General features: G+C 42.9%; 1 pseudogene; it reads right to left on the minus strand.

Annotated features, from left to right (window-relative positions):
* Positions 1-20,884: 20,884 nt before the first annotated feature.
* Positions 20,885-39,514, minus strand: LOC147971159 (uncharacterized; annotated as a pseudogene).
* Positions 39,515-72,089: the final 32,575 nt, after the last annotated feature.

Genomic DNA, 72,089 nt, shown 5'->3' on the forward strand with positions numbered 1-72,089 from the left:
GTTATGAAAACCAAGGGTGCAACATAAACTCAAAATAAAGTTTGATGTTCAAGGTGAAATGATATGACGACGAAGTTCGACGTAAGATTAGCTCATCATTGAAAGTTGTGCTCTGGATTAAGGACCGGGTAGCATAGTTAAAATCGGCAAGATAATGATATAGCCGAGCAGGCTAGGAATGACGCGATCGAGTTCAAACTAAAGGTTACCAAGAGTTGTTTAATTGCGGTGCAAACTCGATTCAGTTATCGGTGTCTTTGAGTGTTTAATAACTCAGAGCCTGTGAAAAAAATTGGAATCAGTGAGAATGTTGTACTTGAAGAAGAACTGATAAGAAGTTATGCAGTTCCGTGATAATCTTGAGGTACCAGGGGGTAATACTCGACGACAGATCAAAGTAGAGTTTGGTCTGGGGATATTGCTCTGCAAAAGACAAGTGCTTAAACTTGTCCGAGAAATGGGATCAAAGAAGAACGATCATGGTCGGAACCATGGTTGCAAAGGACTAAACATAGATACAAGATGAACTTATAACAAGGGGATCATTATTATTACAAGAAGCTTCGATGATAAGTTCCACATCGGGTCCATGGGCATGAACGCAAAGGCTCAAGATCGACTCCCACTTTTTCAATGCATAACCTTTCATTTTACTTCTCGCTTTTGATGAAGATGTAGTGTAGAAATTTTATCTGGCGAAACAACTGAAGAGTATGACTCGCGAAAACTTTCGGGTTTATACGGTTTGGGGAAGGCATAGGTTCAACCCATCGGGGCATCTTAGGAGTATATACCTCAAATTTCAAGAATAAATAACACAAGCTCGATAGTAGAGCATGCTTGAGAAAGCAGAGGATACAATTTACCAAAGGCATTATGTATCCGACGAAAGGCTCACAGGCTTATTGAATATGAAGGATGCTGTCGGATAAAATCCAACAAAGGATCTGGTGGTCCATAAGGGATCTGATGTGAGTATCGGTACTCAACCAGAGGAAGAAAGAATGCAAGGAGATCGTATTATAGAAACAACTGACTAACTCAAAGCTCAGATGCAAAGGAAATATGAATTCCAAGACAAGGGATCAGAAGCAATGCTTTGATTAGGGATGGACAATTTGAATAGCCTTAGGGGTACAATCGAGGGCAATTTGGTTGGTCGAGATCCAGCTCATGTTTAAAAATGGCGTTTGAGCTGGAAGGATGAATTCTAGGATTTGATTGAGGATTGCGAGCATTCGCAACATACTGACTCAATGGGCTCAAAATGATAGTGGCAAAGGATGCCAATAAGATTACTATACTTATGGGATTAACCATAATGCAAGCAAGCATGAATTTCAAGAGCAATAAGCTGTTGAGAATTTTCAGAAGATCAAATAGTATTTCGAAGACTTTGGTGAAACACATGAACAACTGGGGAGAAACAAATCCTCGGTGTGTGTGAGGATTAGTTTATAGGTGTATTCAGGTGACAAGGAACTGCAAGGCGGTAGGCACAAGGATTCTCGGAAAAACAACGAGTATTTCGGGGTATCTTGTAGTAACAAGAGCAACTGGGGACTAAGGTAAGAATGGCAATTGCATGTAGTTATCTATAGGGTTTGGCGATGGAAGGGAATTGCAAACGAATGAGCACAAGCTATCGGGATAACATCGGAGACATGGGTCTCCAGGGTTCGGAAGTGTCTGGGACGAGCTCGCATGACACGGGTCTCCAGGGTTCGGAACTAGTGTCTGAAGAAGAGTCTGGCTTTGTAATGATTGCCGGAGACGCTACTCTATCTAGTTTTTCGGTGTTGAGCTCTAAGGCCGCAGAGAGTCCGGCAGGCTCTAGACTCCCGTCTTCGAACCTGATGACGCGCTCCGGATCTAAGGCCGGAGCGGTGGTTGAGGCCGCGAACCCTTGGAAGATCAAGTCTCCTCGGATATCCACGACATAGTTTAGATTTCCAAAACTAATCTGGTTACTAGGGCATAGCTGTCGATCTGCTCCAGATGGCCAACCGAGTTAGCCCACAGTGCGAAGCCGCTGAATACAAAGAGCTGGCCGGGGAGAAAAATCTCCTTCGCGACAGCATTGTTGTAGATGATTGATGGAGTCATCGAGCCTTTCGACGACGACACAGTGTAACTCTCAATGAAAGCACTAATGTCGGTGTCAAAACCGGTAGATCTCGGGTAGGGGGTCCCGAATTATGCGTCTAAGGATCGATAGTAACAGGAGACAAGGGACACGATGTTTACCCATGTTCGGGCCCTCTTGATGGAGGTAATACCCTACGTCCTGCTTGATTGACTTTGATGAATATAGGGGTTACAAGAGTTGATCTACCACGAGATCGTAATGGCTAAACCCTAATTGTCTAGGCTCTAGCATGTATGATTATGATTGTGTCTACGGACTAAACCCTCCGGTTTATATAGACACTGGAGGGGGCTGGGGTTGTATAGAGTCGATTCACGGAGAAAGGAATATTCATATCCGCACGCTAAGTGTGACGCCCCCGATTCAATTGCACACTAATCATACACGCAAACATGTACGATCAAGATCAGGGTCTCATAGGAAGATATCACAACACAACTCTACAAATAAAATAAGTCATACAAGCATCATATTACAAGCTACGGGCCTCGAAGGCTCGAATACAAGAGCTCGATCATAGACGAGTTAGCGGAAGCAACAATATCTGAGTACAGACATAAGTTAAACAAGTTTGCCTTAAGAAGGCTAGCACAAACTGGGATACAGATCGAAAGAGGCGCATGCCTCCTGCCTGGGATCCTCCTAAACTACTCCTGGTCATCAGCGGGCTGCACGTAGTAGGAGGCACCTCCGGAGTAGTAGTAGTCATCATCGAAAATGGCGTCTGGCTCCTGGGCTCCATCGTCTGGTCGCAGCAATCGAGTATAGGAAGGGGAAAAGGGGGAGCAAAGCAACCGTGAGTACTCATCCAAAGTACTCGCAAGCAAAGAGTTACACTACATATGTATGCATTGGTATCAAATGGATTAAGGGTATCATATGTGGACTGAACTGCAGAATGCCGGAATAAGAGGGGGATAGCTAGTCCTTTCGAAGACTACACTTCTGGTAACCTCCATCTTGCAGCAGACGAAAAGAGTAGATAGTAAGTTCACCAAGTAGCATCGTGTAGCAATAATCCTACCCGGTGATCCTCTCCTCGTCGCCCTGTTAGAGAGCGATCACCGGGTTGTATCTGGCACTTGGAAGGGTGTGTTTTATTAAGTATCCGGTTCTAGTTGTCATAAGGTCAAGGTACAACTCCAAGTCGTCCTGTTACCGAAGATCACGGCTATTCGAATAGATTAACTTCCCTGCAGGGGTGCACCACATTTCCCAACACGCTCGATCCCCTTTGTCCGGACACACTTTTCTGGGTCATGCCCGGCCTTGGAAGATCAACACGTCGCAGCCCTACCTAGACACAACAGAGAGGTCAGCACGCCGGTCTAAATCCTATGCGCGTAGGGGTCTGGGCCCATCGCCCATTGCATACCTGCACGTTGCGAACGCGGCCGGCGAGCAGACCTGGCAACCTCCATTACAAAGGAAGTTGCGTTATGCGGTCCAACCCGGCGCGCACCGCTCAGTCGCTGACGTCACGAAGGCTTCGACTGATACCACGACGTCGAGTGCCCATAACTATTCCCACGTAGTTGGTTAGTGCATATAGGCTAGTAGCCAGACTCAGATCAAATACCAAGATCTCGTTAAGCGTGTTATCTTAAAGTCATCGCGAACGCCGACTAGGGCCAGGCCCACCTCTCATCTGGGTGGTCTCAACCTGCCCTGTCGCTCCGCCACAAAGATCCACACAGAGGGCCGTCGGGAAAGTATGTCCTTCCAGCCCCCAATTCATGAATCAACCGCGGGTACTCAACGAGCCGACCCGACTTTAGTCACAACATATATCATGTGTAATAGGTATAGCATAAACCCGTGATCAATACCCGACGTGATCACGGCCCGATAGTATAGCATGGCAGACAAACAAGAATGTAGGGCCACTGATGATAAACTAGCATCCTATACTAAGCATTTAGGATTGCAGGTAAGGTATCAATAGCTGTAGCAACAATGACTGGCTATGCATCAGAATAGGATTAACGGAAAGCAGTAACATGCTGCAGTACTCTAATGCAAGCAGTATAGAGGAGAGTAGGCGATATCTGGTGATCAAGGGGGGGGGTGGGCTTGCCTGGTTGCTCTGGCAAGAGAGAGGGGTCTTCAACACCGTAGTCGTACTGGTTAGCCGCGGCGTCGGTCTCGGTGTCTAGCGAGAGAAGAGGGGAAAGAATCAATAAATATTAAGCAAACAGATGCATGACGATGCATGACATGACAAAGCGTGATGCTAGGTGTGCCCTAACACGGTATGAGATGGTACCGGTGAAGGGGGAACATCCGAGAAAATATCCCCGGTGTTTCGCGTTTTTGGACAGACGAACCAGAGGAGGAAAGTTGTGTGTTCGCTATGCTAGGGATGCGTGGCGGACGAACAGGCTGCGTATCCGGATTCGTCTCGTCGTTCTGAGCAACTTTCATGTACAAAGTTTTTTCATCGGAGTTACAATTAATTTCCTTTGATTTTCCGAACTTTTAAGTATTTTCTGAAATTTCTAGATTTATTATATTTAGTTTAATCCGAATTGACCAAGTTAATTTGACTAGTCAAAAGGGCATGTGTGGCCCACATGTCATAGACTATTTATCTAAACAAATAAATAAATCTAATTTATTTAATGAGGGCCTACATGTCATCTACTACTAAACTAACTTAGCACTAATTAAGACCTACTGATAGTACTAATCTAAGTAAGGGCCGGCCATTACAGGACATAGCCCAGCCGGCCACACGCACGGCGCACACACACCACGCTGCACAAGGCACGCACACAACACACGGACACACACGTCCATGGCCAGCTGCAAGCACACATGGCACACGCCACCCTTGGCCATGGCCACGGCCATAGCCGAAGTTAGCGCCGAAGCAACAAGCAGGGACAGCAGTAGTGCAGCAGCACGCAACGCATCCAACACAGAAGAGCAACAACAGCACAAAGCAAAGCAGCAGCAGCTAGCAAAGAGCAGCGGGAGCAGCAGCAGGCGATTGCAGGCAGCGGCAGGGGCCGAGCAGCGTCGGCAAGAAGCAGCAGCATACCGCGGAAACCACGAGCAGCAAGCGGTTGCGGGGGCGCGCGTGCACGCGGACTGGCGGGTAGGGGCACATGGTGAGGAGCTTGGGCTCCCCTCCATGGCGCCAAACACAGTAGGGGTGACGTATGGCGCGAAACTAAGCGGGAAGGGAGGGGATCCAGAGGAGGGACTCACGGAGAGGCCGCAGACGAGCTCAGGGAGGCTGGGGACGGTCGGGATGGAGCGAACCAAAGAAGAGATGGCGGCGGCCGTGGCAAGGAGACGAGGGCGATGTAGAACGTATGGGCCACCCCGACTTGATTTGGTGCCCGGGACGGACGAAGACGGCCACGCTGGACCTCCTGAACGTGATCCCGAGCGCCAACGTCGATGGTGGCCGCGGTAGCAACGGCGAGAAGCTCGGTCACCACGGAGCTCTCAAGCCCGAAATCGAGTAGAAGAGGGAGGAGGTTGATGGGGAAACAAAGGGGAAAGAGGGAGGGCGATCTAGGGTTTCGCGGGGGCGCAGTTGTAGGGGGGTTTGGGGGCCTGGATGGCCTCCACGCATCCATGGCAGCCATGGATGGCTGCCACGGCCTACCCGTCTCCTGTAGCGATGATGAAGGAGAGAGGAGGTGGGCTGTGCTAGCCATTTGGCTAGATGGGCCAAAGGTTCAGTAGTTTAGGTCCCCTTCTTGCCTTCCTTTTTGTGTTCTTTTCTTTTCTATTTTACAATTAGTTGGACCGCAAAACAAATTTTGTTATAAATAAAACTTGGCACATAATTCATGCACAACATTTGTGGTGTTGCACACAAGTTTGGATTTGAGTGGAGCAATTAAAATTCCTATTTGAATTTAAACGTGCCTATTGAAAACCCGCTAATGGACTAAAATATTCCTAGGGGCAAACCAAAACTCCATTTAATGTTGGTTCCTACATGTTAATTACTTGGTGAATATTTTCAACCCATCGAACATTTTAGTGTTACAATTTGGAGAAATATTAATTTTGACTTTATTTTAAATTGAATTTGAATTTGGTTTGGAACAAAGCGAGGTTTAGAAAAATAATTGCGATGACATGGCATCATTATTGAGTGGTTACTGTAGCATGATTCTCGGGGTGTTACACTAAGCTTGCCTTCCACGCCAAGGAGAGTCCCATCCAGACACGAGGGAAGGCCTTTTATCTTTTATCTGCACGGCCCATCTGTCCGGCCCACATCACGTAGCCCGGACACCTGAGGACCCCATATTCCAGGACTCCCTCACCGGTGCCATTGGCGATTGTGGGAGAAGCAGACGAGATAAGCTATAGTGAGGGAGGGGAAAATGCGAGGCAGGACTCGCCGACCGTGAGGGTTTTTATAGCAGGCCGGTAAGCATTGGGATTTTGGGGGATTTCACCGAGTCGGGAGGGAAGCTTGCACGGAATCGTGCGAGGTTGCGCGGGAACGGGCTCACCGATGATTCGTTGGCGCCACCGTTTGGCCAAAAGAACGCCCCCGCGCGCTGCGCAAGCCTGCGCTGTAAGCCGTTTGCGGCAGCGGGGTGACAGGACATGCGAGAGGAGGAAGAAAGGCCACATACACATACGGTTAATAAAAGAATATTCACGATTTAATTACCTACTATACCCTGTCCTGGTTTATAAGTATGATTTAACTAATAAAATACGAATGCATGTCGCCAAAGATTATATAGTTGGATTCGTATTTGAACATAGTTTCCAATTATATAATTTTTATAACATGCATTAACATTTTATTGGTTAAATTTGAGGGCAAAGTATGGCACAGAATATACATGGGACTATAGACTAGACGGAGGTGGTAGCACACGGCCGCTCTCTACGCAGCGACGCAACTGTCGGTCGGCTTGTAGGCGACTATTTCCTGCGTGTTCAACTGCTCTATGCGTGTGGTTGCTTGCGGTTCAGGCGGCCGCAGCGCGCTCTGCTCTCGCGTCCCTCTGGGTGCTCTGCGCTCGTCCCTCCACGCGCGCTGCCAGTGTTTGGGGCTGACGCACGATCACGCATGCGGTTGCGCCGGGTGCGGCGCGACGATGCAGTTACCCGCTGCAAAAGAAGCCATGTGGACGCGCCGAGAATCCATGCCGCCCGGCCCCTTTTATTCCTGCGGCCATTTACATTCATCTCTCATCTCACATGAGACAATAAGCACACCCACGAGGACACATACAGAGACGACATCCAGTGGTTTCAATGGCGCTCCCCTTGGCTCCAATGGCGCTCCTAGCGGCTGACGACGACAACGACGGGCAGTTCACCATGCAACACGTCGTGGACACCCACGTGAGGGGGAAGGCTCTCTTGGTGGTGTACACGAATGATCCGGTCTTGGTGGAGAGCTCCATCCAAACTATGGAGCAGTTCCTTGCCGAGGACAAGTACCAAGTGGTCGACTTCGACCTCGAGTACACCATGGGTCATGCCGGGCACGATCAGAAGGTTGCCGTCACCTAGTTGTGCATGCTACATGACGTCCTCATCTACCACTACCACCTGGCCACAACGCCTTGCGAGCATTTCTCCAGGTTTATCAACAGCTCCGACTGCAGTTTCGCTGCGGTGGACACCACCAACGATCTAAAAGCGCTCAAGGTTTCGGGCTTGAAATGCCCGAATATTGTCAACATCCAGCGCCACTACAAGGTCTGGGGCAGTGACAAAAACAGAGTGAACTCCCTGGTTGACCTCGCCTTGGCCATCATCAACCCCTACTACATGAAGATGAAGAATGAGAGCAATAAGGATAAGAATGCCTGGCATAGTGTGTGGCAGGAGATACTGGATGAACAACATGTCAAGTACGCGACCATGGACACGTACACAAGCTACGAGATGTACATGCAGATCGTTGACATGAGGAACTGTCTTCTTCCTGACCAAGACGAGGGATCGAGCCACATAGCAGTGGCGGGAGCATCACAAGAAGTAGATGACTAGACGATTGTCTCTCCTACTTTAGAATGCATGCAATTGTTTATTGAGGTGTGTGCGAATGATCTGTATAGTCACTTATGTAATTGGATGTTTATTTCAGTTATATATATATACATGTTATTCTACTGTAGACATAGCAAATCACAGGGCTTATTAGCAGCAATCGTCTGTGTTATTATTGGTCTTCACACACATTTTTGATTACGGACCTATTTCCCGCGTATCACACACATCTTGTTCAGTTGAACCGTTTCCATTGTGTTGCCTAATCACACACAGTTCATCCTAGTGAACCGTATTCTATATATCGCACACGCCTTCATCTGGCTGCCCGTTTCTTTTGTTCCTCCTCATCACAAACAGTTAATTGAATTGAACCATATGCCGTGCATCGCACACGCAACCAAAATCTGAACCGTGTTTGAACGAGTTTTTTACACCATCGTTTGCGATTATGGCATCACACACAGTTTCGTCAAAGGGTCTCTGATCGTAGTGTCGCGTTTGGACCATCCTGTAGTAGTGTGTCTAGATAATCCGCAAGCACCGGAAGGAGGGCAACCCACAAACTAGCCGACTCTATGGTGTCGGCCAGCCCAAATGACCGTCAGAATAAGATGTTCCAATGGCCGTTGTGGAAAGCCGTGGAGACCAACACCGTCGGATCCAAACATGTGGCAAACAAGTTTGAAAACCACATACATAACGGGGCTCCCTCTACCCACAAGTCAAGCCGAAAAAGGGTTCACTCTCCATTGCCAATGGAGGACAGCCCCAGGCGGATCTCGTAGTTGATCGACAGGATTGATCTCCAAAACTACGATCCCTCCATACAAGAATATGCAAGTAGTGACTAACCCCTCGAATGATCAACCATAACCCCTTCCCCTCGGATGATCTACCATACCAAGCGCAGCATAAGGGCCATGTTCATGCGTCGTGACGCCAAGATGCCTATCCCTCCAAGATCCTTTGGCATGCATATGTCATCCCACTTTCCATATGGTAGTTTTGTCGGCCATCCATCGCCTACTACAAGAAATGGGTGAGATCTTTATCAAACGAGCTATACACCCCTGGGAAGGATATACAACCTCCTCATATACATGGGGAGACTAGAGAGGTTGGAGTCAATTAAGATGGTCTTGCTTCCTTTGGATGTAAAATGACCTCACCAAGGTTCCGCCCTAGACGCGCCGCAAAAGCAGGTTGAACTCGCTCAAGGGAACCAATGAGTCAGACAGCGGCATCCCCAAATACACAATGGGGAAAGTGGAGAAGCTGCAATTTAGTTTTTCTGCTATCCACTATTTGTCGGCCTTAGAGTACCCTAAGACCACAACCTCGCACTTTTTGAAGTTGATTTTAAGACCAAACATGGCCTCAATACAGAGGAGGGGGAACTTGAGATTGATGATATCTAGATCCAAGATTGATATGCTCTCGGAAAGTCATCAATCCACGCAAACTGTCATTCATGCTTTGCTTAATATTACATGCATCTATTTCTAATATTTTTAACTTCTCGCGGTGCATTTGGAAAGTAAAAGATGATTTTATTTTTGCTAAGAAAAATCTTTCTCTCCTCAGGTTCATGATGTTGTTGCGGCTATTGCAGTTGTAGTACTATTCAATGGGCTTCACCAATTAATGGTGATTCCACTATCCATTCTCAACACACAGAGGATTTAATGGAGATGGAAAGGAATACACTCCCTACTCAAGGGTAATAGCTCAACTCATATCTTACAATTGTGTGAGCAAAAAAATTACGAATGAAGGTTTTTTAAACACAAAAATCCTTGGATTTGCTGGCTCAATAGGCGCTAGGAATTGGTGTTTCAATTCATTACTCTGACGATGCAAGTTTCAGCAAAATTAAGATTCAGGCAGCAGCTCATCCACTCTCGCCCCCTTGCAAGCTCAAGCTCCAACCCTATGTTTTGGTTCCAAGGTTGTCTCCATCTCCAACTTAACCAGGTAAGTTATCTCACGGACAACGCTTCTTTGCCTAGAGCAATTATAAGCAGGAATGTCAATTCAGATGCTTTTCGTTGGGAGATGAGACCAAAATTTTCTATTTTCTCAGTATCTCAAACCATAATGATCACTCCATATTTATATCCCTTGTTCTCTTAGTGATGATGCGCACAATTGTGCTCATGAGGCTCTCAACTACTCTACATCTGCATTTTTACTTGTTCCGACTCATACTACTCTCACAGACCTTATGGTTATATTCATGCTTATTTGTAGAATGCCAATTTCAGTGGATATTTTGTCCATGTTGTTATGTGTTTCTAATGCAAATGTTAATCTCCCTTCCTTAAGATCCCAATTCCCATTTGCTCCAAAGCCACTACTACTTCTTTTCACTTTATACAGGCTTCCAATGCATCAATGTGCCTTTACAATTTGAAGGGATGTCAGAAGGGAGATTTTTCTAGGGTCATAAGTACAACATCCAGAGACATTTGCAGGTCATAGGAATCATGCCTTGTAGTGACTGGGATGTTCACCGGACTTTGTTTTCTATGATCTAATGTAGTTCTCCCTAGCTAAAGCTATTGCTACTTGTGATAGGCGTTGGGATTTCCCTGAAGAGGAAGGGTGATGTAGTCTAGTAGTAGATTGCATTTCCCTCAGTAGAGAACTAAGGTTTATCGAACCAGTAGGAGATTCACGCAAATAAAGATAAACAATACTTGCACACACACAAAACAAGTAGTTACACCCAATGCGAGCAAGAGGGTTGTCAATTCCATTGAACTCATTAATTGCAAGGATTAATTCTGTTAATGGTAGATATATAAATTGCAAAAAAGATAATAAATTATAACAAGGTATTTAGATATTTAGTAATATGATAGGAATGGACCCACGGGGCATAGCTTTCACTAGAGACATCTCTCTCATGAGCGTATTAACGGTGGGCACACAAATTATTGTTAGTCAATTGATAGAAGAGTGCATAGTTAAGATATTATTCATAGCATGAACAGTACATAGGCATTACGTCCATGACAGGTAGACCAAAACGATTTTGCATCTACTAGTATTACTCCACCCTCGATCGCTATCCAACATGCATATTAATGTATTAAGTTCATAACAAACAGAGTAATGCTTGGAGCATGATGACATAATGTAGAAAAAATAAGACCACCTAATATGACCGAACCCCGTCATTCTACCCTTAGTAGCAACATTACAAATACGTGCTTCACTACCCCTTCTGTCACGAGGTGAGGACACCACAAGATTGAACCTACTACTCTGCATCACTTTCACTGAAGATCTACTCATCAACTTGGCCAAAGAAAACTCATAGATCGGAAAGCATTACATAGACATAACAATCACACATAATAAAGTTCAGAATAAATGTAATTGCTTCCAATTAATAATCGGATCATAAACCCACAATTCACTGAATCCCAACAAATGTACCGCAAAAAGATTACATCGAGTCAATCTCCGAAAAGAGCATTGTATTGAAGATCAGAGAGAGTGATAGAGAGAGAGAGAGAACCAACGGAAGCTCTATATCAGATCGCGAAAGAACAGAGGCTTGCGGCAGCGGAATAATTGTTTCGGGTCTCCCTCCGGTGTTTTCTGGATTTTAGGGAATTTATAAGCTTGGAATTAGGTCAAACGGAGTTACAAAGGGGCCACAAGCTCGGGTGGCGCGCCCCCCTGGGGGCCTACCGTATGAACTTGTGGTTCTCTCGTGCATCGTGTGGTCTCCCCCAAAGCTTCTAGGGTCTCTCCTGGTCCAGAAAAAATTACTGTAAAATTTCATCGTGTTTGGACTTTGTTTGGTAGTGTTTTCGTGCGAAACAATAAAATAGGCAAAATCAAGAACTGGTACTGGGCATTGAGTTAGTAGGTTAGTACTCAAAAATGATATAAAATTACATATAAAGCATACAAGACTGGTAATATAATAGCATGAAACAATAAAAAAATATAGATACGCTAGAGATGTATAAGCTATATCTGCTATCTTTCTTTATCTCGCTTTGTTTCCTTACTGCTCATCACAATCTTCTTTAGGTTCCTCCTTCTAGTGGCTTGCTTCAGCTCAGGATGTTAGGCTCTGCTCTTTCTCTCAACTCTTGTATCTTTTAGCAGGGCCTTGTGCTTCACCTTGTACTACTATTTGAGATGAATGCATTTGGACGCCTTTTCTCGTTAAAAAAGGTTGTCGTCCATTTCAGAATCATGCATACAACTCTAATTGTGGGGACATGATGACATAATTGGGTCACACATCCAAACCAAAGTAGTTTTCTTACAGCAAACATAGGAATGAGTTATTGGGAGGCTCTCTGCTGAAGAGAGTGTGCTTCCTCTTGATTACGTGCCTGGTGTTTTTAAAGGCAGTTACAATCTGCGTACCTTTGAGGGTGAGATGCCATGCCACTATTGTTGTAGTAAGCCCAAGCTAGGAACTCGCTAAAGGTCGAGATGATGCGGCGGGGCCGCTAGAGGGTAGGGAGCGGGTTAAATGGTTGGGAGGGGAGGTTTAATTTGATCCCTGCTCGGATGGATTAGACGGAGCCCGAGGTTGAGGCAGGGTCCTGACGTCGCTGGTGAGGGTGAGCTAGGACCTCAGCAACGCAATGTCTCTATTGTAGTGGAGGAAAGGGGTTAACTAGTTCAAGTGCTTACAATTTAGGCAAGACGATGAAGGTGCTGCACCATGGGATCCTGGTCGAATGGTGGGGGAAAAATCCCTATATTGGGTTGATCGGCATAATAACCAATGATATGTCAAAAAGACCACTCTAGTAGAGTCGCTATCCATCTTCTAATCGCTATAATTTATGGAAAGGGCTCCAAATCGTCCCTGCGAGCCTCCATATATATATTTGAAGATTATGGGGCATTGGTTTGAAGGGTGCTCCATCCGTTAACTGCTCATGCGGGAGGCAAGTTTTGAAGGAAATATGCCGTAGAGGCAATAATAAAGTTGTTATTTTATATTTCCTTATATCATGATAGATGTTTATTATTCATGCTAGAATTGTATTAACCGGAAACTTGATACATGTGTGGATACATAGACAAAACACTGTGTCCCTAGTAAGCCTCTACCAGACTATCTCATTAATCAAAGATGGTTAAGTTTCCTAGCCATAGACATGTGTTGTCATTTGATGAACGGGATCAGATCATTAGGAGAATGATGTGATGGACAAGACCCATCCGTTAGCTTAGCATGTTGATCGTTCAGTTTTATTGCTATTGCTTTCTTCATGTCAAATACATATTCCTTCGACTATGAGATTATGCAACTCCCGGATACCGGAGGAATACCTTGTGTGCCATCAAACGTCACAACGTAACTGGGTGATTATAAAGATGCTCTACAGGTATCTCCGAAGGTGTTTGTTGGGTTATGATATGTCTCCAACATATCTACTTTTCCTAACGCTTTTCCTCTTGTTTTGTACTCTAATTTGCATGATTTGAATGAAACTAACCCTGGACCGACACTATTTTCGGCAGAACTATCATGGTGTTGTTTTTGTGCAGAAATAAAAGTTCTCGGAATGGAACAAAACTTTGCGAGGAATTTTTATATAATATATACGAATTTCTGGAGTCAAGACCTACCAGAGAGGGGCCCCTGGGTGGGCACAACCCACCAGGGCACCCCCCTCTCCTAGCGCGCCCAGGTGGGTTGTCCCCACCTGGTGGCCCCGCAGACCCTGATTCTGACGCTATAAAATCCTATTTTCAGAGAAAAAATCAAGGAGAAAGAATTATCATGATCCACGAGACGGGGCCGCCGCCAAGCCCTGTTCTACCTCGGGAGGGCATATCTGGAGTCCGTTTGGGGCTCCAGAGAGGGGGATCTTCGTTCTTCGTCATCGCCAACCCTTCTCCATCGCCAATTCCATGATGAGTGAGTAATTCCTTCGTAGGCTCGCTGGTCAGTGAGGAGTTGGATGAGATTCATCATGTAATCGAGTTAGTTTTGTTAGGGCTTGATCCCTAGTATCCACTATGTTCTTAGATTGATGTTTCTATGAGTTTGCCATGCTTAATGCTTGTCACTTTGGGCCCGGGTGCCATGATTTCAGATCTGAACCGTTTATGTTATCACCATTATATTCATGTTCTAGATCCGACCTTGCAAGTTATAGTCACCTACTACGTGTTATGATCCGGTAACCCCGGAGTGACAATAACCGGGACTTCTTCGGGTGGTTACCATAGTTTGAGGAGTTCATGTATTCACTATGTGTTAATGCTTTGTTCCGGTTCTCTATTAAAAAGAGGCCTTAATATCCCTTAGTTTCCAATATGGACCCCGCTGCCACGGGAGGGTAGGACAAAAGATGTCATGCAAGTTCTTCTAATAAAGCACGCATGACTATTTACAGAATACATGCCTACATTATATCGATGAACTGGAGCTAGTGCCGTATCGCCCTAGGTTATAACTATATCATGATGAATATCATCCAACAAGTCACCGATCCAATGCCTACGATTTTTTCCATACTGTTTCTGCTAAGTTACTACTGCTATCATCACTGTTACACTTGCTACAAAATTACTGCCATCACTGTTACTGTTACTATTGCTGCTACTACTATCAAAACTATCAAACTACTTTGCTACTAATCACTTTGCTGCAGATAATTAATCTCGAGGTGTGGTTGAATTGAGAACTCAGATGCTAATACCTTCAAATATTCTTTGGCTACCCTTGTGTTGAATCTATAAATTTGGGTTGAATACTGTACTCTCGAAAACTTTTGCGATCCCCTATACTTGTTGGTTATCAAGACCTTTTTCTGGCGCTGTTGCCGGGGAGCATAGCTATATTTGTTGAGTCACTTGGGATTATTATCATATTATCACTATGAAGAATTTGAAGGATGCTAAGACTAAGATATTTCCCTCAAAGATGAGGGGAGGTAAGGAACTGCCATCCAGTTCTGCTTTAGATTCACCTTATGTTATAAGTAAACTTGCAACACCACCACATGCTATTAATTCTGATATGTTGCAAGTTATTGATGATGCTACTTCTGCTTTGGATAATGCTTATGATGATGCTAGTACCTTGCTTAATGATGATGTGCCACTTGGTGAATTTCTTGATAAACAAATTGCTAGAGTTATACAACATGATGTTGTTGAATCTGATGATGAGCTTGAAACTGAATCTCCAGAAACACCTACTAGAACTAGCCTTTCTAGATATGAATTGCCTAAGATACCTGAAGGTTATGTTATGAGTGAAGAAACAACTATATATATCCTTGCTTGCAATGATAGAGATGATTTAGAGAAATTATTATGCAAGTATAAAGAAAAATCTCTGAATGCTAGAATGAAATGTGATCATAAGTTTGCTACTTCACCTATCTTTATTGATGATAAGGATTATGAACTCTCTGTCGCCCCAGAGTTAATTACTATAGTTGAATCTTCTCCTTTCCATGGTTATGAAACTGAAACTGTTGTGACACATCTTACTAAGTTGAATGACATAGCCACCATTTTTACTCATGATGAGAAAACTCGCTATTACTTTATTCTCAAATTATTTCCTTTCTCATTAAAGGGTGATGCTAATTCTTGGTACAATACTCTTGCTCCTGGTTGTGTGAGTAGTCCCCAGGATATGATTTATTACTTCTTTGAAAATATTTTCTTGCTCATAAGAAACAAGCTGCCTTACAGGAAATATTTAACTTTGTGCAAATTAGAGTAGAGAGTCTCCAACAAGCTTGGGGGAGGCTTTTCCAATTACTTAATGTTTTGCCTGATCATCCACTTAAGAAAAATGAAATACTTGATATCTTGTATAATGGACTAATCGATGCTTCTAGGGACTTCCTAGATAGTTGTGCTAGTTGTGTTTTTAGGGAACGAACTGTTGGACAAGCTGAAGAATTATTGAATAACGTATTGAAAAATTATGATGATTGGACTATTCCTGAACCACCACCTAAACCCACTCCTAAGAAGAGGGGTATATTATATCTCAGTCCTGAAGATATGCAAGAGGCAAAGAAATCTATGAAGGAAAAATGTATTAAAGCCGAGGATGTTAAAAATTTACCTCCTATTGAAGAAATACATGGGCTTAATACACCACCACTGCCTAAGGTGGTAGAGGTAAATTGTCTTATGAAGTTCAATGATAATGATAATCCTCACAATATGCATCCTAGCCAATGCCTTTATGAGTTTGAAAATTATATTAGAAAACAAGATCACTTCAATGCAAATATTATGAAACAATTGAAATATAATTCTGATATGATTGCTCGCTTGAGTGACTTGTTATTTAGAATTTCAAATGATGTTAGAGGTGTTGGAAAACATGCTTCTATGGTTCAAACTCAGTTAGAACAAGTTGCTAAATCTCAAAGGGAATTGCTTGATGAAATGAATAATAATATACATGACTTTGCTGTTAGAGTTGCAACTAGAGGAGGTAAAATAACTCAGGAACCGCTTTATCCTGAGGGACACCCAAAGATAATTGAAAAAGATTCACAAAGAGCTAACACTAGTGCACCTAGTTCTTCTAAAAAGAAAAAGAAAAAGAAGAATGATAGGACTTCACATGCTCCTAGTGAACCCGAAATAGAGAAACCTCCTGACATAGATAATGAAGTTTCTATCTCTGATGCTGAAACTTAGTCTGGTATTGAACACTCACCTAGTGATAATGAAAAAGATAATGTTGATGTTCATGAAGACACTCAACCAAATAATAAAGAACCAGACAATGATGCTGAGATAGAACCACATGTTGATCTTGATAACCCACAACCTAAGAATAAAGGATATGATAAAAGAGACTTCATTGCTAGAAAACATGGTGAAGAAAGAGAACCGTGGGTTCAAAAACCTATGCCTTTTCCACCCAAGTCAACTAAAAAGAATGATGATGAAGAATTTGAACGCTTTGTTGAAATATTGAGGCCAGTCTTTTTGCGTACTCGCTTGACTGATATCCTGAAAATGCCTCCTTATGCAAAGTATATGAAAGACATCATCACAAATAAGAGAAAAATACCGGAAGCTGAAATCTCCACTATGCTTGCTAATTATACTTTTAAAGATGGAGTACCTAAAAAACTTGGAGATCCGGGAATACCAACTATACCTTGCTCTATCAAAAAGAATTATGTGAAAAGTGCTTTGTGTGATTTAGGAGCTGGTGTTAGTGTTATGCCTTTCTGTTTATATAAAAGACTTGACTTGAATAAACTCACACCTACTGAAATATCTTTGCAAATGGCTGACAAATCAATTGCCATACCTATCGATATCTGTGAGGATGTGCCCGTTGTTGTTGCTAATGTTAGTATTTTCACTGACTTTGTTATACTTGAGATGCCCGAGGACGACAATATGTCGATTATCCTTGGTAGACCCTTTTTGAATACTGCAGGGGCTGTTATTGATTGCAATAAAAGCAAGGTCACTTTTCATATCAATGGTAATGAGCATACGGTGCACTTTCCAAAGAAACAATTCCAAGTGAATGGTATTAATGTTATTGAAAAATCTCCGACAATCACTATTGGAAGTTTTCAAATACCTCTACCTACTGTCAAAAAGAAATATGAAATGCTTATTGTTGGGGAAATGCATATCCCCATTGAGGTAACCTAGTGATTTACGAAAGTTCTTCGGTTTCATGCTAATCGAAAGTGGTTGTTAATAAGACTTGATCAACCTTATTAATGGATAATTTTTGAACGGTATGAAGTTGATGAATTTAGTAAGCACTACTTTCTGTCCCTACTTTTTATTCTCTATTCTTATTAGTTAAATAAAATAAAATGCCATGTTTTGTCTGTTTTCTGATTTCCCTGTGCAACAAAAAAGACCCAAAAATAAAAGTACTCGGAATGCCCTGAAAATTTAATACGATTTTTTTTGAATATTTGAGTATTTTTGGTGCAATAAACATCAGAGGGAGGTGCACCAGGTGGGCACAACCCACCTGGGCGCGCCAGCACCCCTATGTGTGCCCTGGTGGGTTGTGGTCCCCACGTGGGCCCTCTCACTTATCTCTTCATACCACATCATCACCTACCTCTAGAAAAAATCTCCATTGCTCACTCTCCAGTGTTCTTGCTCTCAAACCCGCGGATTTTGATCTCTTTGCTCGAAGCTCTGTTTCCAAAACTGTTTCGGGGGATTGTTGCTTTGTATGTGACTCCACCGTTTGTCCAATTAGTTTTTGTTTTAGTGGTCTATATTTTGAATAATTAGCTACTCTTGGTGCTGTTGTAGATGTGCTTGCATGTTAAATTCTTAGTGTTCTAAGTAGTTTGAATGCTTGCTATGGCCTCTATGTATCCCTATGAGTAGTTGGTATCATTTTTGTGAAGTTTTATTGAGAAAATTTTGTGGGCTAATAAATTTCAGATTTTTGTTCATAGGAAAACCATGAATATCTTTAGGAAGTTTGGCTCCAAGAAGAACTCCAAAGGTGTTAGTGGGGAGTCATCTGATAGTGATCTCCATCCTCGAAGGTTGGCGGAGGTACGACCGTGCAAATGGCCGCACACCCTGTTCCTGGAAGAGGCTGGAATCCTTCATGAGTTCATGCAATATGCTACGAATGCCGACCTCACCGACTTCATTGCAGATGAGTGTGAACAACACCAAATCCTCACAAACATTTTGGTTCAGAGCTTTACTTTCCTTCCTAGGAATAATCCTCCTGAAGTTAGCTTTGATTTATATGCTGAAAACCATCAGATACCACTTACTGAATTTTGTGACATATGCTTGATCCCTTCTGATGGGAGCTTGGCTGAGCCTAGGCCGGCTGGGTTTGAGGCATTTTATCGTACTTTGACTGTGGGAGATGAGAGAGGGGTGTCAGCTACCACTACCGCTGGCCTGCAGTTTCCTGCTATTCATTACTTTGCACGTTTCATTGCAAAATGCTTGCTTACTAGGGAGAAGGTAGGTGCGCTCAGCTCACCAGACCTTGCTGTTTTACATCGTGCATTGGAGGGCAACAACACTTATAGCTTGGGAGCTATTGTGGCTCATCGCCTCCATCTTATAAAATCCATGGTAGGATTTATGCTACTCGCTTGGCGGCCAACTTTAATGTTGGGATACGCCCTCATGATTACCCCCTCATCAAGGTTTACTTCAACCGTGCAGCCATGGAACACCTTCTTGCACAGGATTATCCTAACATTTCTATTCCTTATAACTTGGTATTTAGTGTTGAAACTTGTGATATTATTCCGTTGCCTGCTCCTTCTTTGTTTGATCCTGTTGCCAGGGGCAGATATAAGATCATGCTTGCAGACATCATCGCCCATCGGAACGCTCAAGCTGCTGAGAAGGCAGCATAGGAGGAGCCTCCACAGTGGGATCAGTGGATCCGCGGTCCTCAGTACCCCAACTACTATCCGGACTACTGATCAATTACCTAGTTAGGCCAAAAGCCTAAGCTTGGGGGAGTACGTTTTTCTCACCGATGTTACATTCATGTCCACTTATTCATCTTGTCGGTGTTCACACCTTTTCATTGTATCATCCATGCTTAGATTTATTTTTCTTGCTTTATTCTTGTGTGTTTGAAAAACTTTAGAAAAACCAAAAAAATTAGTTGTAGCTAGTTTATTTTCCATGCATGCTTAGTTGTTATATTAAAAAGAAAATCCAAAAAGAATTCCTTGTTCTTCTTTTGCTTGTTGGGATCTTTCCCGTGTAAATAGTTTTTCTCGTTTTTTCTTTTCCCATTTATTTGCTTGTTCAAGAAAACCAAAAACTCCAAAAATATTTCAGTGTGTTTATCTGAATTTCTTTTCTTTCATTCGAGTTGTACCAAGGAGAATACCACGATGATAATGTTGAGTGGCTCTCATATGAATAATTGTTGAACTAATAAAGATCCCATTTTACTTTGTCTTCTCCTGTTGAATAAAATGTTTTGCAGGTTCCAGCTTAGACCATGGCACTCTTGCACTATTATTATTTTCACATCGTCGGTCATGCAAGTGAAAGGCAATGATGACGATATTCGATGAACTGGCCGTGGCAGAGATAAACTGGTATGAACTCAACTTGTTCTATTTGTGTAAATATGTTTAACCTAGTATCCATGATTCAACCCATTATTATTAAACATGTTTGAAATAAAAATTAGAGATTATAGTTTCTCATGCCATGCATAAGTAGCTGGGAGTTGATAATGATTTATCTTGGATATCAACATTGCGTTAAAATGATTGTGATGTAGTACGATGCTATGGTATCCTACTCATGCATGTTCGAGTGGCTTGACTTGGCACATGTTCATGCATGTGGTTGAATCAAAACCAACATAGCCTCTATGATATTTATGTTCATGGTGTTCATATCCTACTCATGCTAGTGTCCAATGTTACTTATGCATAATGCATGATCATGATCGTTGTTGCTCTCTAGCTGGCCGCTTCTCAATCTAATTGCTAGCCTTTGCCTGTACTAAGCGGGGATTCTGCTTGTGCATCAAAACCCTTGAACCCAAAGTTATTCCAAATGAGTCCACCATATCGACCTATATGCGGTATTACCCTGCCGTCCTAAGTAAATTTGCATGTGTCACCTCTAAAAACCTTCTAAAAATTTATCCATTTTGTGTGCCTGGATTGTTCATGGAACGACAGGAGGTGGTCGGTATCTTCCATGCTAAGCGGGTTGTTCTCAGGTCGAGTGTTTATTCACTCGCCATCGTACGAGAAAAGGGCGTCAATAGGGATGCCCAGTCCCAAACTGCAAAATACAAAAAGAGTTAATCACTCAAATAATCAAACAAAAACTCCCAATGGAGTCAAAACCTTTACTTTTATCTTTTGGGAATCACCACTAGCCTATTTAGCATGGGAGATATTGATAACTGATGGTCGTGATGTGAATGAGAAGGGTGCATGTCTCAAAATATCATTTATCTCCGTTTTAAAACTTGAGCTCTGGCACCTCTGCAAATCACTTCTTCCCTCTGCGAAGGGACTTTCTATTTACTTTTATGTTGTGTCATCACCCTCTAAAACAAGCGCTAGAAAATGAGAGAGCACATCTGTCATGACTTATGCATTGTGTGTAGCTAATGTTGGGTGCATCCTGACTAGATCTTTTCTACCATGAATTGCAATGTTTAGTGATACGTCTCCAACGTATCTACTTTTCCAAACACTTTTGCCCTTGTTATGGACTCTAACTTGCATGATTTGAATGGAACTAACCCGGACTGACGCTGTTTTCATCAGAATTTCCATGGTGTTATTTTTGTGTAGAAATAAAAGTTCTTGGAATGACCTGAAAATCAACGGAGAATATTTTTGGAATATATAAAAAATACTCGCGAAAGAATCAAGGCCAAGGGGCCCACACCCTATCCACGAGGGTGGGGGCGCGCCTACCCCCATGGGCGCGCCCCATGCCTCGTGGGCCCCCTGGTGCTCCACCGAACTCAACTCCAACTCCATATATTCATGTTCGAGGAGAAAAAAAATCAGGGAGAAGGATTCATCGCGTTTTACGATACGGAGCCGCCACCAAGCCCTAATCTCTCTCGGGAGGGCTGATCTGGAGTCCGTTCGGGGCTCCGGAGAGAGGAATCCGTCTCCATCGTCATCATCAACCTTCCTCCATCACCAATTTCATGATGCTCACCGCCATGCGTGAGTAATTTCATGTAGGCTTGCTGGACGGTGATGGGTTGGATGAGATTTATCATGTAATCGAGTTAGTTTTGTTAGGGTTTGATCCCTAGTATCCACTATGTTCTGAGATTGATGTTGGTATGACTTTGCTATGCTTAATGCTTGTCACTAGGGCACGAGTGCCATGATTTCAGATCTCAACCTATTATGTTTTCATGAATATATGTGAGTTCTTGATCCTATCTTGCAAGTCTATAGTCACCTATTATGTGTTATGATCCGTTAACCCCGAAGTGACAATAATTGGGATACTTACTAGTGATGACCGTAGTTTGAGGAGTACATGTATTCACTAAGTGTTAATGCTTTGGTCTGGTACTCTATTAAAAGGAGGCCCTAATATCCCTTAGTTTTCAATAGGACCTTGCTGCCACGGGAGGGTAGGACAAAAGATGTCATGCAAGTTGTTTTCCATAAGCACGTATGACTATATTCGGAATACATGCCTACATTACATTGATGAACTGTAGCTAGTACTTTGTCACCCTATGTTATAACTATTGCATGAGGAATCGCATCCGACATAATTACCGTCACTGATCCATTGCCTACGATCTTTTCATATATTGATCTTCACTTATTTAGTTTTCCGTTGCTACTGTTACAATCACTATAAAACCAAAACTGCTACTGTTACTTTTGCCACCGTTATCACTACTATCATATTACTTTGCTACTAAATACTTTGATGCAGATATTAAGTTTCCAGGTGTGGTTGAATTGACAACTCAGCTGCTAATACTTGAGAATATTCTTTGGTTCCTCTTGTGTCGAATCAATAAATTTGGGTTGAATACTCTACCCTCGAAAACTGTTGCGATCCCCTATACTTGTGGGTTATCAAGACTATTTTCTGGCGCCGTTGCCGGGGAGCATAGCTCTATTCTTTTAGTCACTTGGTATTTATATCCACTGCTCACTATGAAGAACTTGAAAGATAAAAGAACCAAGATTTTTCCCTCAACTACGAGGGGAGGTAAGGAACTGCCATCTAGCTCTGCACTTGATTCACCTTCTGTTTTGAGTAAACTTGCGACACCTACTCCTGCTATTCATTTTGATATGTCGCATGTTATTGATGATGCCACTTCTGCTTTGCATGATACTTATGATGAAACTACTTCTATGCTTGATAATACTGTGCCATTAGGTGAATTTCTTGATGAACAACTTGCTAGGGTTAGAGAGAATGAAATTATTGAAACTGATAATATTGATGAAAGTGATGATGAAGATTCTCCCCCTAGATATGAATTGCCTGTTGTGTCTGAGGGTTATGTTATGGATGAATAAACTGCTAGAGACTTCTTAGCTTGCAATGATAGATCTGATCTTAAGAAATTATGAGCTAAGCTTAAAGAAAAGTCTTTGAATGCTAGAATGAAATATGACCCTGCTTTTGCTACTTCACCTATTTTTATTTCAGATAAGGATTATGATTTCTCTGTCAATCCTGAGTTAATTACTTTGGTTGAATATGATCCTTTCTATGGCTATGAATCCAAAACTGTTGTGGCACATCTTACTAAATTAAATGATATAGCCACCCTGTTTACTCACGATGAGAAAACTCACAATTACTTTATCCTTAAGTTGTTTCCATTCTCATTAAAGGGTGATGCTAAAATATGGTTTAATTCTCTTGATCCTGGTTGTGTGCGTAGTCCCGAGGATATGATTTATTACTTCTTTGCTAAATATCTCCCTGCTCATAAGAAACAAGCTACCTTAAGGGAAACATATAATTTTGTGCAAATTGAAGAAGAGAGTCTCCCACAAGCTTGGGGAAGGCTTCTCTGATTACTTAATGCTTTGCCTAATCATCCTCTCAAGAAAAATGAAATACTTGATATCTTTTATAATGGACTAACAGATGCTTCGAGAGACCACCTGGATAGTTGTGCTGGTTGTGTTTTCAGGGAAAGAACAATTGATCAAGCTAAATTGCTATTGAATAATATGTTGAGTAATGAAAATGATTGGACACTTCCTGAACCAACTCCGAAGAAAAGGGTATTCTATTTCTTAGTCCTGAAAATATGCAAGTGGCAAAGAAATCTATGAAAGAAAAAGGTATTAAAGCTGAAGATGTTAAGAATTTACCACCTATTGAAGAAATACATGGTCTTGATAACCCGACACAGGTAGTAAAGGTAAATTCTCTCTATAGATTTGATGAAGGTGATATTCCTCGTTATAAGTCTGCTAGCCAATGCTTAGATGAGTTTGATAATTTTATTGTTAAACAAGAAAACTTCAATGCTTATGTTGGTAGACAATTGAAACGCAATGCTAATATGCTTGAACACTTGAGTGATTATATGTCTAGAGTTAAAGGTGAAGTTAAACTTATTAGTAAACATGTTTCTATGGTTACTACTCAAGTAGAACAAGTACTTAAGGCTCAGAATGATTTGCTCAATGAATTAAATAACAAGAAAAATGATAATGCTGTTAGAGTTATGACTAGAGGGGGTAAAATGACTTAGGAACCTTTGTATCATGAGGGCCACCCTAAGAGAATTGAGCAAGATTCTCAGAGAACTAATGTTGATGCACCTAGTTCTTCTAAGAAGAAGAAGAATAAAAATGATAGGACTTTACATGCTTCTAGTGAACCTGTTGGCGACACACCTGAGAATCCCAATGATATTTCTATTTCTCATGTTGAAACACAATCTGGTAATGAACATGAACCTAGTGGTAATGTCAATGATGGTGTTCATGTTGATGCTCAACCTAGTAATGATAATGATGTAGAGATTGAACCTACTGTTGATCTTGATAACCCACAATCAAAGAATCAACGTTATGATAAGAGAGACTTTGTTGCTAGGAAGCATGGTAAAGAAAGAGAACCGTGGGTTCAGAAACCCATGCCTTTTCCTCCTGAACCATCCAAGAAAAAGGATGATGAGGATTTTGAGCGCTTTGCTGAAATGATTAGACCTATCTTTTGCGTATGTGTATGACTGATATGCTTAAAATGAACCCTTATGCGAAGTACATGAAGGATATTGTTACTAATAAAATAAAGATACCGAAAGCTGAAATTTCCACCATGCTTTCTAATTACACTTTAAGGGTGGAATACGAAAGAAACTTGGAGATCCAGGAGTACCAACTATACCATGCTCCATTAAAAGAAACTATGTTAAAACTGCCTATGTGATCTTGGAGCCGGTGTTAGTGTTATGCCTCTCTCTTTATATCGTAGACTTGATTTGAATAAGTTGACACCTACTGAAATATCTTTGCAAATGGCTGATAAATCAACTGCTATACTTGTCGGTATTTGTGAGGATGTGCCTGTTGTGGTTGCAAACGTTACTATTTTAACGGACTTTGTTATTCTTGATATTCCCGAGGATGATAGTATGTCGATTATCCTTGGTAGACCCTTTTTGAATACTGCAGGGGCTGTTATTGATTGCAACAAAGGCAATGTCACTTTTCATGTTAATGGTAATGAGCGTACGGTACACTTTCTGAGGAAACAACCTCAAGTCCATAGTATCAATTCTATTGGAAAAATATCAACCATTACTATTGGAGGTTTTGAATTTCCTCTTCCTACTGTCAAGAAGAAATATGATATTCTTATTGTTGGGGATGTGCATATCCCCGTTGAGGTAACTTAGTGTTATTCGAAATTTCTCTGGTTTCATGCAATTCGGAATGAGGTTGTTAACAAGACTTGATCAACCTTGTTAGTGTATTCCTTTTGATGAGCATGAGATGGATGAAGTTAGAAAGCACAACCTTCTATACCCTCCTTTTACTTTCTGTTATTTATATTAAATAAAGCAAAAATAGCATTTTCTGTCTGTTTTCTGAATTATCCTTACAATAAAAAATACCCTGAAAACAAAAGTTCTCCAAATGCCTTGAAAATTTAATATGTTTTTTTCCAGAATATTTAAGAATTATTGGCACTAAGAACACACCAGGGGGACCCACCATGTGCCCACGAGGGTGGAGGGCGAGCCCTACCCCCTGGGCATGCCCCCTACCTCGTGGACCCCACGTGGGTCCCCTCCACTTATTCTTGCACCCACACACTTCGTCTTCCTCCAGAAAAAATCATCCACCAGCTCAAACCCGAGTTCTAGCTCATCTTACTGCCATTTTCGATCTCCTTGCTCAAAGCTCCATTCACAAAACTGCTTTGGGGGATTGTTCTTCGGTATGTGACTCCTCCAATTTGTTTTTGTTCTAGTGCTTTATTCATTGCAAAATTTTGCTGCTTAGGTGACCCTGTTCTTGAGCTTGCATGTCAAATTTATGTGGTCAAAAGTAGTTTTTATTGCATGATATGGCCTCTAGGCACTTGTGGGAGTAGTTGCTATCTTTCTTGTTGAGTTTGGTTCACTTTTATTTTGAGTTACTAAAAATTTCAGAAATTTTTCAGAGAAAGAAAATGATGAAAAGATTGTTGAGGGGCGCTTCGAGCCGAAGCACGAAGGATAAGAACAGTGAAGAGAATAAGAAGCCCAAATATAATCTCCCTCGCACTGCGGAGGTTCGGCCGTGCGAATGGCCTTGTGATTAGTTCTTGAGAGCAGCTGGGATTTATGAAGACTTTTATTATTTGGCTGAGAATGCAGTCCTCGTCGACTTCCTCCACGACTAGCGCGAACAGTATCTCCTCCTCACTAATATTTTCGTGCAAATTTTTTACTTTCATGCTAAGAAATCACCACCTTTAGTGGAATTTTGTTTATATGATGAGATTACGGAGATGTCACTACACGAGTTTTGTCGGGTCTGTAAGGTACCATTTGCGGGCAGCATAGAGGAACCACATCGTAATGATGTGGAGGGGTTTATTGATATGATTGTTGTAGGGGAAACAAGGAAGGTTTCCGATGCAAGAATTACTAGCATACATTTTCCTGTTCTATGTTACTTTGCAATATTTGCTAGTAGATGCTTAATTGGTCGCAGGAACAGTGGAAATCTCAGTGTCCCTGATATTGTTATTTTGCGCCATGCTTTGTTTCGTGATACCACTTTTAGTTTAGGCGCCATTGTTGCTAAATGGTTAAATCTGAACCGTACAAGGGTCCCGTCTTTGGAGGCATCTTTGCCTCACGCCTTGCTGCGCACTTTAACATACCTATTAGGCATTATGAGAAAGAGGAAAAGTTCCTGCCTCCTATTTTTCTAGATTACAAGAGTATGGTAGCACATGATTTTATTGTTAAGGATAAGAAGAAGATGCTTAAATATAGACTAATATTTGATAAAAAATACTTTGAGACTATTACCTTGCCTGCTCCCTCTTTGTTCAACATATTTTCAGGCACGTACCTTGTTTTGCATGAGGCCCTTCATGCATACTGGAGCCTGACATCAGCTCCAGAGCCTGTGCCGGAGCCACTACTTGATCCTCACCGTCAGTCTATTTATCAGTGGGATCCGGTGGAGATCGCCAACCAGTGGCACCCTGAGGACACTCCTCTGTACACTGGAGAGGGAGGCTTTCAGCCATGGCCATAGACCAACTTAGGCCAAAAGCCTAAGCTTGGGGGAGTACATATTCCTCACCGACATTACATTCATGTTCACACACTCATTCTAGTTGTCGGTGCTCATAATTTTTCATTGTACTATCCATGCTACTTTAATTTCTTTTTAAGCCTTCTTCTCGTGTGTTTGAAAAACCTTAAGAAAAACCAAAAAAATTAGTTGTAGCTTTTAGCTAGTTTACTTTTCATGCCTGTAGTAGTAATAATTAAAAAGAAAACCCAAAAAGATTTCTTGTTCTTCTTTTGCTTGTTGGGAGCTTTCCCGTGTAAATAGTTTTGTTTCTTTTCTTTAATTTGGGGGTCGAGAGGAGAAGACCATGATGAAAATGTTAAGTGGCTCTCATATGCATTATTGTTTATCTAACCAAGATCCCATATTAACTTGTCTTCTCCCTTATATTGAATGCTTGCAGATTCCAGCTTTGTCCAATGAACGTGCACTATTATTATTATCCACACCGTTCGGTCGTGCAAGTGAAAGGCAATTATGACGATATATGATGGACTGATTGAGATGAGAGAAGCTGGTATGAACTCGGCCTATCTTGTTTTTGTAAATATGATTAGTTCATCGTTCCTGATTCAGCCTATTATGAATGAAACATGTTTGCAATGACAATTAGAGATTATATTTGCTCATGACATGCTTAATTAGCTAGGAGTTGATAATGGCTTACCTTGCGTGCCAACATGCTATTAAAATGGTTGTGATGTGGTATGACAGGGTGGTGTCCTCCTTTGAATGATTAGAGTGGCTTGACTTGGCACATGTTCACGCATGTAGTTGAAAAAAAATCAACATAGCCTCCATGATATTTATGTTCATGGTGAATTATATCCTACTCATGCTTGCACTCAGTGTTGACTAATTTTAATGCATGTTCATGACTGTTGTCGCTCTCTAGCTGGTCGCTTCCCAGTCTCTTCCTAGCCTTCACTTGTACTAAGCGGGAATACTGCTTGTGCATCCACTTCCATAAACCCCAAAAGTTATTCCATATGAGTCCACCATACCTTCCTATATGCGGTATCTACCTGCCGTTCCAAGTAAATTTGTATGTGCCAAACTCTAAACCTTCAAATGAAATTCTGTTTTGTATGCTCGGATAGCTCATGTATCAAGTAGGGTTGTCTATATCTTCCATGCTAGGCGGGTTATTCTCAAGAGGAGTGGACTCCGCTCCTCACTCACGAGAAAATGGCTGGTCACCAGGATGCCCAGTCCCATGCTCAGATCAAATCAAAATAATTGCAAACAAAACTCCCCCAGGATTGTTGTTAGTTGGAGGCACCCGTTGTTTCGGGCAAGCCATGGATTGATGCTTGTTGGTGGTGGGGGAGTATAAACTTTACCATTCTGCTTGGAAACCGCCTATAATGTGTGTAGCATGGAAGATATCGAGATCGCTCGGTTGTTATGTTGACAATGAAAGTATACCGCTGAAAATATTATTCATCTCTATTTCAAAACCGAGCTCTGGCACCTCTACAAATCCCTGCTTCCCTCTGTGAAGGGCCTATCCATTTACTTTTATGTTGAGTCATCATCCACTTATTAAAAAGCACCAGTTGGAGAGCACCACTGTCATTTGCATGTATTATTATTAGTTTACATTGAGTATGACCGTGACTGGATCTCTTTTACCATGAATTACAATTTCCAATCAGCCCTTGATCTTCAGAGGTGCTCTGCATTTATGTTTTGCGGTCTCAGAAAGGGCTAGCGAGATACCATCTTGTTATATCATATTATGATTGTTTTGAGAAAGTGTTGTCATCCGAGATTTATTATTATTGCTCGCTAGTTGAATATGCCATTGATATGAGTAAAACATGAGACCTAAATGTTATTGTGGATATGGTTAGTTCATAATCTTTGCTGAAAACTTGAATGCTGGCTTTACATATTTACAACAACAAGAGCAAACAGAGTTTGTAAAAGTTTTTCTTTATCACTTTCAGTTTGTCAACTGAATTGCTTGAGGACAAGCAAAGGTTTAAGCTTGGGGGAGTTGATATGTCTCCAACGTATCTACTTTTCCAAACACTTTTGCCCTTGTTTTGGACTCGAACTTGCATGATTTGAATGGAACTAACCCGGACTGACGCTGTTTTCAGCAGAATTGCCATGGTGTTATTTTTGTGCAGAAATAAAAGTTCTTGGAATGACCTGACAATCAACAAAGAATATTTTTGGAATATATAAAAGGCGAAAGAATCAAGGCCAGGGGGCCCACACCTTGTCCACGAGTGTGGTCGGCGCGCCTACCCCCCTGGGTGGGCCCCCTGCCTTGTGGGCCCCCTGGTGCTCCACCGACCTCAACTCCAACTCCATATATTCACGTTCGGGGAGAAAAAAATCAGGGAGAAGGATTCATCGCGTTTTACGATATGGAGCCGCCACCAAGCCCTAATCTCTCTCGGGAGGGCTGATCTGGAGTCCGTTCGGGGCTCCGGAGAGAGGAATCCATCACCATCGTTATCATCAACCATCCTCCATCACCAATTTCATGATGCTCACCGCCGTACGTGAGTAATTTCATCGTAGGCTTGCTGGACGGTGATGGGTTGGATGAGATTTATCATGTAATCGAGTTAGTTTTGTTAGGGTTTGATCCCTAGTATCCACTATGTTCTGATATTGATGTTGCTATGACTTTGCTATGCTTAATGCTTGTCACTAGGGCCCGAGTGCCATGATTTTAGATCTGAACCTATTATGTTTTTCATGAATATATGTGAGTTCTTGATCCTATCTTGCAAGTCTATAGTCACCTATTATGTTTTATGATCCGTTAACCCCGAAGTGACAATAATCGGGATACTTACCGGTGATGACCGTAGTTTGGGGAGTTCATGTATTCACTAAGTGTTAATGCTTTGGTACGGTACTCTATTCAAAGGAGGCCTTAATATCCCTTAGTTTCCAATAGGACCCTGCTGCCACGGGAGGGTAGGACAAAAGATGTCATGCAAGTTGTTTTCCATAAGCACGTATGACTATATTCAGAATACATGCCTACATTACATTGATGAACTGTAGCTAGTACTGTGTCACCCTATGTTATAACTATTGCATGAGGAATCACATCCGACATGATTATCCATCACTGATCCATTGCCTACGAGCTTTTCATATATTGATCTTCGCTTATTTACTTTTCTGTTGCTACTGTTACAATCACTATAAAACCAAAACCAAAACTGCTACCGTTACTTTTGCCACCGTTACCACTATTATCATATTACTTTGCTACTAAATACTTTGCTGCAGATATTAAGTTTCCAGGTGTGATTGAATTGACAACTTAGCTGATAATACTTGAGAATATTCTTTGGCTCCCCTTGTGTCAAATCAATAAATTTGGGTTGAATACTCTACCCTCCAAAACTGTTGCGATCCCCTATACTTGTGGGTTATCATTTAGTTGCTGCTTGGACTTTGGAGGTGCTCTGCATTTATGTTTTGCGGTCTGATGACCCACAAGTATAGGGGATCTATCATAGTCCTTTCGATAGGTAACAGTGTCGAACCCAACGAGGAGCAGAAGGAAATGATAACTGGTTTTTAGCAAGGTATTCTCTGCAAGCACTGAAATAATAGGTAACAGATAGTTTTGTGATAGGATAATTTGTAACGAGCAACAAGTAACAAAATAAATAAAGTGCAGCAAGGTGGCCCAATCCTTTTTGTAGCAAAGGACAATCCTGGACAAACTCTTATATGATGTAAAGCGCTCCCGAGGACACATGGGAATATCGTCAAGCTAGTTTTCATCACGTTCATATGATTCGCGATCGGTACTTTGATAATTTGGTATGTGGGTGGACCGGTGCTTGGGTAATGTCCTTACTTGTACAAGAATCCCACTTATGATTAACCTCTATTGCAAGCATCCGCAACTACAACAAAAGTATTAAGGTAAACCTAACCATAGCATGAAACATATGGATCCAAATCAGCCCCTTACAAAGCAACACATAAACTAGGGTTTAAGATTCTGTTACTCTAGCAACCCATCATCTACTTATTACTTCCCAATGACTTCCTCTAGGCCCAAGTAATGGTGAAGTGTCATGTAGTCGACGTTCACATAACACCACTAGAGGAGAGACAACATACATCTCATCAAAATATCAAACGAATACCAAATTCACATGACTACTAATAGCAAGACTTCTCCCATGTCCTCAGGAACAAACGTAACTACTCACAAAGCATATTCATGTTCATAATCAGAGGGGTATTAATATGCATATAGGATCTAAACATATGATCTTCCACCAAATAAACCAACTAGCATCAACTACAATGAGTAATTAACACTACTAGCAACCCACAGGTACCAATCCCGGACTTGGAGACAAGAATTGGATACAAGAGATGAACTAGGGTTTTGAGAGGAGATGGTGCTGGTGAAGATGTTGATGGAGATTGCCCTCTCCCGATGAGAGGAGAGTTGGTGATGATGATGGCGATGATTTCCCCCTCCCAGAGGGAAGTTTCCCCAGCAGAACAGCTCCGCTAGAGCCCTAGATTGGTTCCGCCTCGTGGCGGCGGAGTCTCGTCAGGGAAGATGGCTTATGATCTTTTTCTCATCGAAAGACTCCATATAGCAGAAGATGGCCACTGGAGGGCCACCAGGGGGCCAACGAGGTAGGGGGCGCGCCCAGGGGGTAGGGCGCGCCCCCACCCTCGTGGGCAGGGTGTGGCCACCCTGGTGAACTTCTTGCACTTAATATTTATTATATATTCTGAAATTGACTTCTGTGAAGTTTCAGGACTTTTGGAGCTATGCAGAATAGGTCTCTAATATTTGCTCCTTTTCCATCCCAGAATCCCAGCTGCCGGCATTCTCCCTCTTTATGTGAACCTTGTAAAATAAGAGAGAATATGCATAAGTATTGTGACATAATGTGTAATAACAGCCCATAATGCAATAAATATTGATATAAAAGCATGATGCAAAATGGACGTATCAACTCCCCCAAGCTTAGACCTGGCTTGTCCTCAAGCGAAAGCCGAAATCGAAAAATATGTCCACATGTTTAGAGATAGAGGTGTCGATAAAAATAAAATACATACATGAGGGCATCATGATCATTCTTAGAACAACAACTTATATAATTCTTTTCATATGATTTCTTATGCTAGAGTAATAATTCAATCACAATTTCAAGTATGAATCATAAACTTCATTGAAAACTATAAAACTATAATCTCAGTCATTGGAGCAATTGCAATTTATCATAACATAGGAAAGATTAAAAAATAAGAGCTTTTCAGCAAGTCCACATACTCAACTATCATATAGTCTTTCACAATTGCTAACACTCACACAATACTTATGGGTATGGAGTTTTAATCGGACACAGAGAAAGATAGGGGCTTATAGTTTTGCCTCCCAACATTTTACCTCAAGGGTAATGTCAACAATAATAGTTCATGAAAACTCACATCCAATTAGCCATATATACCAGGATCCTTCCAACATGTGCTTGCCAAAAGATAAAATATAAAAAGGAAAGGTGAAGATCACCATGACTCTTATATAAGGTAGGAGATGAAGGTAAAAGATAGGCCCTTCGCAGAGGGAAGCAGAGGTTGTCATGCGCTTTTATGGTTGGATGCACAAAATCTTAATGTGAAAGAACTTCACTTTATATTGCCACTTGTGATATGGACCTTTATTATGCAGTCTGTCGCTTTTATTTCTTCCATATCACATGATCGTATAAAGCTTATTTCCTCCACACCAATCAATCATACATATTTAGAGAGCAATTTTTTTATTGCTTGCACCGATGACAACTTAGTTGAAGGATCTTACTCAATCCATAGGTAGATATGGTGGACTCTCATGGCAAAACTGGTTTAAGGGTGTTTGGAAGCACAAGTAGTATCTCTACTTGGTGCAAATAATTTGGCTAGCATGAGGGAGAAAGGCAAGCTCAATCATGTTGGATGATCCAAGACAATATAACTTATCTCAGATGTAAGAAAACATAACCCATTACATTGTCTTCCTTGTCCAACGTCAACTCTTTAGCATGTCATACTTTAATGAGTGCTCAGAATCATAAAAGATGTCCAAGATAGTATATTTATATGTGAAGACCTCTCTTTCTTTATTACTTCCTATTAATTGCAACGATGACCAAAACTATGTTTGTCAACTCTCAACAACTTTTATTCATCATACTTTTTATATGTGAGCTCATTACTCTCCATAAGAACCATATGATCTCTTTTATTTCTTTCTATTCTTTCTCTCTTCTTTTATTCACTCGAGATCATGGCAAAATAATCAAGCCCTTGACTCAACACTAGTCTTTATTATATATATAGCTCACGGACTCGATTACATAGAAGGATCATAAAGCAAAACTCACAACTAGATCATACTAAAAAGCTTTATGCTACTAGATCAAAATATTATCAAAGGATCGAAAGAAAAACGGTAAAGATAAAAGTGATGGTGATACGATACCGGGGCACTCCCTCAAGCTTGGCAGTGGCCAAGGGGAGTGCCCATACCCATGTGATTATGTCTCCTTTGTTGGTGAAGAAGTTGATGTTTTTTTTGATGGCGTAGGCTTGTCGTCCTTCTTCCAGGGCATAGGCTCACCATCATAGAAGGATGACCGAGTCTCCTGAAACCTCAAATCTGCAGCCAAACTCATCCTCTTGAATCTATATTCATACTCACAGTTTTGATTTTGTAGGTCATAGATCTAGGCTTGGAGGTACTCGATTTTCTCATGAAGCTTGAAGATGGCCTCCCCAATGTCCTTGACGTCCAGCTTGTGGTTGTTGGTGAACTCCGTGATCATAATGTGATTGGAATCAAGTCCACGCTCCACCATCTCCTGACACTTGAAAACTTCTTGCTCCAATGCCTCGAGCCTTGCCTCCGTGCTTCCAGTCTTCCTTAGTCCCTCAGCATCGCGGATGTGCAACAACCCCTCACGCATCTCAATGGTTTGAGGGTGTTGCAGCACTTCTGCGAGTTAGGGGTTGATGACCTTCTTGAAGAACTGGTCCTTGGGGGCACTTGAAGACGACATGACGACCTGGATCTGTCAAAAAAACAGCTCGAAACAAAGACAGGAGATTTTTGCGTGATATGGTGGCCAAAACCTTCAGGAGGTTATATAATGAATTTTTACCAACCAAAATACATGTCGTGTACGAAAATGGAGTCCGGAGAGCACACCAGGTGCCCACGAGGTAGGGGGCGCGCCCAGGGGGGTAGGACGCGCCTTCCACCCTCGTGGAGCCCTCGTGTCCTTCCCAAACTGCTTCTTATTTTTCTATTTTCTAAATATTCCAAAACGGAAGAAAATTGCCATTAGAACTGTTTTGGAGTCGGTCTACTTACCGTACCACATACCTATTCCTTTTCAAAGTCTGAAACATTCCGGAAAGTGTCCCTTATGTATTCCTCCGGGGTTACGATTTCAATAACATTGGTTTCAACATTTATAGGATTACCTGAGATATAATGTTTATTTCTTTGACCGTTCACCACCTTCGGGTTTGTGCCTTCGAAGTTGTTGATTTTTATGGCACCGGAACGATATACCTCCTCGATAACGTAAGGACCTTCCCATTTAGAGAGAAGTTTTCCTGCAAAAAATCTTAAACGGGAGTTGTATAATAATACATAATCACCTACATTAAACTCACGCTTTTGTATTCTTTTGTCATGCCATCTTTTAACTTTTTCTTTAAATAATTTGGCACTCTCATAGGCTTGGGTTCTCCATTCATCAAGTGAGCTAATGTCAAATAACCCCTTCTCACCTGCAAGTTTGAAATCATAATTGAGCTCTTTAATAGCCCAGTAAGCCTTATGTTCTAGTTCGAGAGGTAAGTGACATGCTTTTCCATAAACCATTTATACGGACACATACCCATAGGATTTTTATATACAGTTCTATAAGCCCATAATGCATCATCAAGTTTCTTGGACCAATTCTTTCTAGATCTATTAATAGTCTTTTGCAAAATTAATTTGAGTTCTCTATTACTCAATTCTACTTGACCACTAGACCGTGGGTGATAAAGAGATGCAATTCTATGATTAACATCATATTTAGCAAGCATTTTACGGAAATCACCATGAATAAAATGTGAACCACCATTAGTCATTAAATATCTAGGAACTCCAAACCTTGGAAAAATAACTTCTTTAAGCATTTTAATAGAAGTGTTATGATCAACACTACTAGTTGGAATAGCTTCTACCCACTTAGTAACGTAATCAACAACAACTAAAATATGTGTATATCCATTAGAGGCAGGAAAAGGTCCCATATAATCAAAACCCCAAACATCAAATGGTTCAATAACAAGTGAATAATTCATAGGCATTTCTTGACGTCTACTAATATTACCAATTCTTTGACATTCATCACAAGACAAGACAAACTTATGGGCATCCTTGAAGAGAGTAGGCCAATAAAAACTGGATTGCAATACCTTGTGTGCAGTTCTATCTCCAGCATGGTGTCCTCCATAAGCCTCGGAGTGACACTTGCGTAGGATCTGTTCCTGCTCATGCTCAGGTACACAACGTCTAATAACACCATCTACTCCTTCTTTATAGAGATGTGGGTCATCCCAAAAGTAATGTCTCAAATCATAGAAGAACTTTTTCTTTTGCTAGTATGTAAAGCTAGGTGGTATAAATTTAGCAACGATGTAATTAGCATAATCAGCATACCATGGAGCAGTATGAGAAGCATTTATGACATTTAATTGGTCATCAGGAAAGCTATCATCAATAGGTAGTGGGTCATCAAGAACATTTTCTAACCTAGACAAGTTGTCTGCAACGGGGTTCCCAGGTCCCTTTCTATCAATAATATGCAAATCAAATTCTTGTAGCAAGAGAACCCATCTAATAAGTCTAGGTTTAGCATCTTTCTTTTCCATAAGATATTTAATAGCAGCATGATCAGTGTGACTTAGAATCAACAATATAAGGTCTGAACTTATCACAAGCAAATACAACTGCTAAGAATTCTTTTTCAGTAGTAGCATAATTTCTCTGAGCATTGTCTGGAGTTTTACTAGCATATTGAATAACATTTAGTTTCTTATCAACTCTTTGCCCTAGAACAGCACCTACAACATAATCACTAGCATCACACATAATTTCAAAAGGTAAATTCCAATCAGGTGGCTGAACAATAGGTGCAGAGATCAATGCTTTCTTAAGTATTTCAAATGCTTCTACGCAATCATCATCAAAAACAAATGGTATACCTTTTTGTAATAAATTAGTCAGAGGCCGAGAAATTTTTGAGAAGTCCTTAATTAACCTCCTATAAAAACCGGCATGACCAAGGAAACTTCTTATACCTTTGATGTCCTTGGGACATGGCATCTTTTCAATAGCATCAACCTTGGCTTTATCAACTTCAATACCTCTTTCAGAGACTTTATGCCCCAAGACAATACCTTCATTAACCATAAAGTGGCACTTTTCCCAATTCAAGACAAGATTAGTTTCTTCACATCTCTGCAAAACTCGATCAAGGTTGCTTAAGCAATCATCAAAAGAGGATCCATAGACGGAAAAGTCGTCCATGAAAACCTCACAAATCTTTTCACAGAAGTCAGAGAATATAGCCATCATACATCTTTGAACGGTAGCAGGTGCATTACATAAACCAAAAGGCATACATGTATAAGCAAAAGTACCAAAAGGGCAAGTAAAAGTAGTCTTTGATTAATCATTGGCTGACACGGGTATTTGAGAGAAACCAGAATAACCATCTAGAAAGCAAAAATGTGTATGTTTGGATAATCTTTCTAGCATTTGATCGATAAAAGGTAAGGGCTAATGATCTTTTTTAGTAGCTTTATTTAATTTGCGGAAATCAATTACCATCCTATAACCTATAATAATTCTTTGCAGGATCAACTCATCTTTATCATTAGGAACAACAGTAATACCTCCCTTCTTAGGGACACAATGGACAGGACTTACCCACTGACTATCAGCAACAGGATAAATTATACCTGCCTCAAGAAGCTTTAGTATTTCCTTTCTTACCACTTCCTTCATCTTAGGATTCAGCCATCGTTGATGCTCACGAACTGGTTTGGCATCTTCCTCCAAATTTATTTTGTGTTGACACAGAGTGGGACTAATGCCCTTAAGATCATCAAGTGTATATCCAATAGCAGCTCGGTGCTTCTTCAGAGTTTTCAATAATCTCTCTTCTTCATGCTCTGAAAGGTTAGCACTAATAGTAACGGGATATATCTTTTTATCATCAAGATAAACATATTGAAGAGTATCAGGTAACGGTTTAAGCTCAAACACGGGATCACCCTTGGGTGGAGGAGGATCCCCTAGGATTTCAATAGGCAAATTGTGTTTTAGGATGGGTTCCTGTTTAAAGAATACTTCATCTATTTCCCTTCTTTCATTCATAAACATATCATTTTCATGGTCTAGCAAATATTGTTCTAAAGGATCACTAGGAGGTATGGAAATAGAAGGAAGACCAATAATTTCATCTTTATTAGGAAATTCCTCTTCACGGTGTTGTCTACGAAATTTAGAGAAATCAAATTCATGAGACATATCATCTAAACCAATAGTAAGAACATCCTTTTTGCAATCTATCTTAGCATTAACTGTGTTCAAGAAGGGTCTACCAAATATAATGGGACAAAAGCTATCTTGCGGGGAACCAAGAACAAGAAAATCAGCAGGATATTTAGTTTTCCCACACAAGACTTCAACATCTCTAACAATCCCCATTAGTGAAATAGTATCTCTATTGGCAAGTTTAATTGTGACATCAATATCTTCTATCTCAGCAGGTGCAATATCATGCATAATTTCTTTGTATAAGTCGTAAGGTATTGCACTAGCACTAGCACCCATATCACATAAACCATGATAACAGTGATCTCCTATTTTAACAGAAATAACAGGCATGCCTACCACAAGTCTGTTTTTATCTTTAGCACAAGGTTTAGCAATTCTAGCAGTCTCATCAAGGAAATGAATAACATGCCCATCAATATTATAAGACAAGAGATCTTTAACAATAACAATATCAGGTTCAACTTTAATTTGCACAGGAGGTGTATATGGTTTAATATTGCATTTACGAACCACAGTTGAAGCTTTAGCATGATAGTTTATCCTAACAGGAAAAGGTGGTTTCTCAACATAAGAAGTAGGAACAATAGGATCATTATAAGTGATGGTCTTTTCTTCAACTTTAATAGGTGCAGCTACTTTTACTTCTATGGGAGGATGATATTTAAACCACTTCTCCCTAGGGAGATCAACATGAGTAGCAAAAGATTCACAGAAAGAAGCTACTATCTCAGAGTCAAGTCCATATTTAGTGCTAAATTTACGGAAAACATCGGTATCCATAAAAGATTTAACACAATTAAACTTAGGTGTCATACCTGACTCCTTACCTTCGTCGAGGTCCCAATCTTCAGAGTTGCGCTTAATTCTTTCCAATAGATCCCATTTGAATTCAATAGTCTTCGTCATAAAAGAGCCAACACAAGAAGTATCGAGCATGGTGCGATTGTTATCAGAAAGCCGAGAATATAAGTTTTGAATAATCATTTATCTTGAGAGCTCATGATTGGGGCATGAATATAACATTGATTTAAGCCTCCCCCAAGCTTGAGTGATGCTTTCTCCTTCGCGAGGCCAGAAATTATATATATAATTGCAATCACGATGAACAAGATGCATAGGATAAAACTTCTGATGAAATTCCAATTTCAATCGTTTGTAGTTCCATGACCCTGTATCATCACATAGCCTATACCATGTCAATGCATCTTCCTTCAAAGATAAAGGGAATACCTTCTTCTTAATAGCATCTCCGGGTACACCCGTAAGCTTAAATAATCCACAAACTTCATCCACATATATTAGGTGCTCATTAGGATGCGTTGTTCCGTCTCCTGCAAAAGGATTAGCTAGCAGTTTTTCTATCATACCCGAAGGAATTTCAAAGCAGACATTTTCATTTTCAGTAGGTTCAGTAGGTTGAGGAGCAACTATTTGCTCTACTGGTCGGGGTGAAGATACCCCGAACAAGCCCCTCAGAGGATTACTTTCCATAGTAACAAGTGACAGTAAATTTCAGCACACTATATAAATTTTTAGTTACCAAATTCCACCTACCAAAGGCGCTTCACTCCCCGGAAACGGCACCAGAAAAGAGTATTGATGACCCACAAGTATAGGGGATCTATCGTAGTCCTTTCGATAAGTAAGAGTGTCGAACCCAACGAGGAGCAGAAGGACATGATAAGCGGTTTTCAGTAAGGTATTCTCTGCAAGCACTGAAATAATTGGTAACAGATAGTTTTGTGATAGGATAATTTGTAACGAGCAACAAGTAACAAATGTAAATAAAGTGCAGCAAGGTGGCCCAATCCTTTTTGTAGCAAAGGACAATCCTGGACAAACTCTTATATGATGTAAAGCGCTCCTGAGGACACATGGGAATATTGTCAAGCTAGTTTTCATCACGTTCATATGATTCGCGTTCGGTACTTTGATAATTTGGTATGTGGGTGGACCGGTGCTTGGGTACTGTCCTTACTTGGACAAGCATCCCACTTATCATTAACTTCTATTGCAAGCATCCGCAACTACAACAAAAGTATTAAGGTAAACCTAACCATAGCATGAAACATATGGATCCAAATCAGCCCCGTACGAAGCAACGCATAAACTAGGGTTTAAGCTTATGTCACTCTAGCAACCCATCATCTACTTATTACTTCCCAAAGTCTTCCTCTAGGCCCAAGTAATGGTGAAGTGTCATGTAGTCGACGTTCACATAACACCACTAGAGGAGAGACAACATACATCTCATCAAAATATCGAACGAATACCAAATTCAGATGACTACTAATAGCAAGACTTCTCCCATGTCCTCAGGAACAAACGTAACTACTCACAAAGCATATTCATGTTCATAATCAGAGGGGTATTAATATGCATATAGGATCTGAACATATGATCTTCGACCAAATAAACCAACTAGCATCAACTACAATGAGTAATTAACACTACTAGCAACCCACAGGTACCAATCCCGGACTTGGAGACAAGAATTGGATACAAGAGATGAACTAGGGTTTTGAGAGGAGATGGTGTTGGTGAATATGTTGATGGAGATTTCCCTCTCCCGATGAGAGGAGCGTTGGTGATGAGGATGGCGATGATTTCCCCCTCCCGGAGGGAAGTTTCCCCGGCAGAACAGCTCTGCCAGAGCCCTAGATTGGTTCCGCCTCGTGGCGGCGGAGTCTCGTAAGGGAAGATGGCTTATGATTTTTTCTCATCGAAAGACTCCATATAGCAGAAGATGGCCACCGGAGGGCCACCGGGGGGCCCACGAGGTAGGGGGCATGCCCAGGGGGTAGGGTGTGCCCCCACCCTCATGGGCAGGCTGTGGCCCCCCGGTTAACTTCTTGTGCTCGGTATTTATTATATATTCTGAAATTGACTTGAAGTTTCAGGACTTTTGGAGCTGTGCAGAATAGGTCTCTAATATTTGCTCCTTTTCCAGCCCAGAATCCCAGCTGTTGGCATTCTCCCTCTTTATGTGAACCTTGTAAAATAAGAGAGAATAGGCATAAGTATTGTGACATAATGTGTAATAACAGCCCATAATGCAATAAATATCGATATAAAAGTATGATGGAAAATGGACGTATCACGGTCTCAGAAAGGGCTAGCGAGATACCACTATTGTCATATTATATCATAGTTCTTTTGACAACGTGTTGCCGTTTGAGATATCTTATTATTGCTCGCTAGCTGATTATGTCATTGATATGAGATATTATAATCTTTAAGAGTTATTTACTACATGGTTAGTTATAATGTTGGCAGAAAACCTGGGTGCTGTTTAATCTTATTTATGCAAACACGAGCAAAAGAGTTCGTAAAAGTTTTTCTTTTTCACTTTGAGTTTATCAACTGAATTGCTTGAAGACAAGCAAAGGTTTAAGCTTGGGGGAGTTGATACGTCTCCAATGTATCTTCTTTTCCTAACGCTTTTCCTCTTGTTTTGGACTCTAATTTGCATGATTTGAATGAAACTAACCCCGGACTGACGTTGCTTTTAGCAGAACTACCATGGTGTTGTTTTTGTGCAGAAACAAAAGTTCTCAGAATGGAACGAAACTTTGCGAGGAATTTTTATATAATATATAAGAATTTCTGGAGCCAAGTCCTACCGGAGAGGGGCCCCTGGGTGGGCACAATCCACCAGGGCGCGCCCCCTCTCCTGGTGCGCCCAGGTGGGTTGTCCCCACCCGGTGGCCGCTTAGACCCTGATTCCGATGCTATAAAATCCTATTATCAGAGAAAAAAATCATGGAGAAAGAATTATCTCGATCCACGAGACGAAGCCGCCGCCAAGCCCTGTTCTTCCTCGGGAGGGCAGATCTGGAGTCCGTTTGGGGCTCCAGAGAGGGGGATCTTCGTTCTTCATCATCACCAACCCTTCTCCATCGCCAATTCCATGATGCTCCTCACCGGGAGTGAGTAATTCCTTCGTAGGCTCGCTAGTCTGTGAGGATTTGGATGAGATTCATCATGTAATCGAGTTAGTTTTGTTAGGGCTTGATCCCTAGTATCCACTATGTTCTTAGATTGATGTTGCTATGAGTTTGCCATGCTTAATGCTTGTCACTTTGGGCCCGGGTGCCATGATTTCAGATCTGAACCGTTTATGTTATCACCATTATATTCATGTTCTAGATCCGATCTTGCAAGTTATAGTCACCTATTACGTGTTATGATCCGGTAACCCCGGAGTGACAATAACTGGGACTTCTTCCGGTGATTACCGTAGTTTGAGGAGTTCATGTATTCACTATGTGTTAATGCTTTGTTTCGGTTCTCTATTAGGAGGCCTTAATATCCCTTAGTTTCCAATATGGACCCCGCTGCCATGGGAGGGTAGGACAAAAGATGCCATGCAAGTTCTTTTAATAAAGCACGTATGACTATTTACAGAATACATGCCTACATTATATTGATGAACTGGAGCTAGTGCCGTATCGCCCTAGGTTATAACTGTCTCATGATGAATATCATCCAACAAGTCACCGATCCAATGCCTACGAATTTTTCTATATTGTTTTTGCTAACTTACTACTGCTATCAGCGTTGTTACACTTGCTACAAAATTACTGCTATCACTGTTACTATTACTATTGATGCTGCTACTACTATCAAAACTATCAAACTACTTTGCTACTGATCACTTTGCTGCAGATAATTAATCTCCAAGTGTGGTTGAATTGACAACTCAGCTGCTAATACCTTCAAATATTCTTTGGCTCCCCTTGTGTCGAATCTATAAATTTGGGTTGAATACTCTACCCTCGAAAACTGTTGTGATCCCCTATACTTGTGGGTTATCAGGTTGGCATAGATCAAGATAAGGATTTGTCACTCCGAGTATCGAAGAGGTATCTCTGGGCCCTCTCGGTAATACAAATCATAATAAGCCTTGCTAGAAATGTGAGTAATGAGTTAGTTGTGGGATGATGTATTACGGAACGAGTAAAGAGACTTGCCTGTAACGAGATTGAACTAGGTATGAAGATACCGACGACCGAATCTCGGGCAAGTAACATATCAGTGACAAAGGGAATAATGTATGTGAAAGTGCGTTATATCGACTAGAGGGGGGGGGGTGAATAGGCGATTTTTATGAAAGTCTTCAAAACATGAGAGTTATGAAGACAATCAACGAAGAGTATGCTTATTACTATGCAGCGAAAGTTAGATTACACTAGGCCAGCCATGGTCATGTATTCAATAGAGTGAAAGCACAATGACAAACAACTTCAGTGTAATAAGGATCAGGTAGGAAGAAGTTATGAAGCCAAACAGATCATACTTTCACGTTGTGAAGACAAAAGATAAAGCAAGCATGCAATGGCTTCACAATGAGTAACAGTAAGAGAAGTAAGTGAAGATAAAACCAGTGATTCGTTGAAGACAATGATATGTTGGACCAGTTCCAGTTGCTGTGACAACTGTACGTCTGGTTGGAGCGGCTAGGTATTTAAACCTTAGGACACACAGTCCCGGACACCCAGTCCTGAACACACAGTTCAGGACACCAAGTCCTCCCCGTATTCTCCTTGAGCTAAGGTCACTTAGTCCTCGCCCAATCACACTGGTAAGTCTTCAAGGTAGACTCCCAAACCTTCAAAGACTTCGTTCACTGGCAATCCACAATGTCTCTTGGATGCTCTGAACGCGACGCCTAACCGTCTGGAGGATTCACAGTCCTCAAGTGTAATGAGTCTTCAGATCACACAGACACGAAGACTTAAGTGATGCCCAATTTACTCTGGCTTTGGGTGGTTAGGGCTTTTCTCCTCACTAGGAATTTTTTCTCAAAGGCTTCGAGGTGGGTTGCTCTCAAACGACAAAAGCCGTGCACTGAAATCTGAGCAGCCAACCGTTTATGGTTGTGGGGGTGGGCTATTTATAGCCACTTGGCAACCCGACCTGATTTGTCCGAAATGACCCTGGGTCACTAAGGAACCGACACGTGTCTCAACGGTCAGATTTCAAACTCTCATGGCAACTTTACTTGGGCTACAAGCAAAGCTGACTTGTCCGGCTCTGGACAAGATTCGCTCTCATTGTCTTCACTCGAAGACATAGGTTTTTGATTTAGGCATCACTTCAGTCATTCTGACTGGTTCTCCTGGACCCCACTTAACAGTACGGTGGTTCCTATGACTCAACACAAAATAAAATGAACTACGAAAGATCTAAGTCTTCGAGCTCCATAGGCTTCATAACGTGTCTTCTTTTGTCATAGTCTTCAATGTGAATATCTTCATATACCACCTTTGTCTTCAATGTCTTCATACATTTTTAGGGGTCATCTTTGTAGTAAAACCGAATCAATGAGGAACTTCTACCTGTGTTTTCCTGCAATTCTCACAAACACATTAGTCCCTCAACTAGGTTTGTCGTCAATACTCCAAAACCAACTAGGGGTGGCACTAGATGCACTTACAATCTCCCCCTTTTTGGTGATTGATGACAAACTAGTTGAAGTTTTCAACGGGGAATATAAAGTGTGAAGTTTGTAAAGGATAGGGAATTGTCTTCATAAGTTGCAAGGACTCCCCCTGAAGATGTGCATATAAGTTAATTTGCTTTTGGAATGCAAATGCACATGGCAGGTTGTACTTGTGGAGATCCACTTCAGCTTATGATGACAATCCACTATGCATGTGAAACTATATGAAGATAATGACATGCATAATGGAAAATGGACGTCTGCAGAATGAGATAAGTGCGGAATTTATCTTCGCACATGCGGAATTTATCTTCGCAAACAGAGTGGCAAACAAGTAGCAGACGACCATCGAGTTTTAGTGTTTACAACTCAAAGAACCAAATGAAGCAAAAGCAAGAGTTGTAAACACGAAGCAAAATATAATAAATCATAAGGCACCCGCCCATATTGACCCGCTTGAAGACTATAAACAGCATATGCTTCTCCCCCTTTTGTCAGTAATGACCAAAAAGGTTTGAAGACATAGAGTTTTCTACGCGTTCCCAGGCGCAGCAGGGTCGGCGGAGTTGTTTGGCGGTGCAGAACTTGGAGGTGCTGAAGCAGGTGGTGGTGAAGTAGCATCGTCGTCTTCATCAATGATCCTTGCAGTAACTGTGGCAGCAGATGAAGAAAACTCAGAGTCTTCAAGTGATGGTGTGTTGCGCATCACAGCCCTTCTAGGAGGTGTGGTGTCAAATTTGAAACGCTCTGTGAAGCCATCCTCTTCAAGTTCAGCTTCAGTACATATCATTGAGAGCCCTTTCCATGTACGACGGCAGGTTTCGTGGGTAACGAAGGCATTCTTGGTGGCAAGGTTTCGAAGAAGATTGACATCCACCAAGAGGCTCTTCATTTGACGTTTTAGCCAGTCGTGATGCCTATCCTGCTTTTGGTGAAGGGCCACAAGAAGCTCTCGGTCAGTGAGGACACGAGCACGCTTCTTGGGTCTTGGAGCATTTGTGCTGTCTGTGGCTTCAGTAGATGCTGGTGCACGTGTAGTGCCAGCCAACGGATATACCCTGGATATGGCTTCAACCCCTTCAACATTCTGCGTGAAGCTCTGGTGTTCTGCATTCTAAAGACTTATCGGTTGCTTGTCAGGCTCAGGATATATTGCTTCAGCAGAGGTATCCACATCTGGCAGGAAGATCCGATGGTTTCGGGCTGAGGGCTGATACGAGATCGTAGAGTGCAGTTTGATTAGCCTCATCACCCAAGGGGCATAGAACTTCAAACCAAATAATTCCGAGCCTGATGCTGCAAGTTGGCGTATGAAGAGATCCTGTGCGTTGAAGCATTTGCCATGCATGATATAGAATATGAGAGTCTTCATTGCACCCTCAATCTTGGCATGTGGTGAGTGCCCCTTAATGGGCCAGAGAGTCCGCCGGATGATGTGATATATGGTCCTGGGCAGATACTCAAAGTCTTCAACGAAGAACTCAGTTGGATAGGGTGCATCCTGAGGCAATGGCTTCATCATTGAGAGCATCTGACTCATATTTGGTTCAGGCCTTTGGAATATGCTCTCAATAGCTTCAGAATGTAGTTGACAGCCTTCCTCGAAGAATTCTCCTGGAGTGGGCAGGCCGGTGAGCTCAATGATATCAAATGCATTGGCTTCATGATGGACATTGCCAGTCATCCACTCCAGGATCCAAGTCTTCGGATCTCTGTTGTATCCTTTTATATGAAGGGTGGCATAGAACTGAAGCAGAAGCTCTTCATTCCAGTGCTCTTCATCAGTCACAAACGGCAGCAGACCCACTTGCCTGAAGCAATCCAAAGCTTCCTCAAGACATGGCAGACCAGCAATGGCTTCAACCTCAAGGCGCTTGTGCGGGAAGATGCGACCTTGGTTGTATAAGATGCATGAATAATAGCTGCGCTGAGAATAGCTCCAGAACCTATCTGATACAATCCTTTCCCTTGAATATGGGTTCTTGGAGCTATTGAAAAATGTATTGTCTGCCTTGAAGCTGTTAATATCAAAGGAGCCAGGTGCTGATGCAGGACCTGGGAACCTTGGAAGCCTTGGGACTGGCTTCTGTACATGAGGCCTGTGCTCAATATGATGATCAAACTGTGGACCTGCAGCAGACTCAGGAACAGAAGTGTCTGGCTTAGTAGCTTCGCTGTCCGCTGAAGCATTTGGTGGGGCGGGCTCCACATTGGCTTCAGTGTTTGTGGTGGCAGCCGCAACATTTTCTTCCTCCGCTTGTGTAGTTGGAGGGACAACCTCAGGCACGTATCCCTGGAAAACTGCATCTTGATGGAGCGAGGGAGTGGGTTCTGGTGGTGCTTCTACATTGTCTTCGGCTAATGCAGCCGGAATTTCTGCAGTATGGACTTGAGGCCTTGGACCTTTGCGAAGTCTACGGAACGTAGACGACGCTTGTGGGGTTGGAGTGGGCCGGGCCTCAATGTCTTCTTCCTCCTGAGGGTGATCCGCCCATGACTCATCTTGTGCCATTGGCGTCAGAGGACGACCAATACTGATGAGTTCGCTTGTTTCGAGCGGAGGAAGGGCTGCATCATCTTGTACATTGTCTTGGTGACCAATGTCTTCAGCAGCTGTGGGGTCGGCTGCTGGAATATCTTCAGCTTCAAGAGCCTCTGTGGGAGCAGGCTCATGAACTGTCAGTCGTCTTTCTGCATTGGGGTGAATGACAGAAAGGGGTTCAACCATCAAGGGCTTTGTGGGAGCAGCCCTAGATTTCTTGGTCTTGCGCTTCTTTTTGCTGGGGGCAGTAGGAGAGGCTTCAGAGCTCTTCCTTTTTCTGGCTTCAGCCTCTGCAGTTCTTGTCTTCTTTAGCTCTGAAGCTGTTGACCGGCTCTTTGGCTTCGAGCCAGTCGTTGCAGTGGGGAAGACAATTTGAACCGCTTCTTGTCGAGGTGCCTCTGGTTCATTCACAGCAGGCTCCTTCTTCTTCTTTGTGGCCAACTTGGGGTCGATGCCAGGACGCCCAAGTGCCTTGCGCTTTTCAGCCTCGTTGTAGGCTTGAACACATTTTTCTGCCAAAGACTTCATTCTTTCATGCGAGCCCTGAGCTTCAGCATGCTTCTTCAGAAAGTTTTCTTTGAGCTCATGCAGCATGATTTTGAAGCTCCTCACTTCCTGCACACTGAGGCTGGCCATGTGCTTCTTGAACTGAGCCTTTTCGTGATCAATTTTCTGCTTCAGCTCAACAATGCGCAGTGCAATGGCCAGTTCTGAAGCAATTGCGCCTTGGAAGGCGACACTGAGGCCAACTGGCAGCTGCAGATCATTGAAGCTTATGTCTGGTGAGTCAAACCATTCATCGATGAAGCTGTGGATGATGGCGACATCAAAGAGAGGCAGATTGTTGAAGATTTCAGCTTCTTCCTTGCTTTTGATGAGCTGCTCTAGAGCGTCATCTCCCAGATCTTCATCGCTTGATAGATCAATGGCTTCGCTGCGCAGAATGGCAGCAGCAGTGAGCTCTTTGCCTGTTTGTTGCTGGGGCTCCTTTTCCTTCTGGGGCTTGGAGACGCGGGATACGTCTTCAGACTGCACACTGACTTCAGGAGGTGCAGTTTTCAATGGCTTTGCCCTTGAGATTTTTGAGGCAGGGGCCGGCGTTGAAGCTTTTGGTTTCTTTGTCTGCTTTGGCTTCGGCACAGCAGGAGCTTCATCAGACTCAGAGTCAGCTGGAGGGTCATTTACGGCAGTCCCTTGGACTAAGATGTGGGTGATCTGGCCCTCAAGATTGGCAAACGGACCGATGACATTGGGTTCCGCGTCGCGTGTGCCATCTGCCCTAGGTGCGGATGGACCAGGGTTGAAGTCTAACCCAAATTTCTTCTTGTTTAGCTTCGCTGACTGTTGGGCAAAATGAAAGTTGCGCTTGAAGAGATTGTCGTCACGGCACCAGAGGAGTGACGACGGATGTGCATCATCAGGCTGTGGTCCTCGGACCATGCATGGGTAGAAGCCTTGAGCAATGGCTTCATCTTTGGTCTTGGGTATGAGATTCTTGTAAAGGATGTCCCCCCATGGCTTCTTGATGGCACATTTCTTAGCATACTCCTGGGTGACGAAGCGGTATTTGAACCATTGTTCTGCCCAATAGCGTCGAATCCATTGGATTCGGGTCTTGCGCTGCCCATAGCTCTCTTCAGGATCTGTTTTATACATTTCTGCCAGGTCTTCAGGCAGATCTTTGGAAGTGCCTTCACGTCTCTGTCTGCCCCCCTTCCTTGCTGCTGCTTCTGAAGCCATAAACTTTAACTTGAAAGGCTTCAAAACTTTCAAAGGCTTCAAAGGCCTTCTTTTTCTGGACCAACAGGAACTGGCTTCAGGAGAGTTTATGTGTTGCTGTAGTAATTCTGCAAATGAATGCAGACTATGAGAACCGAAGGATTCTCCCACGGACATGTACCTGTGACAGCATTAAGGTGCGAGGGAAGGGGAAGAGGTCATATGCATTCTCAGAAGGTTTTGAAGATTAATCAGTTTAGAAGACATTGACCTCATCGTGCGAAGACATTCACTCATAGATAAGAAGTTGGTTCCAGATTTGTACGAACCCACAGATCAGTACAAGTGAGGAATCTAACTACTTTATGAAGCACAAGTGAATATACTAGGCATGTCATGAGATGGAGCGAGAGATCTAACTAGTGTGAAGAGAAACTTCTTATGGTAGAAAGTGACAGAACCATGAGATCAAAGGGGCTATAAAAAGAAGTTTTATTTACCACACCGGAACTGCTAGATGGAAGGGAGTTGATGCCGAGCAGTTCAGTCCTCCGTGCCCTAACTTGGCGATGGAAAACACCTACGGCGACGGCAGAGAGGACGATGTCCGCGGTCGGCGTGAGGACGGCGTTGGAGAGGTTGCGGCAGCGAAGCGCTTCGTCTCCGGCGTCGTCGAGTGCTAGCGGTGGCGCTAGGGTTCGTGCGAGGGTGGAAGAAGGAGATAATGACCGCGGTAAGTGTGAATTTATAGGCTCAGGGGCGGCACTGTGCTATTACACAGGTGCCCCTGGCGGTTCGCATTTGAGGAACGCGTGGCCAGCTAGCGAAAGTTTGGGGTTTGTTCCATGTCCCACGCGTGCCTAAATTGTCGGGCGGTCGTTCCTACTTCTCGGATTTTATGTGGAGGAATGAGCATTAAAACCGGACTTTATGGTTGTCTCTATATGTTCAGCTGACAAGGACACAGTGAAGACATCCGACAGTTTCAATAGAACGCATATGACTTGGAGAGATAGAATTTGAGATAGAAAGCATAGAGAGATTAGGGTCCGATCACATTCACTTAGTTCAAAAGATTCAACCAAGAAGACATAGCTATAAGTGAATGCTGCAGAGGACAGAACACTAGAGTATATATCTATATAATCAACGTAGTGAAGATAATCATGAAGACATGATGAGTTCGAAGCCAAACCAAATGTGAAGATATTTCAAGGTAACGCCATGAGTGAAACACTTCAAAATGGAACGTTTGGTGGTGGCGTTACCCACCGTATAGGAAGTATTAGACCCAGACACGGCGCACAATTATCGTGGCGCTCCGAAGTCAAATTCCACATTAATGTATTCACACTTAGAATGTATGTCTTTATTGATTGAAGATATACTTTACTCTGTGTGTTGCACATCTAAGTCATCAATATGCATAAGCGTTAGGATGTGTGCCTGATCACAGGACATTTGAGGATTCCAAGATATTTAGCTCACACCGTAACTTGCAAAACCTCTTCTCATCCAAGGGCTTGGTGAAGATATCTGCCAATTGCTCTTCAGTGTTGACGTGTATGATATCAATGTCTTCCTTCACAACATGATCTCTGAGAAAGTGATGACGAATTTGAATGTGCTTTGTCTTCGAGTGCTGAACTGGGTTGTTGGCAATCTTGATGGCGCTTTCGTTGTCGCAGTATAGTGGCACTTGCTTCAGATGAATGCCATAGTCCTTGAGTGTTTGCTTCATCCACAGAAGCTGAGCGTAGCAAGATCCAGCAGCAATGTATTCAGATTCAGCAGTGGAGAGAGATACACAGTTCTGCTTCTTTGAAGACCAACATACAAGTGATCGTCCCAGAAAGTGACATGTGCCTGATGTAGACTTGCGATCAACCTTGTCACCAGCATAATCAGCATCCGAAAATCCAACCAAATCAAACTCTGAGCCCTTTGGATACCATAATCCTAGAGTTGGGGTGTGAGCCAAATATCGAAGAATTCGCTTCACAGCTAAGTGATGCGACTCCTTTGGTGCCGCTTGAAATCGAGCACACATGCAAACACTAAGCATGATATCTGGCCTAGATGCACATAAATAAAGCAAAGACCCAATCATGGAGCGGTATACCTTTTGATCGAACTCTTTACCATTGTCGTCAGGACCTAGATGATGTTTGGCTGGCATTGGTGTTGTGAAGCCTTTGCAGTCTTGCATACCAAACTTCTTCAGGCAATCTTTGAGATACTTCTCTTGAGATATGAAGATGCCATTGCGCTGTTGTCGTATTTGAAGACCAAGGAAGAACTTCAGCTCCCCCATCATGGACATCTGATATTGCTCTTGCATCATATATCCAAACTCTTCACTGTACTTTTGATTGGTGCAGCCGAAGATAATGTCATCCACATATATTTGGCACACAAACAGTTCACCATCATATGTCTTCGTGAAAAGAGTGGGATCCAGGGAACCAGGTATGAAGCCTTTGCTTTTCAGGAAGTACTTGAGTGTGTCATACCAGGCCCTAGGGGCTTGTTTGAGGCCATACAGTGCCTTGTTGAGCTTGTATACCATGTCAGGATGTTTTGGATTTTCAAAGCCAGGCGGTTGTGCAACATACACTTCTTCTTCAATCTTGCCATTGAGAAAGGCACTTTTCACATCCATTTGATATAGAAGTATGTTATGATGATTTGCATAGGCCAGCAGTATGCGTATGGCTTCAAGCCTAGCCACAGGAGCAAATGTTTCATCGAAGTCAATGCCCTCCACTTGAGTATATCCTTGAGCAACGAGACGAGCTTTGTTTCTGACAACTTGACCATGCTCATCTTGTTTGTTGCGATATATCCATTTAGTGCCTATAATGTTGTGCTTTCATGGATCAGGACGCTTAACCAGTTTCCATACATTATTCAGCTCAAACTGTTGAAGCTCTTCTTGCATAGCTTGAATCCATTCAGGTTCCATGAAGGCTTCTTCAACTTTCTTGGGTTCTGATATTGATACGAATGCGAAGTGCCCACTGAAATTTGCTAGCTGAGTTGCCCTTGAACGAGTGAGTGGACCAGGTGCATTGATGCTGTCAATTATTCTGTCAATCTGCACTTCATTGGCAACACGAGGATGTATAGGGCGAAGACTTTGCTCTTGCTGTTCTGTGTTGTTGTTGGGAGGAATGTCTTTAGGCTGAGCAATGTCTTCATTTTGATCAGGTGCTGAGATGATAAGTTCTTCTTCAGGATGAGCTTCAGAAGGTATAATCTCTCCAGTTCCCATAAGCTTGATTGATTCACTAGCTGGAACTTCATCTAGAACATTTGGCAGTTGCTCTCTTTGTGAACAATTTGTCTCATCAAACCGCACATCCACTATTTCAACCACTTTCTAATGGAAGAGATTGAAGACTCTGTATGAGTGTGAATCCTTTCCATATCCTAGCATAAAGCCCTCATGTGCTTTTGGTGCAAACTTTGAGGTGTGGTGTGGGTCCTTGATCCAGCACCTTGCTCCAAATACTCTGAAGTAACTGACATTTGGCTTCTTGCCAGTTAGGAGTTCATACGATGTCTTGTTCAGAAGCTTGTGAAGATAAACACGATTGATTGTATGACATGCAGTATCAATGGCTTCAGTCCAGAATTTTCTTGGAGTCTTGTATTCATCTAGCATTGTTCTGGCCATCTCAATGAGTGTTCTGTTCTTGCGTTCGACGACGCCATTCTACTGTGGCGTGTATGGAGCTGAGAATTCATGTGTGATGCCCAAGGTATCTAGATATGTATCAAGGCCAGTGTTCTTGAATTCAGTGCCATTGTCACTTCTGATGTGCTTTATCTTGGCGCCAAAATTGTTCATAGCTCGATTGGCGAAGCGTCTGAAGACATCCTGCACTTCAGTCTTGTAAAGGATTATGTGCACCCAAGTATATCTGGAGTAATCATCAACAATGACGAAGCCATAGAGGCAAGCAGTAGTAGTAAAAGTTGAGTAGTGAGTGGGACCGAAAAGATCCATGTGGAGCAGTTCGAAGGGTTGTGTAGTAGTCATGATTGTCTTCGAAGGATGTTTTGCCCTTGTCATCTTCCCTGCTTCACAGGCACCGCATAAGTGATCTTTCTTGAACTTGACGCCCTCGATGCCTATGACATGCTTCTTCTTCGCAAGAGTGTGGAGGTTCCTCATGCCAGCATGCCAAGCCTCCGATGCCAAAGCCAGCATTCTGAAGCTTTTGCAAGAAGACATACTGCAAGTTGTGGTCCTGCTGAGAAATCTACCACATACAAATCACCCTTTCGGTACCCTTCAAACACTAGAGACTTGTCAGATTCCATTAGTACTAGGCAACGATATTTTCCAAACATTACAATCATGTTCAAATTGCAAAGCATTGAGACAGACATTAAGTTGAAGCCAAGGGATTCAACAAGCATGACTTTATCCATGTGTTGATCCTTTGAGATTGCAACTCTACCTAGACCCAATACCTTACTTTTACCAGTGTCAGCAAATGTGATGTGGCTCTTGTCGGATGGACGTAAGGTTGAGTCCATAAGAAGGCTTCTTTTGCCAGTCATGTGATTTGTACATCCACTGTCAATAATCCATTCTGAAGACTTTGAAGTCGCTGGTGTCGTACCCTACAGTGCAGTTAGGGGGATAGGCTTCACGAAGAGAATTGTGAAGCAAAAACATTCGATGAACCAGTGGGTTATGAAAACTTAGATCCAGATTAGGACTAATAGGGAGAGTAGCATGCGATTCAGGAACGAAGTACATAATGATGCCATTCGGGCATTTTATCTTGCGTCCTACAAGATTTTTAAGGTCCCCAGCAATAGCATCAAAAGATTTTGTTTTTCTGCTGGAGACCTTTCCCTGCAAAAGAGAGTTAAGCTTTCTTAACCACCCACATCTTCAAGGGTGGCTTAGAAGGAATAAGTCTAAGTGCAGCATCTGAGAATTTTGGCTTTGAAGCCTTAGCAAACAGTCTAGCAGGTGGACAATAATACTCATAGGAATAAGCAGAATAATTTTTGGTCATATGAACATGACAGTTTGAAGAACCGCTCTCATATTCATATGCCTGAGTATGGTTTCCCTGCAAAACATTTGCGTTAGTGTGACTCTGGTGAGTCCTCTGTTTGTATGAAGCCTTTGGACCATATGAAGCCTTTGGTCTGATGTTTGTCTTCTTCAAGTGAGGTGTCATGAAGACATTCACAGGAAGATTTTCCAGATCCTTTTTCGGAACCCAGATCTTCTTCATAGGTGGTCCATTCCTGCAGTTAGTACCAATGTACCTGGCAAACACTTCACCATTCTGATTCTTAAACAGTTTATAGTTTGCATCAAAGGATTCATCAATGATAATGGGGTTAGCACAAGTGAAGCCAGATAAATTGGATGGATCTGCTAAAAGTTCCTTTGCAGCAACCCATGTGGTTTTGGGGTACTGCTCAGGTTTCCAGTAAGAGCCATCTGCATTTATTTTCCTCTCGAACCCAACACCCTCTTTCCTAGGGTTTCGGTTCAGAATCTGCTTCTTGAGGACATCACATAATGTCTGATGTCCTTTAAGACTTTTGTACATCCCTGTTTCAAGCAATCTCTTCAACCTAGCATTCTCATCAGCAATAGCAGTGGTATCCTCAGCATAGGGGTTAGTTACCACATCAACAGTTGAAGATATTGGAACAGCAGTAGCAGTGGAACATTCAGCAACAGAAGTAGCATTATCACGCTCAATGCATTTAAGACATGGTGGTTCAAATCCTTTCTGAGCGGGACTGGTCTGTTCGGCACGAAGTGACTCGTTTTCCTTTTGAAGATCTTCATGAGCCGCTCTCAATTTCTCAAGTTCTTGCTTCCTTTGAAGATCATCATAGGAAAGCTTTTCATGAGTTGTTGAGAGAGTATCAAGACGATCTTCAAGTTCCTGATACTTAACGTGAAGGTTTTTATGTCTTCAATTAAGGATTCAGATCGAGTCATTTCAGCACCCAACAGATCATCGCTTCTGTCTAACAGTTTTTGAATATGTTCCATAGCTTTCTGTTGTTCAGTTGCAATTTTAGCAAGTGTTTTGTAGCTGGGTTTTGAATCACAGTCAGAGTCATCGTCACTAGATGTTTGATAGCGAGTAGTGCGTGTGTTTACCTTGGCACCGTGTGCCATGAAGCAGTAGGTAGGAGTGGAGTCGTTCTTGTCATTTGCGTCGGTGTCGGTGATGCAGCCATTGTCTTCAGTGTTGAAGATGGACTTGGCGACGTATGCTGTAGCCAGACTCGCAATGCCAGAATCAGACTCCTCCTCAGACTCCACCTCTGCCTCCTCAGATGCGGACTCCTCCTCTGAATCCATCTCCTTGCCAACAAACGCACGTGCCTTGCCAGATGAGCTCTTCTTGTGTGTTGAAGACTTTGAAGAAGACTTGGAAGAAGACTTTGAGTATTTCTTCTTCTTCTTGTCGTCAGAATCATATTCCTTGCTCTTCTTCTTCCTTATGTTCTCATTGTCCCATTGTGGACACTCAGAGATGAAGTGTCCAGTTTTCTTGCACTTGTGACATGTTTTCTTCTTGTAGTCATGAGCAGAAGCTTCATCATTCCTTGAGCTTGATCGTGAAGATTTTCTGAAGCCTTTCTTCTTGGTGAATTTCTGGACTTCTTCACTAGCATTGCAATTTCTCTTCCAATGTCTTCAGGATCATCAGAACTGCAGTCAGAATCTTCTTCAGATGAGGAAACAGCTTTTGCCTTCAAGGCACGAGTTCGCCCATAGTTTGGACCGTAGATATCTCTTTTCTCAGAAAGCTGAAACTCATGTGTGTTGAGCCTCTCAAGTATGTCAGACGGATCGAGTGTCTTGAAATCAGGACGTTCTTGAATCATTAGGGCCAGGATGTCAAACGAACTATCAAGTGATCTCAGCAGCGTCTTGACAATTTCATGTTTGGTGATCTCAGTGGCACCGAGGGCTTGAAGCTCATTTGTGATGTCAGTGAGCCGGTCAAATGTGTGCTGGACATTCTCATTGTCATTTCGCTTGAAGCGGTTGAAGAGGTTGCGAAGAACACTAATTCTTTGATCTCTCTGGGTTGAGACGCCTTCATTGACCTTGGAGAGCCAGTCCCAGACCAGCTTGGATGTCTTCAAAGCACTCACACGGCCATACTGTCCTTTTGTCAGATGACCACAGATGATATTTTTGGCAGTAGAGTCCAGTTGAGTGAACTTCTTGACATCAGCAGCAGTAACACCTTCTCCAGCCTTGGGAACGCCGTTCTCGACGACATACCATAGGTCGACGTCAATGGCTTCAAGATGCATGCGCATCTTATTCTTCCAATAGGGATATTCAGTTCCATCGAAGACGGGGCACGCAGCGGAGACTTTGATTATCCCTGCAGTCGACATAGCTAAAACTCCAGGTGGTTAAACCGAATCACACAAAACAAGGGAGCACCTTTCTCTGATACCAATTGAAAGTGCATTATATCGACTAGAGGGGGGGGGGGTGAATAGGCGATTTTTATGAAAGTCTTCAAAACATGAGAGTTATGAAGACAATCAGCGAAGAGTATGCCTATTACTATGCAGCGAAAGTTAGATTACACTAGGCCAGCCATGGTCATGTATTCAATAGAGTGAAAGCACAATGACAAACAGCTTCAGTGTAATAAGGATCAGGTAGGAAGAAGTTATGAAGCCAAACAGATCATACTTTCACATTGTGAAGACAAAAGATAAAGCAAGCATGCAATGGCTTCACAATGAGTAACAGTAAGAGAAGTAAGTGAAGATAAAACCAGTGATTCGTTGAAGACAATGATATGTTGGACCAGTTCCAGTTGCTGTGACAACTGTACGTCTGGTTGGAGCGGCTAGGTATTTAAACCTTAGGACACACAGTCCCGGACACCCAGTCCTGAACACACAGTTCAGGACACCAAGTCCTCACCGTATTCTCCTTGAGCTAAGGTCACTTAGTCCTTGCCCAATCACTCTGGTAAGTCTTCAAGGTAGACTCCCAAACCTTCATAGACTTCGTTCATTGGCAATCCACAATGTCTCTTGGATGCTCTGAACGTGACGCCTAACCGTCTGGAGGATTCACAGTCCTCAAGTGTAATGAGTCTTCAGATCACACAGACACGAAGACTTAAGTGATGCCCAATTTACTCTGGCTTTGGGTGGTTAGGGCTTTTCTCCTCACTAGGAATTTTTTTCTCAAAGGCTTCGAGGTGGGTTGCTCTCAAACGACAAAAGCCGTGCACTGAAATCTGAGCAGCCAACCGTTTATGGTTGTGGGGGTGGGCTATTTATAGCCACTTGGCAACCCGACCCGATTTGTCCGAAATGACCCTGGGTCACTAAGGAACCGACACGTGTCTCAACGGTCAGATTTCAAACTCTCATGGCAACTTTACTTGGTCTACAAGCAAAGCTGACTTGTCCGGCTCTGGACAAGATTCGCTCTCATTGTCTTCACTCGAAGACATAGGTTTTGATTTAGGCATCACTTCAGTCATTCTGACTGGTTCTCCTGGACCCCACTTAACAGTACGGTGGTTCCTATGACTCAACACAAAATAAAATGAACTACGAAAGATCTAAGTCTTCGAGCTCCATAGGCTTCATAACGTGTCTTCTTTTGTCATAGTCTTCAATGTGAATATCTTCATATACCACCTTTGTCTTCAATGTCTTCATACATTTTTAGGGGTCATCTTTGGTAGTAAAACCGAATCAATGAGGAACTTCTACCTGTGTTTTCCTGCAATTCTCACAAACACATTAGTCCCTCAACTAGGTTTGTCGTCAATACTCCAAAACCAACTAGGGGTGGCACTAGATGCACTTACAGTATGTTGTCATTACGGTACGACCGATAAAGATCTTCATAGAATATGTGGGAACCAATATGAGGATCCAGGTTCCGCTGTTGGTTATTGACCGGAGAGGTGTCTGTAACATCCCAAATTTTCAATTTGGAATGTTATACATTAGATCATCATTGCATATCATATTTTATTTTGTATTTTGGTTGACCCTAGAAATTCTACGCACCTCAATGACCCACGGAGAGAGTTGGGGATTTTGTTATTTTCAAATTTGAGTTTTCTCAAATTTTGAGAATAGGATCATTTGATTGTATTTATTTTATTATCAATTATTTCTATTACAAAAATATGAGAGAGGGAATAAAATGACTTTCCAAAAATAAAGAAATATTGAGGATCAAATAATAAAATCAAATAAGATTTTATTTCGGAGTTTTTCGGTGTTTTATTTTAATTTAGGAAAAATGTGCGTTTTTCAAAATTGCATTTAGGTCCCAAATAAATGTTCACCTTATGCGGCTTGATTTTAGAAGCCTATGAAAATTTATTTCGGAATTTTTGGAGTCTGTTTAGTATTTCTTTTATTTTTTCTTCTGCGCGTAATATTAAAAAAAATGAATCGACCTAGGGGCCGTGTCCGACTAGGACTCCCGGCCCGTTAGGCTTTATAAGCCAGCCCACCCCGGCCGAACCCTAGCCCCAGCCCCAGCCCCAGCCCCGCCGCCACCCGTGCCGCCGCCGCCGCCGCGCCTCGCCACTCGCGCTGCCGCCCCGCCGCGCCGTCGCCACCCCGCCGCCGCCGCCCTCCGCCGACCGAGGTCCGCCGCCGCCTCGTTTTCCGCGCCGGTTTTTTTATTTTTTTCGAAAAACCGTTCGGTTTTTCCTTCGGTTTTTTTAGTTTCGGTTTTTTAAACAGATCGGTTTTTCCAGTTTATTTAATTTAGCGAGCATTCATCGTTTTTCTTTTTCTCGGATTAAATCCGCGATTTTCTGACCGCGATTCCTGATCTGATTTTCGTTTTAGTATAACTTTTCGCTCGTTTATCGGAATCAGGCGATTCAAGCGCCTGGAGTTTCGTCTCGAAACCCTTTATCCATTTAACCAACTTAAACAAGATTTTGCTACTGTAAAATTTGCCCTAGATCCAGATTAGTAGAACGAAGTTGTTTTCTTTCGCCGTTTGACTTTCGTTGCTTCGTTCGATTTGACTCTTTTTGCCAACCGGAGTTCTTAAGTTGAACCTTTTGGTTAGATCTCTTATTTGAGTTTTACTTGTGCATTAGATGAGTACTTATTGTATGCTTGTTTGTTTGTCTGTGATAGAATACCCGGAGTGCACCGCTTGTTACTTTGAATCTCTAGGTTTCGCGGATCATCAGCAAGGCAAGTAACACTTTGATCATACCTTTCCTACTACCCAGTTTTTTTTGCATTAGATCAATCCTCACACATTGCATGATTAGGATCTAATTAAATTGTGGGATGGGAATTAGTTGAGGTAGTACCTATTACCTGTTTATTATCAAACCTTTGGGAGTTACTTCTACGTTTGCTTATTATGCCATGCTATGCTAGTAGACGTGGATTGGGTGAGTGATATCCATGACAGATATGAGTTTGTTAATTAATGGCTTATCTAAGGTGGCAACTTAAACACACATCTGGGTGGATTGAGGCACCTGGGTATTCCAGGACTTGCCTGTTTTCTTTCGGACCGCCACCCAGGCTCAAAGGGATCATGAGACTATTCATACTAGAAACTTTCGTGTGCAGCCACAAGCTATTATGGGCTCTAGCATAGTTGACTAAGTCGTGCGAACTCTTACAGTGGTAGACTAGCAGATGTAGGGGATGTAGGTGGTACGGTCTACCCGATCGTAAGGTGCTAGCGCTTCTGAAAGACTATGTCTCGGTCATCCGTCTTCTCAAACACCATGTAGTGCGAGAAACCAAACGGAGGCGATCGAGTCTTGTGGGGAAAAGTGCGCAAATCTCTGCAGAGTGTAATAAACTAATCATGATTAGCCGTGTCCCCGGTTATGGACATCTTGAGTATCTAGTACCTGGATTATCATGTGAATCTCAACATGTTACTCTAAATTAATTTTGTTGGGTTATGTTTAATGATGATGTTTAATTGGGATTGAGAATGCTGTCAACCATTCTCAATGTTTAACAACTACCATGATAGTAATTAAATTTTATTCCTTTGAAGTAGGGAAAAATTGGCTTTACGCAAAACTGTAACCATAGAGCTTTCCACCAGCCAAATATGCATATAGTATAGCTGTTTCATTCCATTACTCTCTATGTGTTACCTTGCCAGCATATTCCATGTGCTAACCCATTTTCGGGCTGCAACGTTAATGTTGCAGACTTTTCAGACGACGATTAAGGAGTTTTTAGGTCGCGGTTCTATACTCAGTGATGCCGTTGGAGTTGATGGACTCACTTATCTTCCAAGCCTTCCGCTGTTACCGTTATTAGATGGCCTTAAGCCATATTTATTGTAATAAGTTCTCTTATGAGACACTCGATGTAATAAGTGTGTGATTGCTTCTCTGCTATAAATCCTCCGAGTACTGTGTGGTGTCAGCATTACTGATCCAGGGATGACACCAGAGCACAGAGATCAGACTGTTTGAGGTCTGGTCGCTACAGAGATGGTATCAGAGCCAGGTTGACTGTAGGGCACGACCACTAAGCTAAAAGACCTAGATCACTTTTCACTCTCTTCTCTTCCGACTTCTCATCTTTTCTACTCTTTAGGATGGCGGATGCAAGGAACAAGTTCACGCAACCGGATGAAGATACACCCTTTGGACGTCACTTGAAGGAAGTCACTAGATACCTGAATATAGGAGTACCAAGCTTCACCAGAACCTACAACGCCACTTTACCTGAAGAAGAGCGCAGGATGATTCAAGTTCAAGTTCCAGGAAGGACGTTCATGCCAGTCACTGAGCCCATAGAGTTTTCTTTTGATGCACCAACTTGGAGTCTAGGAAAGAGCATGGCAGCTCACATCGCCATGGGACACATTGGAGAAGTCTACCGCAAGGATCTCAAGGATACTATCTACCAGATTTGTGGGCGCCGAGATGAGCACTGGGAGATGATCAGCACCAGGAAAGATAGATCAATTGCAGCTTTTATCCAGGAGTTAAACCAGCACATTCGACGACAGGAGAACCAGATGTGCGCCGACATGATAGATCTGAAGAAGGCAAGGACAAGAATCAAGGAACTGGAGGAAGAACTCAAGGCTACACGTGAAGATTATGAAGAGGAAATTGAAGTATTGGTGGAGAAGAATGACGACCTGATCAAGAAGATTGGGATATTTATGGGAGGCCCTACACCAGTAGATGAAGACGAAGAACCCAAGGAGATTAGCCCGGAAGACTACATCATCATCGACGACACCGACTCGGATCCAGATAGTAGCGATGATGACTATGTTGATGAAGCTGGAGCAGATATCATGGAGTCTGCCACCGAAGAATATTGCTAGTAGACCACCCCATCAGTAGTAGTAGTCCACCATGTAAATATAGTAGTCCGAGCACTTTTGCGATAGTTAGATCGATTGTATGCCCTTATTTGATTGAATGAAGTGAATTGTTTGCTTTTGCCTCATGTGCATATGGGTAGTGTTTTCTCTTTAGACCCCTCTATTCTTACATCTCATCTTTTCTAAAAACCCTTAGATGCCTCCGAGACATGACCCTGGATTTGCCTTTCCACCGGAGCTCACCCAGTTGATCCAGCAGCAGAACACACTAATGCAGTTGCTAGTCTAGAATCAGAATCAGGGGAACAACAACAACAACAACCCACCACCACCACCACCACCTGTTGACCACTTAGCCCGTTTTCTTAGGCTGAACCCGCCGGCGTTTTCCAGTAGCACCGAGCCGATAGTAGCAGATGATTGGCTTCGCAAGACAGCTAGGGAGTTGACCACAACAGGATGTACGAATGCGGAGAAGGTGAAGTTTGCCGCACGTCAGCTAGAAGGACCCGCAGCATCATGGTGGGAGAATTTCACAGCCACTTTCCCAGTCGACACTGTCACATGGGACCAGTTTCAGCAGGCTTTTCGTACTGCACATGTTTCAGCAGGAGCTATGGCCATGAAGAAGCGTGAGTTTCGCAACTTGCGCCAAGGAGGACGGACAGTTGGCCAGTATGTGGAGGACTTTAGTAAGTTAGCACGTTATGCACCAGATGACGTCGCTACGGATGCAGCTAAGCAGGAGAAGTTTCTGGAAGGACTGAATGATAAGTTGAGCATGCAGTTGATGGTAGCAACCTTCAACAACTACCAGGAGTTGGTAGATCATGCTCTTATGATTGAAGGGAAGCAGCAGCAAATTGAGAATCGCAAGAGGAAGTATGGACAAGGGAAGTACAATTCAGGAGCTCAGCAGAAGCCACATTTTACCCCTAGACTGGGAGGACATTTTCAGCATACCCATGGAGGAGGTAGCTCGCACCATCACAATGGCACCAAGAATGGTAATGGAAATGGAGGAAGCAACGGCCAGAATCGCACCAACCCCTCAACCCCAGCCAAGAAGGACCTGAGCCAAGTCACTTGCTTTAAGTGTCAGAAGACCAGACACTATGCCAATGAATGTCCTGAAGGCCAAAATGGCAATGGAAGTTTTGGGAAGAAGCCGAACCCTTTCAACAGGGGACAGGTGAACCACGTTAGTGCGGAGGAGGTTGAAACTCAGCGTGATGCAGTAATAGGTAAGTTTTTGGTTAAGTCATTTACTGCACTCGTTCTTTTTGATACTGGTGCATCGCATTCATACATCTCAAGGGGATTTGTGGATAAGTATAACCTATGAACCCAAGCCCTTAGGTCACCCATGTTAGTAACCTCGCTTGGAGCAGAATATATGGCTAGTCTATGGTGTGATCGGTTACCATTAAGGATTGGTAACTATGTTTTTCCCTTAGACCTAATAGTGTTGGAATCCCAAGGATTGGATGTGATATTAGGCATGGATTGGTTATCAAAGTATGAAGGGAATATTGAATGTGCTAGTAAGTCAATTTTGCTTACCACCCCAGAAGGGAGAAGGATCAAGTATGTATCCTGACATGTGCCAAAGAGGACTCAAGTAAATTGCTTAACAGGAGTTGTGCAGGAGGAAGTACCAGTGGTAAGGGATTTCCCTGAAGTATTTCCAGAGGAGTTGCCAGGCATGCCACCCGATAGAGATATTGAGTTTTTGATTGAGCTATTGCCAGGCATAGGGCCAATATCAAAGAGACCATATAGGATGCCAGCAAAGGATTTTGTGGAAATTAAGAAGCAGATTAAGGAGTTACTGGATAAGGGATATATTCGCCCAAGTTCTTCACCTTGGGGATCGCCAGTACTTCTAGTGGAGAAGAAGGATGGATCATTAAGGATGGTTGTTGATTATCGAGGATTGAATGAAGTAACAATCAAGAATAAGTACCCACTACCAATGATTAATGATCTGTTTGATCGATTGCAAGGAGCTAAGGTATTTTCCAAGATCGATCTGCGATCAGGATACCACCAGTTGAAGATTCGAGAACATGATATACCTAAGACAACTTTTACCACCAGGTATGGGCTGTACGAGTATACCGTTATGTCATTTGGTCTGACTAACGCTCCCGCATATTTTATGAACATGATGAACAAAGTATTTATGGAGTTTTTGGATAAGTTCGTCGTAGTGTTCATTGATGATATCCTGGTTTATTCGAAGAATGAAGAGGAGCATAAGGAGCATTTGAGTTTGGTACTTGGAAAGCTCAGAGAACATAAATTATATGCCAAGTTCAGCAAATGTGAGTTTTGGTTGAAGGAAGTAGGATTCCTCGGACACGTTATATCCGGAGAAGGAATAGCAGTAGATCCCACTAAAGTTGATACCGTGACCAAATAGGAAGCACCGACCATAGTTGGAGAGATCCGGAGTTTTCTTGGACTCGCAGGATACTACCGGAGATTTATTGAGAATTTCTCAAAGATTGCGAAGCCTATGACTGAGTTGTTGAAGAAAGATACCAAGTTCATATGGACGGAGGAATGTGAGGCTAGTTTCCAGGAGTTGAAGAAACGTTTGGTTACCTCACCAGTGTTAATTTTGCCAGACCAGACCAAAGATTATGAGGTGTATTGCGACGCTTCACGTCGAGGACTTGGAGCAGTGCTTATGCAGGAAGGGAGAGTTGTTTCATATGCCTCAAGACAACTGAAACCTCATGAGTTGAATTATGCCACGCATGATTTGGAGTTAGCAGCCATAGTGCATGCATTGAAAACATGGAGGCATTTCCTCATTGGAAATCATTGTGAGGTGTACACGGATCATAAGAGTTTGAAGTACATTTTCACACAGAAGGAGTTGAATCTCAGACAAAGGAGATGGTTGGATCTCATCAAGGATTATGATATGAGATTGCATTATCACCCCGGAAAGGCTAATGTAGTAGCTGACGCATTAAGCCGTAAGAGCCATGTCAATACATTAATGACGGTAGAAATACCCAAGGCGTTAGCAGAAAATCTTCGAGAGTTATGTTTAGAAATAGTTCCGAGAGGCTATGTAGCAGCATTGGAGATTCAGTCAACTTTGATGGATAGAATCAGAGAAGCTCAAAGGACTGACAAGGAGATTGCCGCTATAAAGGAGAAACTTATCAAAGGAAAAGCTAAGGGATTTCGTGAGGATGAACACGATACCCTATGGTTTGAAGACCGCGTTTACGTGCCCAATGACCCGGAGATCAGGAAGTTGATACTGCAAGAGGAACACGACTCACCGTATTCAATTCACCCAGGGAATACCAAGATGTATTTGGAACTAAAGGATATTTTCTGGTGGACTGGAATGAAGAAGGATATTGCAGAGTATGTAGCAGTTTGTGATGTATATCAGAGAGTAAAGGCAGAGCATCACAAGCCAGCAGGATTGTTACAACCATTGCCGATACCCGAATGGAAGTGGGATAAGTTAGGCATGGATTTTATCACGGGATTGCCCAGGACTCGTTCAGGCTATGACTCGATTTGGGTTGTAGTTGATCGATTGACGAAAGTAGCTCATTTCATCCCAGTAAAGACCACTTACACCAGTGCTAAGTTGGCAAAGATATACATGACCAGGATCGTATGTTTGCATGGAGTTCCAAGGAGTATCGTATCAGATAGAGGAACCCAGTTTACCTCAAAGTTCTGGAAGCAGTTGCATGAAACTTTGGGTACCAAGCTAGAATTCAGTACAACTTTTCATCCACAGACAGATGGACAGACCGAGAGAGTTAATCAGATTTTGGAGGATATGCTGAGAGCTTGTGCGCTAGATTACGAATCTAGTTGGGACGATAATTTTCCATATGCAGAGTTCTCTTACAACAACAGTAACCAAACCAGTTTAAAGATGGCCCCTTTCGAAGCCTTGTACGGAAGGAGGTGCAGGACACCGTTGTCGTGGGATGAAGTTGGAGACCGCCAGTTGTTTGGACCTGACTTGATTAAAGAGTCTGAATAGAAGGTGAAATTGATTCGCGATAGGCTCAAGGTAGCTCAATCCAGACAGAAAAGTTATGCAGATTCTAAACGCAAGGAGACAGCTTACGAAGTCGGAGATAGAGCTTATCTTCGAGTATCTCCACTTCGGGGAACAAAGTGTTTTGGAGTTAAAGGGAAGTTAGCGCCACGATTTGTAGGACCATATCGAGTTTTGGAGCGTATGGGAGAAGTGGCCTACAAGTTGGAATTACCTGAAGGATTGTCAGGAGTTCATGATGTGTTCCACGTTTCCCAGTTGAAGAAGTGCCACGCGGAGATGGCTCACATACCATTGAGAGACACAATGCCTTTGGAAACTATTCAATTGGATAACGATTTGACCTACGAGGAGAAACCAGTTAATATTCTCGAGTTTGCCAGCCGAGTTACTCGCAGCAAGGTTATCAAGTTTTGCAAGGTTCAGTGGAGCCACCACACGGAGGATGAAGCCACCTGGGAACGAGAGGAAGATTTGCTCAAGGACCACCCTCCCCTATTTTCTAGCCAACCCGAATCTCGAGGGCGAGATTCATCTTAAGGGGGGTAGGTTTGTAACATCCCAAATTTTCAATTTGGAATGTTATACATTAGATCATCATTGCATATCATATTTTATTTTGCATTTTGGTTGATCCTAGAAATTCTACGCAACTCAATGACCCACGGAGAGAGTTGGGGATTTCGTTATTTTCATATTTGAGTTTTCTCAAATTTTGAGAATAGGATCATTTGATTTTATTTATTTTATCATCAATTATTTCTATTACAAAAATATGAGAGAGGGAATAAAATGACTTTTCCAAAATAAAGAAATATTGAGGATCAAATAATAAAATCAAATAAGATTTTATTTCGGAGTTTTTCGGTGTTTTATTTGAATTTAGGAAAAATGTGCGTTTTTCAAAATTGCATTTAGGTCCCCAATAAATGTTCACCTTGTGCGGCTTGATTTTAGTAGCCCGTGAAGATTTATTTCGGAATTTTTGGAGTCCGTTTAGTATTTCTTTTATTTTTTTCTTCTGCGCGTAATATTAAAAAAAACGAACCGACCTAGGGGCGTGTCCGACTAGGACTCCCGGCCCGTTAGGCTTTATAAGCCAGCCCACCCCGGCCGAACCCTAGCCCCAGCCCCAGCCCCGCCGCCACCCGCGCCGCCGCCGCCGCCGCGCCTCGCCACCCACGCTGCCGCCGCCCCGCCGTGCCGCCGCCGCCCGCGGCCACCGACGCCGCCGCCCGAGGTCCGCTACCGCCTCGTTTTCTGCATCGGTTTTTTTATTTTTTTTCGAAAAACCGTTCGGTTTTTCCGTCGGTTTTTTTAGTTTTGGTTTTTTAAATAGATCGATTTTTCCGTTTTATTTAATTTAGCGAGCGTTCGTCGTTTTTTTCTCGGATTAAATCCGCGATTTTTCTGATCGCGATTCCTGATCCGATTTTCGTTTTGGTATAACTTTTCGCTCGTTTATCGGAATTAGGCGATTCAAGCGCCTGGAGTTTCGTCTCGAAACCCTCTATCCGTTTAACCAACTTGAACAAGATTTTGCTACTGTAAAATTTGCCCTAGATCCAGATTAGTAGAACGAAGTTGTTTTCTTTCGCCGTTTGACTTTAGTTGCTTCGTTCGATTTGACTCTTTTTGCCAACCGGAGTTCTTAGGTTGAACCTTCTGGTTAGATCTCTTATTTGAGTTTTACTTGTGCATTAGATGAGTACTTATTGTATGCTTGTTTGTTTGTCTGCGATAGAATACCCGGAGTGCGTCGCTTGTTACTTCGAATCTCTAGGTTTCGCGGATCATCAGCAAGGCAAGTAACACTTTGATCATACCTTTCCTACTACCCAGTTTTTTTGCATTAAATCAATCCTCACACATTGCATGATTAGGATCTAATTAAATTGTGGGATGGGAAGTAGTTGAGGTAGTACCTATTACCTGTTTATTATCAAACCTTTGGGAGTTACTTCTACGTTTGCTTATTATGCCATGCTATGCTAGTAGACGTGGATTGGGTGAGTGATATCCATGACATATGTGAGTTTGTTAATTAATGGCTTATCTAAGGTGGAAACTTAAACACACATCTGGGTGGATTGAGGCACATGGGTATTCCAGGACTTGCCTGTTTTCTTTCGGACCGCCACCCAGGCTCAAAGGGATCATGAGACTATTCATACTAGAAACTTCCGTGTGCAGCCACAAGCTATTATGGGCTCTAGCATAGTTGACTAAGTCGTGCGAACTCTTACAGTGGTGGACTAGCAGATGTAGGGGATGTAGGTGGTACGGTCTACCCGATCGTAAGGTGCTAGCGCTTCTGAAAGACTATGTCTCGGTCATCCGTCTTCTCAAACACCATGTAGTGCGAGAAACCAACGGAGGCGATCGAGTCTTGTGGGGAAAAGTGCGCAAACCTCTGCAGAGTGTAATAAACTAATCATGATTAGCCGTGTCCCCGGTTATGGACATCTTGAGTATCTAGTACCTGGATTATCATGTGAATCTCAACATGTTACTCTAAATTAATTTTGTTGGGTTATGTTTAATGATAATGTTTAATTGGGATTGAGAATGCTGTCAACCATTCTCAATGTTTAACAACTACCATGATAGTAATTAAATTTTATTCCTTTGAAGTAGGGAAAAATTGGCTTTACGCAAAACTGTAACCATAGAGCTTTCCACCAGCCAAATATGCATATAGTATAGCTGTTTCATTCCATTACTCTCTATGTGTTACCTCGCCAGCATATTCCATGTGCTGACCCATTTTCGGGCTGCAACGTTAATGTTGTAGACTTTTCAGACGATGATTAAGCAGTTTTTAGGTCGTGGTTCTATACTCAGTGATGCCGTTGGAGTTGATGGACTCACTTATCTTCCAAGCCTTCCGCTGTTATCGTTATTAGATGGCCTTAAGCCATATTTATTGTAATAAGTTCTATTATGAGACACTCGATGTAATAAGTGTGTGATTGCTACTCTGCTATAAATCCTCCGAGCATTGTGTGGTGTCAGCATTACTGATCCAGGGATGACACCGGAGCACAGAGATCAGACTGTTTGAGGTCTGGTCGCTACAGTGTCTCGGTCATGTCTACATAGTTCTCGAACCCGTAGGTTCCGCAAGCTTAATGTTCGATGACGATTTTGTATTATATGAGTTATGTGATTTGGTGACCGAATGTTGTTCGGAGTCCCAGATGAGAGCACGGACATGACGAGGAGTCTCAAAATGGTCGAGAGGTAACGATTCAAATATAGGACGATAGTATTCGGACACCGGAAGTGTTCCGGGGGTACCGGGTACGTATCGGGTCACCGGAAGGGGTTGCGGGAAACCGCCAGCAAGCTATATGGGCCTAATGGGACAAGAGTTGGATAGACCAGTGATGATCCACAAGTATAGGGTATCTATCATAGTCCTTTAGATAAGTAAGAGTGTCGAACCCAACGAGGAGCAGAAGGAAATCATAAGCGGTTTTAGCAAGGTATTCTCTGCAAGCACTGAAATTATAGGTAATAGATAGTTTTGTGATAAGATAATTTGTAACGAGCAACAAGTAAAAAAAGTAAATAAAGTGCAGCAAGGTGGCCCAATCCTTTTTGTAGCAAAGGACAAGCCTAGACAAACTCTTATATAGAGAAAAGCGCCCTCGAGGACACATGGGAATTATCGCCAAGCTAGTATTCATCACGTTTATATGATTCGCGTTCGGTACTTTGATAATTTGATATGCGGGTGGACCAGTGCTTGGGTGCTGCCCTTACTTGTAAAAACATCCCACTTATTATTAACCTCTATTGCAAGCATCCGCAACTACAACAGAAGTATTAAGGTAAACCTAACCATAGCATGAAACATATGGATCCAAATCAGCCCCTTACGAAGCAACGCATAAACTAGGGTTTAAGCTTCTGTCACTCTAGCAACCCATCATCTACCAAATTCACATGACTACTAATAGCAAGACTTCTCCCATGTCCCCAGGAACAAACGTAACTACTCACAAAGCATATTCATGTTCACAATCAGAGGGGTATTAATGTGCATATAGGATCTGAACATATGATCTTCCACCAAATAAACCAACTAGCATCAACTACAAGGAGTAATTAACACTACTAGCAACCCACATGTACCAATCCCAGACTTAGAGACAAGAATTGGATACAAGAGATGAACTAGGGTTTGAGAGGAGATGGTGCTGGTGAAGATGTTGATTGAGATTGACCCCCTCCCGACGAGAGGATCGTTGGTGATGATGATGGTGATGATTTCCCCCTCCAGGAGGGAAGTGTCCCCGGCAGAACAGCTCCGTCGGAGCCCTAGATTGGTTCCACCAAGGTTCTGCCTCGTGGCGGCGGAGTCTCGTCCCGAAAGCTTGCTTATGATTTTTCCCATCGAAAGACTCCATATAGCAGAAGATGGGCATCGGAGGGCCACCGGGGGCCCACGAGGCAGGGGGCACGCCCAGGGGGTAGGGCGCGTCCCCCACCCTCGTGGCCAGGGTGTGGGTCCCCTCTAGAACTTCTTGCACTCAGTATTTTTTATATATTCTGAAAATAGCTTCCGTGAAGTTTCAGGACTTTTGGAGCTGTGCAGAATAGGTCTCTAATATTTGCTCCTTTTCCAGCTCAGAATCCCAGTTGCCGGTATTCTCCCTCTTTATGTAAACCTTGTAAAATAAGAGATAATAGGCATAAGTATTGTGACATAACGTGTAATAACAGCCCATAATGCAATAAATATCGATATAAAAGCATGATGCAAAATGGACGTATCAACTCCCTCAAGCTTAGACCTCGCTTGTCCTCAAGCGAAAGCCGAAATCAAAAAATATGTCCACATGTTTAGAGATAGAGGGGTCGATAAAAATAAAATACGGACATGAGGGCATCATGATCATTCTTAGAACAACAGCTTATATAATTATTGTCATATGATCTCTTATGCTAGAGTAATAATTCAATCACAATTTCAAGTATGAATCATAAACTTCATTGAAAACTAACAAACTATAATCTCAGTCATTGGAGCAATTGCAATTTATCATAGCATAGGAAAGAGTCAATATAAGAGCTTTTCAGCAAGTCCACATACTCAACTATCATATAGTCTTTCACAATTGCTAACACTCACGCAATACTTATGGGTATGGAGGTTTAATCGGACACTGTCGGATTTCGGGTTCCGGCAGACCCTTGAGGTTCGAACACTGGGGTGCGCACGGAGATTTCGCCTCCTACCTACCTGCACTCCTCCGCCTTACTAGGATCTAAACTAAGGAAAGAACAACACAAGAGACACAGGGTTTATACTGGTTCGGGCCACCGTTGTGGTGTAATACCCTACTCCAGTGTGTGGTGTGGTGGATTGCCTCTTGGGCTGATGATGATGAACAATACAAGGAAGAACAGCCTCGCGAGGGTCTGCTCTTGGCTGGGGCGATGAACTGCTGGGAGGAGCTCAGTCACCCTACTCTCTCTCTCTACCTGATCTTCCCTATCTTTCCAACTCTTCGGCCAGCTCTGTTTTTCCAGCTTCCCTTTGCTCTGTGGGTGGTTGGTCCTATTTATAGAGGCCCTGGTCCTCTTCCCAAATATCAAGCAGGAAGGGAGCCAACAATGGCGGGCTAATTTGAAGGGGGACAACTAGTATCAACTATCCTGACAAAAGTAGTCTTCGCCTACGCAAAGCTCTGGTGATGACGCCGTCTTGGGCTCCACGGTGACCTCCATCTCGTAGTCCTCCTGGTCTTGGTCTCGTTGCACCGAAATGGCAACCTTTGCCTGATGCCTCGGTACTCCACGGCTGCGCTTGCCCCCTTTGCACCAAAGAGGAAGGGAGGACGCTGCACGGGCTGGCACCCGCCTGGCGCCCCCGGTCGTCATGGCTTGCGTCACGGGCACCTCGTGAGGTACCCCGCCTTGATCTCTCCGCCTCCTCGTGAGCCAGCCTAACGAGGCCGCGCCTGAGGAAGCTCCGCGTCATCCGCCCCGCGAGGCTTGGCCCCTCGCGAGGGTCTTGGGTTTGTGTTGGTGAAGATGGGCCGCGCTGGGCCCCCCTTTGAGCCACGCCGCGGGCCGCAGGCAGGCAAGTCTGGGGACCCCCGTTCCCAGAACGCCGACAGTAGCCCCCGGGCCCAAGGCGCGCCCGGACTTGGCCGTGCTGGAGGCGGAAGGGCAAGAGCGAAGCGCCGCGGGACCTAACAGCCTGCGGCCTTGGGCGCCGCATGGCAGTTGATTGGACGTGGGCGGCACTGTTCCCCCACGCCCTCCTTATTTTGCGCCATGCTAGGCGGACCCGTAGTCGTACACAGCCGTTCCCCTTTTTGGTTGCTCGAGCGCCCTCTGTCCTTCCTCCACTCGAACTCTGGTTTCTGTTTTCAACTCAATCTTGAACCTTCCCCCTCCCCCTTCCCATCGCCATGGCTCCGACGAAGAAGGGAAGAGGGGAGAAACCCGTGTCTCCGCCTTACCCGCCGCCGTTGGTGGCCCCCGCCGAGGGCTTGGGCAAGGTCAGCTTGGCTCTGGCCACCATCTTCAATGAATGCGGGAGGACGACGGCCTGGCCTGCGTCCCACTTTTCCATCGGCAGGATAGCCACCAAGGTCCCGTATTTTGCCGATGCCCTGTGGGCGGGTCTGGTTCCTCCCTTTTCTGATTTCTTCAATGCCGTGCTCTCCCATTATCAGATCCACATGATGCATCTGGGTCCTGAATCCATCACTCTCCTTTCGGTCTTCGCCTTTGTTTGTGAGGCTATGATGGGCATCCTTCCTTCGGTTGCCTTGCTGCGCCACTTCTTCTCGCTGCGCCTTGTTGACCCTACCCAATGCTGGGCGTGTGTGAGCTTCGTTGCCGTGCCTGAGACGGCAGCCTCTGGGATTGACTTCAAGCTCCCTCCGCCCGCGGCTGGGTTCCGCGAGCGGTGGCTGTATGTGGATGTTGGGG

The sequence above is a fragment of the Triticum urartu genome, chromosome 5A (genome assembly GCF_056163025.1).
Source record: "Triticum urartu cultivar PI428250 chromosome 5A, HENAU_Tu73, whole genome shotgun sequence".
In the NCBI taxonomy this organism is placed as follows: domain Eukaryota; kingdom Viridiplantae; phylum Streptophyta; class Magnoliopsida; order Poales; family Poaceae; genus Triticum; species Triticum urartu.